General features: G+C 39.4%; 1 protein-coding gene and 1 non-coding gene across 3 annotated transcripts; both read left to right on the top strand.

Annotated features, from left to right (window-relative positions):
* The first annotated feature begins 13,056 nt into the window (after positions 1-13,056).
* A1cf (APOBEC1 complementation factor) lies at positions 13,057-64,190 on the top strand. 2 transcript variants are annotated; one of them, XM_057778883.1, is made up of 11 exons: positions 13,057-13,155; positions 28,813-28,947; positions 31,186-31,316; positions 44,027-44,265; positions 46,524-46,688; positions 53,212-53,309; positions 56,243-56,516; positions 58,555-58,736; positions 62,271-62,407; positions 63,090-63,241; positions 64,039-64,190. In XM_057778883.1, exons 1-11 carry the CDS (start codon positions 13,057-13,059, stop codon positions 64,188-64,190), a joined length of 1,764 nt encoding a protein of 587 aa, XP_057634866.1. The 2 variants fall into 2 exon arrangements, with proteins under 2 accessions (XP_057634866.1, XP_057634865.1); XM_057778882.1 differs by having other exon boundaries at positions 58,531-58,736.
* On the top strand, positions 54,627-54,699 carry Trnak-cuu (transfer RNA lysine (anticodon CUU)). The gene has a single exon. It is a non-coding gene; the product is annotated as a tRNA-Lys (tRNA).
* Positions 64,191-72,089: the final 7,899 nt, after the last annotated feature.

Here is a 72,089-nt window from a genome sequence, read left to right as displayed (position 1 = left end):
TGACCCACTGAGTTTCACCTGGGCTGTTTTTGTGACAGGGAGCTTGGAAGTAACCATTGGAGCCTAGTGGGCTCAACAATGGGCACACAACTGAAAACAGTGGCTCCCACACTCCCAGAATCTATCAGTTCATTCTATCAGTTCAGGCCCTATGAGCCTCTTCTCCATCTATTACTGGTTATGGACAGGGCTTGTCTTATGAAGGCCAAGGGCAAGTAGCTGTAGCTGCTGTGAGTTCCTGATTAAAACTGCCAAGTCATTTCTAGAGAATGGTATTTTGTCATTTTTCTCCCTATCTTCTGGCTCCAACATTCTGCTGATACCCTCTTTTCTCCGATGATCCCGGAGCCATAGCTGGAGTGAGATAAATGTATTGCTTAGGGATGAGCCGCCTTCAAGCATGGCTTATTCTCAGAATCTTGGGCAGTCCTGAGTCTCTTCATTCACTGTTATTCATGGAAAAGACAGGCTTCTCTCATTAGGACAGTAGCTCTCAAACTTCGTAATGCTGCGATCGTAAAACCATTTTTGTGACTACTTCTTAACTGTAATTCTGTTCCTGATTTAAACTGTAATGTAAACATCTAATATTTACATTATATCATATCAGGCCAGCTGATATGCAACCCCTGTGAAAAGGTCGTAACCCCAAAAGAGTCGCGACCCACAGGTTAAGAACCACTGCATTAGGACCAAGTATAGCATTTATCTATGTGTATAAACAAACACACATGTACAGAAGGCAGTTTGACACTGTCTGTTTAGCTAAAGATCACTAATGTGTTGACCCCTAGGGTCTATGACCTCTCGAGACATGGTAGTGGTTTTTCGTTTGTTTATTTTTTGTTTTTATTGTAACCAAGTTTACAGTTCCAAGCATTGTGGAGCAGGCCACAAATTCCAACCTGGGAGTGCTTGGTTACCCCCAGAAAAGTCATGTTACTACTGCAAATGTGAGCCCACTTTTTTGATAGGGTGGTATCTAACTAGACAGTAGAAAAAGACCATTGATGCACTTTCTCCTCTAGTAATCTAAGTAACAGTTCCTGGCACCTTCAAGCTATCTACCAGAGTGGAAGCATCTGGTTCAGTTCCAGCTTGATTTTTTTTTTCTGTATCTTCCAACCAAAGTGTACGGTGTCATCAGCACAGAGTCTTATCATTTAACTCTGGTGGGCAACCAAGTTGAAAGAAAAAAACCTGTGCTATTTGTGCAGACTTCTGGGGGCTCCCTAAACAACACTTTCTTAAAAAGTATCACAGGCCGGGTGGTGGTGGCACACGCCTTTAACCCCAGCACTTGGGAAGCAGAGGCAGGGGGATCTCTGTGAGTTCAAGGCCAGTCTGGTCTACAAAAGCCAGTTCCAGCACAGACGCCAAAGCTACAGAGAAACCCTGTCTCCAAAACAACAGCAACAAAAGTATCAAATACAGGGCAGCACTGTTGCTTAGCGTCTTACTCCTTTTGCAAGCAGCAGTAACAAAGAAACATTTTGAAAATATTTCCCACCTAAGAATTTAAAGGAGATTGATGTAAAATTTCTTCATACACACTTTATTATGTGCTGGTTTCAGGTAACCGCGTCATGATTTATCATTCCATGGGTTTAAGACAGTTAAAGAAAATTTCACCTGTTTGTGCAGAATGGTACTGATCCCTAGGTGTTCCGCTGCTCTAGTAGACATTAACTGATGTATCAGCCAGCTAAGAGGCTAAATAACACAGTAAAGTTAGGACACATCAGTGTGGATGAAAAGGCAGTTCCAAAGAGGTCCCAGAAGAAAGCAGCCCTAAAACAAGCAGACCGTTCTGATATAGGGGAATAACGCAGCAGCAGGAGAAACGCAGGAGCAGACAATTGTAAAGTCTCCTTGCAGACGGTTGGGAGACTGCAGAGCACTGCAGACAGATGTAATTGTTTTCTGTTTCTAGCAGTGTTAGTAATCATCCCGTTAGCTGTTTTATTGGGCTTCTGCATAGCACTTATCTACTCAGCTGGGGCCGTTAGCATGAAGCAAACAGGCTTATTAGATGTACTCAAACCCTATTGCTTCTGATTATTTGTTCTGGAAGTCCGAAATCTAAATCCAATACCATGGGGAATGAACTGTGTTGGCAGAAGAATCTCCTAATCCTTTTTTCTGAAGCTGCCCCGCCCACACACACACACTCCCAGTAGGATGAAAACCATTACTCCTAACCAATTAGAACTGGCAAGCTGTAATTTTGAGACTAGTGGCATTAACAGTATCTTAACTTTAACATTCTTCCATGGCTCTTCCCGCATGCTGAACATTTTGGTGAATCTGTTTAAACCTTCTGCAAAATAGATATTATTATCATATCATTTTTCTAGTAAAAAAAACTAAGGCTTAGGGACATGGAGAAATATGAAGAAGGCACGCCACATGCATCAGCTTGTAAACCAAGGGCATATGGGTGATTCTGGAAAGTATTGAAGCTTGGAATTGGAAGAAAATTGAGACCTTTTGACAGAGAAAAAACTAAGATAATGCCTCAAGAATAAAAAATGTCTATTTAAAAACAGTAAGAATCAAAGTATAAAATTCCAGCCTTCAAATGAGCCATTGCTTTGTGTACTATCCACTATCCATTTCCAGTTCCACCTGATTCTCTACAAACTTTAGGAGACAAGCTAATAGACCTCTAGTTCTCATCTCTTTGTTAAGACTCACCTTCCTCTCTACAGTCAGATTCATAGACAAACAGAGACTCAGTTAAAGGAGAACTGATTTTGTGACTTAGGAACCAAGAGTTTCTACTCACAGAAGAAATGTGTGTGTGTGTATGTGTGTGAGTGTGTGTGTGCGCACACGCGCGCATGCATACACACACACACACACACAGAGTTACCATCAACACAGTGGCAAGACCAGCCACAAAGCTATCACTGAGAACATGAGTCAGTTGTCATAAAGGGCTTGACTGCCTTATATCCAAATTCCGGTAGTGTCTGGAAGAAGATGATATAGCATCTCCTCGAAAACACACCCTTTTCCCAGTAGGATGAATAACTGGCCCCTTGTCTGCACAGGGAGTCCTGAAACCACATTCATTTGGGACTCTACATAGAGACTCAAATGCTCCCAAGTATGAGCTCTATTGACCTGAATAATTTCAAAAAAGAGTGAATTTTCTGCCAGATGTTTCCTGGGGAAACAAATTAGTTTGGAAGCAGAGTTCTAGCACACAAATCCTAAATAGAAAAGATCCTAACAAAGCTATGTGGAAGCGGTAATTAGGAAAACGAAAGTTGGATAGTGGAACACAGAAGACATGGAGGGGAGCGTGGAATGACGAACTTGAAGCAGGTGTCTGTGTAAAGAGTTAACTTAGTAAATTGGGCGTCAGGGTATATCAAGAGTATGTTCATCACGTATAGCAGACACTGAGCCCAGCACATCCCCTATTTCCTTGCTGTCACAAACACACGTTGCATGTGCAGTGACCTGAGTTGCAGTCTTGAGAATGCTGTTATGTAGTTCTTTAAGAAGCTCTAGTGGAAAAAAAGCTTACAATGGGGCTGACAAGAGTACTTGCGGGCTGGACTGATCTCCTGAATTTGATGTCTATTTCCTACAAGGTGGCAGGACATAGCAGACTCCTGATAATCATCCTCTGGTTTCACAAACATGCCACAACAAATGTACTCCTTGTACACACACATGCACATGCATGTGCACGTGCATGCGAGCTTGCGCACATGCACACTAAATAAATTAAAATTTAAAAATCTATAGTAAGGCTAAAAGTGGCTCAGTTAAGAGCACTGATTGTTCTTCCCAAGGACCCAGGTTCAATTCCTAGCAGCTCACAATCATCTGTAACATTGATTCTAGGTAATCCAAAACACTTTTCTGACCTGTGTAAATTATACATGCAGGCAAAATACTCACAGATATTAAATTTTAAAAACCTATAATATCTGTAAACTCATTCTTGTTTGCCTTTCTGAAATAATACATAAAATCAAATATGTTCAATAATAATTCATTATCTCAGAATTTCAAAGGATTAGTTAAAGTCCAATAATACATAGTGTTGACATTTTGGAAGAAAATATTACGTTAAAGCAAACAGCTCTAGACTGAGAATGCCCAGACTCATACCCTTGCCCAATCATCTGACTTTGGTTCAATTACTTAACTTTTACTAAAACCAAGATTGTTTTGCAAAAGAGAAAAAAAATTATATATGAACTGTGTAAGATACTACCAAACAAGTGTGAGCCAACCTTAGATATTAAAGCTATAATTTGCATCATATTTTATGCAAAGAACACAATGTTTTAGTGGAAGAAAATGGTTAGGAGAGAGACAGGTCAAGAGATGACACATTGAGAATATTTTTTCAGGATGAAATAAGGAGGCTGCGAAACATAGAGAATCCTCATGCCCACTTTGCAAATGTGAGCTTGTAGCCACCTCCCCCTAGTTCTGTGGTACTTTTTCCAAGGGATAAATGCTCTCTACAACTGACAGGACCTCTTGATTTAGGGGCATAGAATGACTTAAAGGATCTTCGGTAACAAGCAAAGTCGAAAGATGAATGTTTACACCAGAGTAAAAATCTCACAGGTTTTGCTATCTACATAGTTACAACCAGAAAAATCAGCACACTCAGCCACCAAAGCCACTTATAAAACTTCAGGCGATTGCTGAAGCAGATGGCTGTTAGTCACAAGTCTGACGAAACATGGGCATTAAATACATCATCCTGCCCCCAAATCAGTCCCCAGCACAAGCATAGAAACTTCATGGAGTACATACCCCAGAAGAGAAAACAAAGTGTGGATGGTGGATTGAAAGTGGGGCTAAGTGGAGCATCAGGACAGCACAGAAAGAATTACGGAACAGGATCCACTAAGTGACACCAAGAAAATGCTTCCTTCTGTGCGGGACAAAGCAGGGCCACTCTGGCCCCGAGAATTCCTGCAGTTTGTCTTGCTCCAATAGTCCTAAAGACCATCTTGTGCAATCCCCGTTCCATTCCCAGCTCCATATTAATTAGCAGCAGAACATTCTTGAAAACAAGTACAGAAGGCTGATCCCCCTGTTGTACATGATATGTGGGTGCCAACTTCTCTGTTAGATCTGGATGCTGGGCCCACCCCTGAAGAAGTTGGGGTAACTATAACAACTCACACACTGAGAATCAGTTTAACGGCACGTGCTATCACGCCATTTAAGTTCATCTTTTTCTAAGTAGAGTGTTGTATGAAGAAATTATTTTATCCCTAAAAATCAACAACATTATGGAACTGATTCCAGAGTTGGCAAATTGAGATTAAATGGTAAAGTAGTGACTTCCTAAAGGCAAGAAAATGATTCGATTCTTTTTAAGTTCTCACACCCTAGTACACTGTTAGGTGCATGTGTGCATACACACACACACACACACACACACACCACATACACCCCACCTGAGAGTAGCAAGAAAGAGTCTGTTCTTTCTTCAAAAATCACCACAATAAAATAAGTGTTCTAGGCTGGCTCTATTGTGGATCTACTTCGGTGGCTCAGATGGACCAGTCTGAGTAATGTGTGATTAATGGTATGAGGATAAGGTCTTAAAGCAAATATTGGAAGTCACAGTTAAGGAATTCGCTCAGGCTAGAGACAGTCTGTGTTTGAGCAGAAGATTGCAGAGATATGGCTTCTGAGAGGAGGCTAAAAGTAGAGGAGGCTGAGGCTCAACACTGTGAGTGGCACTTGCTAACCTTTAAGCCACAGTTAACTCTTCAAGTCCTGCTTTCAGATTACAGAAGTTAAGGCTTCCTCTTCTTGTCTTTCCTCGTAAATTTTGTTTCAAGTTAAATTCCAGGGATTTAAATGTCTTCTCTTTGATATCTAAAGGAAGTTTCAAACAGATATGTGGTGAGATGTCTTTGAAGCAGATAAAGCCTGTCTCTACAACACCTGTTTAATGAGACTAGGATTTAAGCAGCAGTATTTCTACTGAACCACAGATGATACAATTTTAAACAGATTTTTAAATAAAAAAATCTTATTACCTAGGGCTTATTCATCCTCAAAACCAAAAAAAAATTCCTAGTATCAGGACTGATTTGCAAAAATGATGATCAATTAGCCAGCTGGTTATGTTTAATTTTTCTCAAGAGTTCTGGTAACTTTTTGGAATTAGATTGCTTCTTATTCCTTATTTTGATGCAGTAAAAAATTTAAACAAAAATTAGAAAACATATTCTCTCTTTACTATGCATGCTTTAGAGTCTTGATTTAGAACAAATGTGTGTTCATATATTTATTCACACATTTGTACATATATAAAATATACACAAAATATCATGTCAATGAAATATCTACTCATTATCTTCCTCCCATAAACTCTAGGTCAATAACTCCAGTGGTCACCCCAAACAGTTACCTTTCTCTGTAGATAGCTTATTACTCTGCTAATTTCTCAGTATGTTGACTTTGTTAGCTCAAGTTACTCCCGGTAAGACTCCGAATGATTCCAAATCAGATGGTGTATGACTCTCAAGCATTCATCAGCAAGCAATAATCAGAGTATTAATGGCCCAAAACATCTCTGCAAAAAAATAAGTTTCCTTAGAAACTTGTGTCTATCAGTGTTGTTCCTAAAAATACAATACAATAAAATAAAATAAATAATTAGGTGGAGTCAGCAACTTCTTAGCCATGAGAATCAGCAAAGGAGCTGGAGCAGGAATAAGAGCAGAGGCAGGATAAGAAAGAAGATACACAAGTGTAACTGACAATAGAGGGGAAAACCCACTCTCAAAACAGTCATGTCTGGTGTCATGCAAAGGTCCTACGGTTGGAGTAACCCAACGGCACACTACTACATCAGGGATTTGGTCCATGGCTGACTTCCTTCTACTGATTTCTGTAGACAGAGACTGCTTGTTCGTTCCCGGCTGCCCAGACCCTAAATAATCACACAGAAACTATACTAATTGAAATACTGTTTGGCCAAAAGCTTAAGCATATTTCTAGCTAGTTCTCACATCTTAAATTAACCCATTTCTGTTACTTTGTATTTTACCATGAGGCTTGTGGTTTACCGGTGCATCTGTCTCCTCCTGTGCCTACATGGCGTCTCCCTGACTCCTCCTTCTTTTCTCCTCTATCTCCGCTTGGAATTGCTCTGTTCTGCACTGCAATAGGCCCAAAGTAGCTTTTTAAATTAACCAATGGTAATAAGATATATTCATAGCATACAGAGGGGAATCCCACACCAGACTTCTATAGTCTAGAAGAGCTCAGGAGATATGGAAGGAAACTAATACTTTAATTCAAATTGAAGAATAAAAATAACTACAAAGCCATATTACATTCTACCAAATGATATATCCCAGGGTAAACCTTAAAATTACTACACAATAATAGTCAGTGTATAACAGAGGGCTGGTAATGACCATATGTTCACATTGGAACACACGCAAAGGAAGTAAGGTCCTGGTCCATGTGTGTCATCACACAATCTAGTCTAGCCTAGTCAAAGGAATTAATACAATAGCATATTTTCAGTCCAGTCAAATCACAAGATGCTCCAGCTGAAGAGGTTATTGTGTCCCTGTGGAGGAGAGAGTAGACTGGCAGCATTACCCTTTCTGAATTCCTTCATATCCCATGTTCTTCATAGCGATACTCTGAAGGAACCAAGGGAGACCATATGCTCTCTTCAACCCTCAGCCACTTCTTTCATACAGAAAAATAAAAAGACAATGGTGAAAAGCTTCAGTAATTAAAGGCACACATACTCTGAGTCTCTGGACATTTAGACTTTGGTTGTTTGTCTGTTACTTGTCACCCAGGGTATCTTGGGCATATCAACTAACTTCTCTCTTACTGGGTTTACTCCTTCCTACCCTAACCACAGAAATGTTATGAAATGCTTCATAGAGTTCTTATGGGGATCAAGTAAATCATGCCTTAATGTGAAACATGGCATACAATACATGCTTAGTATATGTGGGTCTTGTTGATTATTCTTACTTATCATTTAAAATTTTGTCACATAACAGCCAAAAAAAAGTTTTAACCTGCTCATTAAAGATTTTCACGTGAAAGCCTGCAGGTAGTGGCACACACCTTTAATCTCAGCACTCAGAAGGCAGAGGCAGGTGGATCTCTATGAGTTCCAGGACAGCCAGGGCTACCCAGTGAAACCTTGTCTTGAAAACCAAACAATCAAAAAATGATTATCATGTGTAAACTATTAGCTTTTAAGTTATCTCTATTTCCTCTGACCCACTTGTCCTTTGCTCATATGTCCACAATGTGTGAGTCTCTCTGTTCATGATTTAAAAGTATTCTTTGCATTTTACAGATATAATTTGTGTCTATTATTCATATGTTAATCATTTTATTTTCATCTCTGCTAAGGTTACATTGCAATTACATACACTTGTGATTTTAAGGTAGTTAAATCCGCCAGCCTTTTTGTTGTGAATTTTTGTACTTACTTTGAAAGATCTTCTGTGCCCCAAGAGTGGAATGTTCTCTCATGTTCTAGTAGTTATATAATGTCTTTAAAGTTTATTTTCTTAGTCCACTCAGAACTTGGACATAGGTTATGAGGCGATGGTCCAACTTTATCTCTTATTCAAATTGTCCACGACCTCCCGATGATCTAAAATAACACCTATTGGCAAATACCAATCTAAACAAAACTATGGGTCAAGGCTCTTGATTCTGTGCCATTGATTTTCTGTTCTTAGGATTGTTTGATTTCTCTCTGCTGGTTAAGCTGGTTCCAGATCATTCCACATATTTAATAAATCTTATGACTTCGTTGCATGTTTCTTACTGTCAGAAGAATTATGGAATTGGTTTCTCAAAATTTAACATAGTGGGATCAAAATTGGAATGACAAAACATTTTAAATGGGAGTGAACAGATTTCATTGCATAATAAACTTTTTAGCTAAACAAGTCTTTAGGGCTTTCTGCTGGATTTTGGCATCTTTTTCATACAATTTCAGGCATTTCTCCATATGCTTATTCTTATTTTCCTTTATTGTCAGTTTTTCTCCTTGTATCTTGTTTGCGCTCTTGGAAAACAAGCACACTTACCTCTGCAGTGTGCTTTAATTAGCTGTGATATAGTTTTATAGAACTGTGGAAGGCTCCTACACCACTCTAATGTGACACACTTGCAGTGTCTGTACCAAGGCAAGGATATTGGACTCTACTCCTAATTCATGAAAAGTTACATTACCTTTACACTGACGTAGACACATTTGCCTCACTATCACTTGTTCATTTACTGTGAAAATCATGGGTGTTTTCAATAGTGAAGGGAATTAAGTTCACAAAATCCCTAATGTTCAAAACTCCTTATGTTTTTATAATGATGCTGTCTCATTCTAATCTCAGTGCTGGGCTGTCAGCTCATATTTAAACTCATATGTAATCATTTCTCTATTAGATTTCTGTTTTCTTGTGCTTTTGTATGGTTTATATTAGAGATGTGGTATGTCCACAGATGATAATGTCATAAATTTCCATTCTTCAAAAGGTTTCCTGTCATAAAAGAATTATTTCTTTCTCCTTTCTCTTTTTCTACATTTGCTTATTTATATATTTGTTTGTGTGTTTAGTGTGTGTGTGTGTGTGTGTGTGTGTGTGTTGTGAGATGTGTGAGTAAATGCCCAGACCCAGAAGAGGGTATCAGATCCCTCTGGAGTTGTGAGCATCCTGACATGGGTGCTGGGAACTGAACTGTGAACCTCTCTCTGTGAGAGCAGTAAATACCCTTCAACACCAAGCCACCTCTCCAGGCCCCATTTCATTACTAATACAGGAAGTGTGTCTAATAAAACTATCTGGTTCTGGTGTTATTTGAAAAAAAGTGTTGAATGATTTTTCAATGTAAGTTAATGGTTATTAATTTATCTAAAACTTTAATTTATCCTTGAAACAATCTTGTAAAGAAAATCATACTTTTCTAAGTAAATATCATTGCATCCATATTTTTCAAATTACTAGAAGATACATTCTCATTTTTGAGAATTCTCTAGCTTGTGTCTATGGACTTCCTCTCATTTGAAGAATTTATTTTTATTTTCCTTGTCAGGATGACCAGTAGCATTTCTGTGGACTCATCTTTCCCATAATCCTCTATCTTAGTGTCAAGACTGTAGAATTTTGCTTTGTTAATTCTACTTTTATCTATTAGTCCATTATTATATTTCCTAGCTTCTTCCCTTGAGTGCATATTTCCAGTGATTTTTGTTTTTAGGAAAATGTTTTCAGATTAAAATTTTGAACCAGTTTTACAATGAAAATTCCATTTCCCCAAGTTTTCATATAGTAAAATCTTTGAATTTTTTTAATCTTTTAAATTTTAGAAGCCACACATCACAGAAAAGTAATAACAGCCAAATAAACAGGAATAAATAAAACTTAATCATTTCTCTACCACCCAATTTAACCAGTAAGCCTTTTACAATCAAAGATCTTATGAATATAAGCATAAATGAAATTAATCAGTGTTTTTACAACCTAGCTTTCAATTATAACTTTAAAAAAAATCTACCTCCGTTATGATTCTTTTTTTCTAGACTATTAACCTGCACTGGACCACTGTTCATTCAAGCATCTCTTCATCACTGGCTGTTCCTTACAACATTAACATGCCCTGTAAGAGATGGGAAATACATTAATATGGATGTACAGACTTTCCTAGAACAAAGGAAAAACACAATGTACTAATTGTTGAAGCGATTTGAGGAATTCTGCATTACACACCCAGAACTACATCTCTTCCACATTGGAAGCTAGGTTGTAAAAACACTGATTAATTTCATTTATGTTTATATTCAATTATCTATTGAGGATCTCATTTCTCACTTTATCCAAACTGAGGAACAGTGCTGTCCCTCAAACTCACCCAAGTTTTCACAGCACAACCTGAGAGTTTGAAAGTAGAGCTGCTTGGCAATTCTGTTGCCTCCCCTGCCTCCTCTGATGGACACGACGCTCTGATGCCTACTGATGCTCTAACTGGTACACCAAACCGGGAGGTTTTCCAAAGCCTTATCAGTGTGTGACTTTCATTACGCCTGGGATGATTGAGGGATATCACTGCGGCACTTGAGGCATAGCTAAGGAACTTATTGGAGACCACAGTGAAAACCAGAAAGAGGACAGAAAGGCTCCTCCCGGGTCTGTCTTCCAGCACAGGTTTCTGCTGGCTTAGTAGGCCTTGGACAGCTGACTGGCCCCATTCTCAGAACTCTTTGCTTCTAAACTACCTCATCCCCCGCTTCTCTTATCCTTACACTGTTCCATCTAGGTCTTCTTTGCTGAATCTTCCTTATCTCTTGTTTTCTAGAAGTTATTTACCTAGAGATCCGCCTTAGATAGTTCACCCCTCTACCCAGTCCTTACAGGAGCTCATTCAGTATCTAGACTAAATGTCAAGGTCTCCCAGGTGGAACTCACCCTTGAAATTCAGACTCGGATATCTGTTTACCTGCTGTTCAATCTAGCTGCATAGATAAAGGCACCGAGAAAATCAGCTCCCATAAGGGGGCCTCTGCCTCTTCCACAACTTCCTCAACTCTATTCTTCTTTTGTCTTTCTGTTTTGTTTTGTTCTGTTCTGTTTTGGGTTGGGTTGGGTTAGGAGTTCTGGTGTTCATGCCTAGGACTTCACACATATTAATTGAGTGCTGTGTCACTGGAAAACACACCCAATCTGTAAAGTGCCTTTGGTTGAACATTGTGACTTTCATTCTCATGTACAAATTGCCAGTGATTTGAGACTTAAACATTGAAAATGACTTCTCAGAACTTCATAGTGAATTCCAAAGAAGCTGAGAGGTTTTTGTGATGTCAAAATTCCTTTAATAACCTTTAATAATTATTAACCCAAACTCAACGTAGGTTTTGCGAAAAACAAAACCGAATTCATCATGTCGCCATGAACTCTTACCTTTTTAATGGAAATGATGAAGTTTAGAAAAGAAAAATCTGCAACTTGGCCAACAGACTGTAGACTTTGCCCTCAAAGCTATCAAGGCAAGTACATAGAAGTAACTTTATCAGATCCTGCATGTCCTTCCTGGTCCTTCAGGGTATGTAAGGCACAACAGAAGGATCTGAGAGTTTCCTGATTAAACAGCAACTTATTTAGCAAATTTAGTAGCATTTACAAAAAAAAAAAAAAAAAAAAAAACTAGCATTAGACAAAGTGTAATTCTTACAATAGTTTATATATCTTCAAAAATAGGTTTTACAGTTTTATTTATGTTTAAGATTACTTCATACCAATTTGCACAACTGTAGCCACCAACAGATCCACCTCTATTTTACTATCCATAGAAACAGAGTGTACTCTAACAGTATGACCTAAGCTGAGTTGCCACAGAATCGCAAATCATAACTATTATGTAAAAGACTCTAATTTCCTAACCAAGGTAGAAAAGCAAGATTGAAAACAAGGGCAGAACCTTTGGCTAGATGAGCTATTTCAGCAGGTAAAGGAACTTGGTGCCAAGTCTAATTTCCTGAGTTCAGTCCCCAAGCCTTACATGGTGGAAGGAGAGATCTGCTTCTGCAAGTTATCCTCTGGCCTCTGTGTATGCTTCATGCCTGTATTTATACACATACTTGACCTCAGGTTTTCATGCTTGAGCACCAAGCACTCTTACCTGCTAAGCCATCTCCTTTCACTTCCTTTAATTGATGGGAACTAATTTCTTTGCATATTTAGCAACATCTTAAGGTAACTGAACTAAGAATTAATGGACAATGTTCTAATTAGAAAATGAATACTCTTCAGTTTTCATCTCTAAAGGTCAATCATTTTAAATTTATATATAATTATAAGTGCAAGATTTAAATAAAACATTTGGCAAGTCTTATTTGAATGCAGTTGCTAGCAGCTATAACCTTAATGATTCATTTATAGGCCTATCCTAAGATGCCCTTCATATGAACTCAAATATGGACTTGACTATAGCAATTTACTTAATTTATCTTAAATTTGGTTTCAGTGAGCAACCCTAATTAACCTGATTTTTTGGTGATAATCACTCTCAATGGAATCAAATCACAAATCCGGGGATGGATTGAGCGGCACCCAGAAGGAAGCAGCCCTCCGCGCACTGGTCCAGCGCACAGGATATAGCTTGGTCCAGGTAGGAACTTCTTATGATGTCTGCTGAGACGCAACACTGAATCCAGAGTCCTGGAAACACTAGTGCCCCTTGATGCAGAATGTCAGCAGCTTTTGTGTGACTGCCACAGAGAGAAGGTGATCTTGTAAATGAAGTTCTTTCTCCCCTGGATTATCCACCCAACCTTAATTTGTTGCTTGAAGATAGAACCATCACCCACAGTCACAGAGACTATTACAGTTTTGAGTGAACCTTTTACAACATGAAAAGGCAGCAAGAATCCCCAGTTCTTTGTGAAGATGAACTTAGTTGGCATTATAGGAATTAGTCGAGAACCAAGGTCTTTGCCCTCCAAGATGTGGTTTCCAAGAAGGCAACCTTTTGTCAGCCTAGCTATTCCAGCTTGTTCAGTTTAAGGTACATTACAATAACTTCTGTTCATGTTGGCTCTTTTGAAAAGAAAAATCAAAATAGGGGCCACGTAAAAGGCCTAATTGTTAGGAATTATTTGCATATGATTATTGTAATTGTGACAACTTCTCTTAGGGAATATATGCTGCATATATTAAGGAGCAAGTTAGTGTTAGATACATAAAAATTATCCCACTAGACTACACAATGCCCCCTTTGTAGTAAACAATGTGTTTGGATCCACTAACTATTGGTTTATCACCTACATGCTTTTCCATTGAACTCAAATCTACCTACCGTTATGAATACAAATGTCACATGTGAGTAGTGACAAAATATGCCACATCCTGCTTTTAATAGCTGTTCTATTGTTAGATTATTAGAAATGTCCTAAGTTTACTCGCACTAATTCTATAAATCATAAATCACAAATGCATCATTATGCATGATACAATGCCTCAAGTATCCATATTTTTCATCCCAATAAAGAGTGCTAGTCAGGCTTTTTAAATATTTCATAAGTTTTTATTATTCCATAGTTGACTTTTTAAAGTTTCATTAAGTCAAGGGAGACACTGAGATATTTGCTACAGTACTTTCTAAAAGCTGAGCTACTTTAGAATCATTGAACTGTAAATGTTTTTATCTCTAAAATCAATGGATAATTTAAATATAGGTACCTTCCCATTATACTTAAAACAATCACAGGTAATTCTAAATAATTTAGTCTATAAAACAAAAAAATTTAATGTAATTTATTTTTCGCATGTCTTTAGGCACAATTAGCTATAAAGATGATATTTCTTTATTTAAAAAGGTGTTTTTTCTTCTTTCTTTTTATCAATAAATTCTTCCTTAAAATTATAAAATAAAAAGTCATTTTTTATATTAGCTTCATTATTGTTATTATTTTTAGCTCTTCTTGGGCCTGAAACTTTTACTTAGGGGATGCAGCAGAGGAGAAACATTTCAACCCTTTTAAAACCTATTAGTCAATCTTCATGCACAGGGGGGTTATCCAACCTCTCTGTGGTATATAACATGAGAGAAGTATGTAAAGACCTATCAAAAACACCATAGATTACCTTTCCATCACACACCTAAGCAGATTAAGGTCAAGAAATGATTAAATAAACTATTACTGCACAACCACTTTTTTCAATAAGCAAAATTCAAGGGGACTCTCCTACGGCTACAGCATAAACTGTCCATGTAGCTTTATTCTCTATGAAGGCACACACACACACACACACACACACACACACACACCAAGATAGACTATAGGTTAGGGTAAGGCTCATGCTATTTTAGTAATATTCAGGTAATAAAAGGTTCCTCGTGAAAATGTTGAGATTTCAGTCAAGTGTAATTCTGGCCCCTTCCTTTACACATCAGAATGGAAAGGAATTTCTTTCGTATTTTCTGGTTTATTCTTTGCTCTGTTAACTGCAATCTCTCACTTGGTCTTGAAGCAGTCAGATGCATGAAGCAAAAGAGGATATGTTAGACCAATTCTGGCCCAGGGCTCTTTCTTAGCAAAGTTTCTTAAAAGTACACTCAAAAGAGCCAAGAAATGAATCAAAATATTGACTCCTAGGTTGGCCATTAATGTAGGAGGGAATCCATATTAAACACTGAATCAAAATAGGGAACAATTGTAGGTGTAGGAACTGAAGCTGCGGGAGCCTCTGTAGGGTGACAGACACAGCCCAGTCTCCCTGCCCAGGGACCATCGCCTGACTACACTTTTCTCGACCCACGCTTCCTTCCATTGAGCTCATCTATGAAGCAGCCACCTCTTGAGAAGACAAAAGAGAAGTCATGATAGTCATTTTAGAGATAAATACATCTAGGCATTCAAAAACGACCTTGTTGGAAATTGAACTTCACAGCTCTCCTTGTGTAATATTTATTAGCAGAATGATGATTGGGTCTGAAGTTCTCCAATAATTTGGAAAACTAGCATTTCCAAAAACTAGTTGCCCAGACCTAAGTCTTCCAATCAAAGTAATAAAAATATGTGTGTGTGCGCATACACACATACATAATAAATAGTTTTAATTGGAAATCTCTCCTGATTTGGGCTGCAAAATGTGAAAAATGACACACTCAGAAGGCCTACACTTGTAGCTTCTCCTTATCATATGTTAAGTGCACGATCATAAACAAGTTTCCTAATTGCTGGAGACCTTAATTTCTTCTCAGGTCAGTAAGGTTCAACCCTACACTATTAGCCTTGATTTTGTAATCGGTAGGTATCAGTTCAGTGTACTCATGGCTGGCTAACTGGGCTATTTAGGTGAAAGAGTAGGCCTGTGTATCATGGCAAACCAAAGGCTCTATGACTCAGGAAAATCTCCTTTGTCTTCCTAATACTTCAGCATTCCCATGCTGGAATAAAGAAATGGCTGATACCAAAAAGACAAAAGACAGCATCCGTTTCTGCTGTTGTTGTTTGCTTATTTGCTTGTTTGTTTTCAATCTCTGCACAAATGAAGATGTTAGTTAATGTCTGACTTGAAGGCCTTGCCTTTCTGTGTCTTTCCAGTGTGGTATGAAATTCAAAACACAGAGGTGACGGGTCTGTGTTCTCTTATCACCAGCAGGACAAACACAGTTATCAAAAATAGAATTTTACAAGTTACTTAATAACATAAGCTAGCACTTAATGTGGCGACTGACGCAACTTAGGAGGATTAAAAGCATAAGACATAACATCTCTTTTTATATAACTGAATATCCTTGGATATTTGTACCTGGACATTTTATCAAAGTTCTTTGGGGACGAAGAAACTCAAAACCTCATCCTTAAAACAGAATTTTTTTTTCTTTTTGGTTGTTTGAGACAGAGTTTCTCTGTGTAGCGAGAAATGTTTAAATAATTGCTACCTCTAAAAATTATAGAAAGCTAACAAGGTAAACTTTAAGCTCCATAGCATCATGACATGATGTAGAAATACTTGGAAACTGTGCTCCATTATTACACTGTAAACTTATGCCTCTGGGTGCTGACGTTATTTGAGGGTGCTTTTTTCTTTCTATTTTTCCACTCCTAATTATATTTCCTAGAATTCTAAAATCAGAAAATATTGCTTTGAGAGTCAAAGGAAAAAATTATATGGCATGTAAAAGTGTCTACCCCTCAACATTTTGTTTTAAAATCTGAATGTTTCAAATAACATGTTAAAAATTATAAATACATATGGGTCTTACCAGTTAATATTTTGTTTAAAAGCCTAAACTGTCAACTATCTGGCCTTTAGCTTAAACATGCTTGCTGATCTTAAATAGCAACCTTAATCATGAACCCTATTCTAGAAGTTAATTCATAACTCTTAAGAAAAGTTTCCAACATAAAAAAAAATGTTTTCAAAGATAGTGAATAAAAGGATGAAGAATAAAGAGGAGGAGGAGAAGGAGGAGGAAAAGGACATGGAGATGGAGGAGGAGGAGGAGGAAAAGAAAAGAAGAAGAAGAAGGAAGAAGAAGAAGAAGAAGAAGAAGAAGAAGAAGAAGAAGAAGAAGAAGAAGAAGAAGAAGAAGAAGAAGAAGAAGAAGAAGAAGAAATAAAAAGGAAAATAACATGACTACTCCTAAAGTGAGGAGAAAATTTTTATTGAAGAGATAAAGGAGAAAGCAGGCAGATGGAAGAGTCCAGGTAGAACACAGCCGGCATACTAAACTGCTAAACTGGACCGTAAAAGGAGAGAAGGAAAAAGAAAGCAAGAGATGAATCATTGACCAACCAGGAGAGGTTGCCTGGGTCAAGAGGCCAAGAGGGTAAATATAACCCCAGCAGCACAGACACTGAGAGAAACAATTGATAAACTGGACCTCCTGAAACTGAAAAGCTTCTTTAAAGCAAAGGATCATGGTCAAAAAGACAAAAGGACAGCCTATAGAATGGGAAAAGATCTTCACCAACCCCACATCAGAGGTCTGATCTCCAAAATATACAAAGAACTCCAGATCTTGGTCACCAAAAGAACACATAATCCAATTTTAAAAAATGGAGTACGGACCTAAACAAAGAATTCTCAACAGAGAAATCTAAAATGGCTGAAAGACACTTAAGGAAATGTTCAGCATCCTTAGTCATCAGAGAAATGCAAATCAAAACATCTCTGAGATTCCATCTTACACCTGCAAGAATGGCCAAGATCAAAAACACTGATGACAACTTATGCTGGAGAGGTTGTGGGGTAAAGGTAACACTTCTGCACTGCTGGTGGGAATGCAACCCCTTTGGATATTAGTGTGGCAATATCTCAGAAAATTAGGAAACAATCTCCCTCAAGACCCAGTAATACCACTTTTGGGTATATATCCAAAGATGCTCAATTGTGCTACAAGGACATGTGCTCAACTATGTTCATAGCAGCTTTGTTTGTCATAGCCAGAACCTGGAAACAACCTAAATGCCCCTCTACCGAAAAATGGATAAAATAAATATGGTACATTTTCAAAATAGAGCACTACACAGCAGAAAAAAATAATGACATCTTGAATTTTGCAGGAAAATGGGTGGAGCTAGAAAACATTATTTTGAGTGAGGTAACCCAGACACAGAAAGACAATTATCACATGTACTCACTCATAAGTGGTTTTTAAACATAAAGCAAATAAAACCAGCCTACAAATCACAATCCCAGAGAACTTAGATAACAATGAGGACACTAAGAGAGACTTACATAGATCTAATCTACATGGGAAGTAGAAAAAGACAAGATCTCCTGAGCAAATTGGGAGCATGAGGACCTTGGGGGAGGGTTAAAGAGGAGGGAAGAGGCAGGGAGGGGAGCAGAGAAAAATTGTAGAGCTCAATAAAAATCAATTTTAAAAAAAAGCTGACAAAGCATTAATGGATGGATTATATATGAAAGGGCAGTCCAGTCCACTCCCTGGGCTAGAGAAGATTAGGATAGGGGGCAGGGATTCCGGTCATAGCCTGTAACAAGTAGGGACTGAGGGGCTGGGAGAATGTGGCAACTAAGTCTATTTTGATATGCTAAATAGACATAAAGCAGAGAAAAGCAGCCTACAAACTACAATCCCGGAGAATTTAGACAACAATGAGGACACTAAGAGAGACTTACATAGATCTAATCTACATGGGAAGTAGAAAGTAGAAAAAGACAAGATCTCCTGAGTAAATTTGGAGAATGGAGACCTTGGGGGAGGGTTGGAAGAGGGGAGGGGAGAGGCAGAGGGTTGAAGGGGGAGGAGAGCAGAGAAAAATGTAAAGTTCAATAAAAATCAATAAAAAACATCTTTAAAAAAAGGGGAAAAAATAGACACCCCAGTCATTTGTCCTGGGAAGTAGATGTAACCTTATGTCCCCTACTCATGCTAACTCAAACACCTAGCCTTTACCCCTCTATTGATATACTGATTGACTGCACAAAGAAATATACTTTCTACCTTTGTGAAGATTATTCTCATTGGAAAACAGAAAACAAGGAAGAAAAGCAGCGATAATCAAAGATTGTCAGTACCTTAGAATTGAATCATAAACCAGGTTGCATGACAGATGCAGGTGACCTTCTTCAGACAAAATGTCACTGTTAGGAGATGGGAACAAGCAAACCTCTCAAAGAGCCACAAAGACACCAACACCCCCAGCAGAGGGAACCACATCAAACCAAAATATTTGTCAGATGCATAATGGGAAGTGAAGACACTCATTCCAAAGACTGCCACATTTAAAATGACCTAAGTAGGCTCTCACTTCCTTTTAACCAGTAACCTGTGACTGTAACAATCTCCCACCTTTAGTTCTTACCCTCAAACTTTACACGTAGGCTCTCTGATTAAGAAGATTTCAATGGAATTATATGCTTTTATTCTAATTTGCAAATAATATTAAGCAGATACAGAAATGTCATATATATGTATACATAAACTCCATAAAATTAAAAAATGCCATATATCAACACAAATCTGATTTGGGTACCAAGGTCCTTTGAAAGGCAACCCAGACTAAATTAACTACCCTCCTTTTAGTTAGATGTATCAAACTGTCATCGGTCAGGCCAAAAGGGGATCCTGAAAGAGTACCAATAGAAGAGCAGTACTTGAGATGCAAGAGTGTCGGCTGTGCTTAACAGCAGAAACCTTACAAGCCAGGACAGAGTAGAAGTATATAGCCAAAGTTCTGAAGGAATAAACTGCCAGCCAAGAATACCATGTGCAGTGAAAGCGGCCTTCAGACAGAGGCGTCAAGAGTGCCCCAAACAGAAGCCGATGGAAGTTGTCACTACCAGACTACTCTTAGAAGAAAAAGACAGTGAAGAGAGACATGAAAACTGCTAATGGTATAAAAACTCACTGGTAAACATCCAGGACAGTTAGAATACTCTAGAAGATTGATCGACCTCCAGTTCTACAAAATAGTAATAGTTCTATCGATAGTAATAATAACAGTGATATTCACAATGAGAAATATGTAACACACAGGTATAAATTTTAACATCAACATTTACCTTTTAAAATATGATCATAGTTATTGATTAAAAATGATATGTTAAGTCTATAGAATTGTTTTTATGAGCCTCTTGCTGATCACAAAGTAAAAACTCATTACAGGAAGCTGGAGAGGGAGATGATGGCTCAGTGGTTAAGAGCACTAGGATTTGATTCCCAACACCCAAATAGTGGCAAACGAACATCTGTTACTTCAGTTTCAGAGCATCCAATGCTTATTTCTGGCCTCTTGGGTTCCAGGCACACACGTGTTACACAGACATTCATGCCTTAAAAGACCGCATTACACAGCACTCAGGAGGCAGAGGCAGGCAGATCTCTGAGTTTGAGACCAACCTGGTCTACAGGGTGAATTCTAGGACACCTAGGGCTACACAGAGAAATCCTGTCTCAGAAACCAAAAAAAAAAAAAAAAGAAAAGAAAAGAAAGAAAAAAAATATATAGATACATTTAAAAACCAAAAAAAAAAAAGAAAATACCAGAGAAAAATCACTTAACCAAGTGGGAAAGAGTCAAAGAAGAAGTGAATAAGTGATTTACAAAACAACTAAATGGAACGGACAAGTTTTTAACAGTCAGTAATTAACTTGGATACGAATGGACTGGGTTTTCAACTAAAAAGCAGTCTAGATGACAAAACACAAGACAACACTATATTGATGGTAGAGATTCATGTCACCTGAAGGGTGTATACGAGCAGAAAGAAAAGCAATATGTCCATGCACGTAGAGCAGGAAGAAGGTATAAGAAGTCGCACAGACACCTGATAATGCACACGTGAAATCAGAAACTGTTCTGTAAGGCCCTTTGTGAGTGGGTCCAGCATCTGTGGGAACTCCATCATGACAGGAAATACATGTGTTCCTGCCACTGTTTTCAAATAACCATGAATTGCTCCTTAAATACCATAATAGAAACCTAGCACAAGAGACCTTCCACGGAAGAATCAACATCATCACAAGCTAGGCAGTGTGATGCTGTCCCTCAGACTAGAGGCAAAAAGCTGCTCTATTTCATGAATTTCAAAATTAGTATGCACTTCATGACCCAAATGCTGAGAGACTCACACACAGGGTTTTTAACTTTGGACTTAACTTTAAGACAATTTTTGAGAGTTTCCCAAGTGCTATTTATTTTTATAAAGTATCCTTTGATATACACAAAACTTCATCATTGATCAAAAATGAAAGCAAACTTGATCTCTGAGCTGATGTGCTTGCTTTGCATAAAGAATTAAATCTTGGCTGAAAATTTGGAACTGAAAGGCACAGAGCATCATTAATGGATTTTAGAATTGATTGATATTTTGATTTTGTAATTACCATTGCTGAGAATGCCTTATCATAAACACGCATAATACAAAATAGCAGAGATCAGGCCATTTCCGAAATGGTTAGAAATTGTGTCCCAAAAGCAAGCCAAAATTCATCTAATGATTATTTTATGAAACTTGAGTTAGTAACTCAAACAGAAATTTTAAAAATCAAACATTCTGACATAATAGAGTCCAAAGATATGCTAATTTAATGCTCACGTGCTGAGGGATGATGGTAAGCAGATGTTGTCATTTCCTGTAATTAAACCATTATGTTTTGTCAGATGAGAAAATTTTGTACATAAGTAAAAAACACTATAATTTGTAACATATGATAGTTTTGAATCTGAGCCCAGATGTATCAGGTAATTTGAAGCATTTAAACTCAAACTTTCTCTAAAAAATAACTTGTACCTTATAAAATTTTTTGGCTATCCACAGGGATACTAAATTCAATAATAGACAAAATCAGAAGCCGGGCGGTGGGGGCGCACGCCTTTAATCCCAGCACTTGGGAGGCAGAGGCAGGCGGATCTCTGTGAGTTCGAGACCAGCCTGGTCTACAAGAGCTAGTTCCAGGACAGGCTCCAAAGCCACAGAGAAACCCTGTCTCGAAAAACCAATATATATACACATATATATCAGAAATCAGATAATGTGTTCTGATCACTCAGTAGCACTGAGTGGCTTGGTGGCACACACAATGAACAGTGCATATGCTGCGTGTTAGTGACCAAGGGTGCAGCAAGGTTTCAGGATGCAACGCAGGTGAGCTCCCCCAGAAACACCTAGGATTCATCATGCATTGATTTTGAATTTGTTTATAGTTGTTGAATGTTGAGAAACTTTTTTATGCCAAATTTTTCCGTACTCCATGTTTATTGACACAACCCCACATGTAGATCGCTATCTGTAGTTTAACAAGCTGAGGCTACTGGCTAAATTACAGATTGTAAAAGCCCAAAGCACATGACAGTGTCTACCAAGACTTCACTGACTTGTGTCTAAAATATGAGCGGCATCTAGATATTGGAGAAATACAACAAGACATGTGCCCAGAACAACAGGTGAGCAGAGCATAGGAAGCAATCTCAGACCTCAAAAAGGAAACACGTGGTTTGAAGCCCATCGTTAAACAAAATTCTCTTCAGGATGCTAGCTGGTCTCTGAAGCCAGTTGTCAGTTTACATGTTCTCTTATATAGGAACAAAAACTTGTGATCAGAATACGTTTTCTGGTGTCTGATTTTGTCTGTTCTTGAATTAATATCCCTGTAGGTGGGCAAAAACTTTGTAAGGTACAAGTTATTTTTTATAGAAAGTTTGACTTTGAATGCTTCAAATATTTTGCAACACATGCTCCACAAAAGTAAAGAAATATCAAGAGATTGCATTAATAGAGCCAATTTGATTTTTTAGAGTTTTCTTCTTCCTTATGATATTACTGATAACTTAAAATGAAGATGGACCTTTAGCAGCCTTTAGGCAAATAATATTTCATATTATCTTGCATATACCTTGTATGGATTATAAAAATGACTAATAAGGATAACAACACCAAAATTTATAGTATATAGGTTAATCATACACATACATATGCACACACACACATAAAACCTCCCAGTCTAACCACAGTTGGTGGTTTATACATCTAATCACAGTATTCAGGAGCCTGAGGCAAGAGGATAAAAAGTTACAGGCCAGCCTGGAATACCTAGTAGTATGTGAGACACTGCCTCACAAGAGAAAAAATAAACTATAGCAAACAAATGATTCTTATAGAGAATTAACCTTATATAGAATTATTTTTATATAGAATCACAAGACAAATATCCACTATAGCACTGTTTACAAGAGCTATATCAAGGCAACAAATCTACATTTTAGTATATTTTAATTAAGGCCTATAAGCCTTGCCCAGTTTATAATGAGAGACCTGTAACACAGGCAGAATATTTTAAAAAACTGTATAACAAAATCGTTCAATGGATCTTACAAATTTATCTGGGAACATACAGTGTAGACTCATGAACCTTAGCAAGCACAATCTAGACAGATATTCTCAGTGCATTGGTGCCAATGCTGGGAACCATGCAGAGGTGCTGGGAGCTAGAAATACCACCATGGATAGATCAACTGGCCAACATCTGCAATAACAGATGTGAAGATAAATACAGATGGTCAGGTGGAAAAAATATATAAGATCTTAAAGCAGTTTGATTTAAAAAAGATTTGTAATTTCTTTTCTCTTAGAGTGAAGATAAAAGGTACAAAAACCAAAGAGAACCAGAAAAAAATATTACAGACAGCATAAAAATCTCCAGAGTCATTAAAAGAATTGAAATTAATAGTGACTGGGTGAAGGGTCATTCATTAATGATCTCCTTGTTTATGAATGGGCTCCCACCCAGGGAGAAACCAGCTGGTCTACCTATTTGGTGAAGTTGGGAAGGAAGTAGGCCTAGCAGCATAGAGAGCAAAAGGCTGATTAACCTGAAAAGAAGATGGGAAGAAAGCTTTCAATAACAAATATGCCATAAATCTCACTCAGTTGAGCAACATGGGACCTTCAGCATAGTGTTTCCTGCATTTATCTAAACTACTGGAATTTTAGACAATTTATGTAATGTCTATGAACCCTGTCTTTTCCCCATAAAATGAGAATATGGGCTAAAAATGTATGAACCATTGGAAACAATGTTGTAGCTAAAAGCATGGTCTTAGGACTCACTGAGTCTCTGCCATTAATGCTATGTGCATGAATTTAGGGGCATTCTGTGTCTGTGGTCCCTCATTCACAAGTGAGGAAGACTGTGTGAGTTATCGTATTCAAAGACTTACATAATACCTGACTCCATGATAGTGAATGGTTGTTTTGTTGCTGTTACTTTTATGTGTAAATAACAGGAGACAATTTTGGCTAATCAAACAGAAAACCTTACGTTAAAAAAAGGTATGTCTTTAAAAATTTGTATTTTTTTAATTTAAAATTTTATGAAAATTTCATAATCGAGTACATCATTTCTACCCTTTTCTCTCCCCTTGCAAATTCTCCCATGTCTCAAAGTGCAGCTCTCTCCCAAATTTATGATCTATTCTTCTTTATTATTGTTATATATATATATATATGAGCACTGCTAAATGAACTCAATATTATATATATATATATCATAATATATGTATATTATATACACATATATTACATATATAACATGCTTTGCTCATATGTACACGCATTCAAATTTCACAAGATTCCATACCTAGATGCTGATGGAAGTTTGGATTTGGAGATCCAAGTTAAAGGAAAACTTATATGAATGAAATCCAAAAGCACCTCACAGATTTATAATGACAAGAAAATGTACCTACAATCACCGAGTGCTCAGCATTCAAGTTTGAACTCTTACAAATTTTGTGCCAGAACTCAATTTTATTACTACTAAAAATTATAGCCACCCAAGCTGCAAGAAAAGCTAGAAAAGCAAAGAGCTGACATTTTCAAATCCTCCAGAAGTTAGACTTTCCCAGTACGACAGGCTCTGATGCACGGTGGACAAAATAACAGCTTACTTTCAGCATTAATTCTTAGATTTATTGTGCAGGATGACCTACTAAACAAAGTTGCCTAGTTTTAGCCGAGGTCAAGAAGATGCTAGCCATAATTTCGTCATGAAGAACTTGAACTATCTGTGGAGGAGAAAATTCTGACCACTCTTGACATAAGCTAAGTTCCTAGGCAGCCTCAGTATGCAATACTTAAGAAAGAAACAGTGTTCGTAACTAGAATTGAGTACTCAAATTTTAATTAGACTTCAAAGTTTTCTACCTATTTATGTGGGTGCGGAAACAGAAAATGTCGGGAAAACCTAATTGTAAAGAAAGGTAAAAGTTCCCAGAGTTTGATAAACATCCTCTCACATTAAAAAAAAAAAATCCTCTGAAGTATTTTGAATCTGTTTCCTAAACTATTAATATGTTTGGGTTGCTGAGGCCCTGAGGATACCAGACAGAAGAGAAAGGCACAGTTTTAGTCTGACTTTACCTATTTTAAACTCCTCAGCTATAAAAACAGGGCCTGAAATATCAATCCACTGTCCTTTCAGAGCAATGGACAGCTATTCTGACCCTGTGACTAATGCCTAGTGCCTGCCTCAAATTGCTCTGGGCTTCTCCTGCTGCTGCATTCCAGGCGTACTGGGTGGTTCCCAGGGCAAATGTTCCCCATTGCGTGAACTTCAGGCCATCTCTAAACTGGTTGGACTCAGCAAACCCCAAAGCTATTGTTCGGTATTCTTCATGTGTTTATAGAAACCACAAAAACACAATTAACAAGCTTCTAAAGCATGTAAGCAATGGAGTGCTCATACCCATAACATACACATTATTATTTTTAGCAACTACAGTGATCAAGACAAGAAGTGAGACTTAGAAAGGTCACTCTGCTCATTGCTTATTTCTTTTCAATTCAAAGGAAACTCATGTAATCAACAATTCCAGAAGAGCCACTTTGCCATTATAGAATATGAGTTTGATTCCCTCAATCTGAGGGGTAAAAGTATTAGCCACATTTATACTGTGTATTCTAACGATCAGTTAGGTATTATAAATATCTGAGATACACAGGAAAGTATGTAGGAAGGATAGTCATCATCCAAATGGAAAGAGTTGGCCTAGGGAGGGAATAGTGACCAGAACTAATAATAGACCCCTCTGTATAAACCAGTGTGAGATATATTCTTTCCAAAATTTTGTGTAATTGACTCGATATTGGAAAGAGTTTTAAGTGAGGCAGGGCACTTTCTGATTAATGGCAGGAAAAACATTTTTATTTGTTGAGTGTAACATCTGTATTGATCATAAGGCCCTAGGCTTTCCAACAACAAGGCCACAATATATAGCGATTAAGGTGATGAACCCCAGCTGACTTCCTGTGTTCAAACCCTAGCTTCTCTATTTAACAACTTTGTGACCTCGAGAAACTGCTTCCAGACCTCGTGTCTTCTGGGACAGCAATAGCTCCTGCACCATGACCCTGCTCTGTGTGTAGGGCACTACGTGCATGCAGGAGCTGGTATCCATGTATTAGAAAACTAGAAAATAAAGCTTTGGCCATCATCACAAATATTAAATAGATATGTTTAGAAAACTCTCAGTGGAGATACAGACACCACATTCTTGTGGGGGGGGATAGTTTTTGTTGTTGTTTGACTAAGATAAAGTATATCATTTCTCGGGTTTGTTAGTGATATTAAAGTTTTGTTGCTAGATAATCCTTTAAGAGTTTAGGGTAAGAAATTGCAAGCACTCTGTAAGCAAAGCTGGAAAGATTTCGTAAGATGAAACAATGGTTTGAAGCAAAAGTAACCAAGATAATACATCCTTTAATCTTATTATTTAAAACAACATCATATAAATTAACTCTGAATAAAAAGGTGACTCTGACTACGAGTATCATTTAAAGATTGTGATGCAAAGAGTGTTAGATCAAATACTAACAAAATAATTGAAAGCTGGCTCGACAGATGGTTTAGTGGTTAAGACCACGGACTGCTCTTCCAGAGGACCCAACTTCAATTCCCAGCCGCAACATGGCAGCTCATAACTGTCTGTAACTTCAGTTCCGAGGTACCCACACTTTTATACATGTGTTCATGCCGGCAAAACACTATTGCTCATGAAATAAAAATAAATAAATCATTTTAAAGAATAAATAATAAATAAATATTGAAAACTGAAGTTGGTATAAAGAGAGCCTAGAAGTGATATTACAAGCTGCTTTATTTTCACTGTAAACAATAAGCAGCCACCTCACCAAACAAAGTCTTTAAACTGAAACATATCTTTCAAAAGTATACACAAAAAACATTTGGAAAGGCAGATTAAAGCTTCCGTCAGTAATTATTTTTGAGGATGAGAGGAGTGATCTATTGGGGCATTTTTCTTTCCACTCCATAGATTACGCTTGTTACACAACACTATACATCCTGGCACAAAACTATCTAATCTATTAACGGTGACTTTTGCAAAGAACAACAACATCTGAGTTCTTTAAGAAAACGCGATGGTCTGGAGTACCAACCGTGCTGAAGGACACTGTGGCCTGTTCATCGTCCTCTAAGGAATGAGCTTCAGCAGATCAGCAGCGTCAGACTGGGCCCATACTTTGGATAGTTGGCACTAAAGGAGGAAAATGCCGGTGTCATTCCTCTCCCCCCCCAAAAAAAAAAGAAAGAAAGAAAGAAAGAAAGAAAGAAAGAAAGAAAGAAAGAAAGAAAGAAGGGAGGGAGGGAGGGAGGGAGGGAGGGAGGGAGGGAGGGAGGGAGGGAGGGAGGGAGGGAGGGAGGGAGGGAGGAAAGAAAGAAAGAAAGAAAGAAAGAAAGAAAGAAAGAAAGAAAGAAAGAAAGAAAGAAAGAAAAGAAAAGAAAAAGAACATCTATTGGGTCTGAGAGAAATATAAAAGCCAGTGCTCTTTGGACTGAGAACAACGTTGCTCCCCACATAAAGAGGCAGCTTTAGGAAACATCTTACAAATGCTGTCATCTTTGGAAAGAGAATGAAATTTTTCAGCAGTAGTTATCCCCCAAATTAACCAGCTTGCATCTCCAAGTGTTAATATCCATGTCTTACTGTTTAGATGGTCTTTCTATTGTTTGGATTAGGAGAGAGAAGAAAGGAATTAATAACAGCCCAGTATTGATTCCAATCTAAAAGCCAAGGGCCAACCTCGCCTATTTGATGCAGGTTACCCTCTGGAAAGGCTACTGTCACCCCCACTTTGCACATGAGAAAACGGAGGACTGAGAGGTTATTTCCCTGAAGTTCTACAGCTAGTGAGTAATGAATGGAATCAAAAACGCTCCAGTTCTAAGCGTGCCGCCGCTCCACACAACCATGAGGCTAAATCAGAGCCCAGACCGCAGTGACAGTCCGAACCCTTGATGACCTGCCTTTCAGACATTCATACAACAGCTGGACGACCTGTCTCCTCAATTGTTAAGAAACTGGGACTGAGCTATTTTACTACAATAAGATAAAATAACAAAAATAATGTCTTAAAACAAATTAAAAAAACAAAGCCCCAGACTTTGTCTCTTTGTCCAGACCTGTAGTGGGTTCTGAACCACTCCTCTGTATTAAGGCAGAGCCTCTCACTCTAAAACGTTGTAACTGGTGAGAAATTGTGTAAAGACATCCGCAAATACTTTCCTGTGCTGCTCAGCACTTCACAGGTGTCAGTCATGTTTCTCTTGAGCAAGTTTTTGAGGCAGAGAAGTGTTAAGATTCACATGGACACAAACAAGTCTTTAACTTTTATCTTCTTTGTCAACTACGATTACTCAACACTGACAAATATTTCCTAAAATATTCCTTAACCTAAATGATTTTTTTTCAAAAAAAATGAGGAAAACATGTTAACGATTTTGATATCTTCTTTTCTCCCTCACACACCATCTTCCCTGGACACACAGGAAAATGGACAAAGAAAATATGGTGGTCCTCCACCGGGCTGGGATGCTGCACCCCCAGAAAGGGGCTGTGAGATTTTTATTGGAAAACTTCCCCGGGACCTTTTTGAGGATGAACTCATTCCATTGTGTGAAAAAGTAAGTCCAAATTTAATTTCTTCTTTCAGGTGAAAAATATCATTCTCTTTGGTTAGCTTTAACTATTTTTCAACTTTTTAAAAAATCTCTGTAAAATGTAAGTGTATAATGTGTGTGTGATTATGTTTTTGTGTGTAAGTGTGTATGAAAGCAACACCACACATGTGTGGTGGTCAGAAGACAGCATCAGTGTCTGTCTTCACCTTATATTTTGTTTGAGTCAGGGTCTTTAATTGTTCGCTACTGCATATATAAGTCTATCTAGCTCATGAGCTTCCAGATTCTCCTGTCTCGGCTTCCCAGCTCAGTGTAGAAGCTCTGGGATTACAGATGTGTGCTATTGCATCTGGATTTGCGTAGGTCCTAGTACTTAAAGAGCAAGCACGTCACCCATTGTGCCATCTCCCCAGTGCCCACTTTGATGATTCTCTCCCACATCCCTCACATCAGCTATGGACAGCATTAAAATGACAAGATCTCCTGAGAAAACTGGGAGCATGGGGACCATGGGAGAGGATTGAAGGAGAGGGGAGAGGAAAGGGGGGAGCAGAGAAAATCGTACAGCTCAATAAAATCAATTTAAAAAGGAAAGAAAGAAAATCTTGCCATCATCTAATGGCTGTCTCCTTCTTACTGGTGCCTTCGCCCAGATGTTTGTCTTGTTGCACGGATAACTTGAATGACTATTGCTGACAGTTCTCAAATTCATATCTCTTCCCCCATTTCTCTCCTTGCAGCTGAATCACTGTAAATCCCGAGTATATAACATTACAGAGCAGTGGAGCAATCCATCAAACGTAAGATGCTGCTCCAACTTGACAGCTTAATATGACTTATAAAGTGTAGCATTTCATGTAGGAAATTATGGATGTTTGCCTGGCTTAAGTTTGTATATTATACATATTGATTCAAGTAAAATTTTCTTCTGCAGGTAGAATTGATTATCTTAATATACTGAACAGATTAAAAACATGGTTACTCAATGTCCCTGTGTGATTACTAAAGAAAATATTTCCCTAGTTCCATATGGCATTTTAATACTAAACTCAAAATTGTAGAAAAATACAATCTTAAAGTTAATTTTAATATGTTGCCAGGTGTGTTTTTTCCAGAAAGCACATTGAGCATGAGAATTTGGCTCTTCCTCTAAATGGCAAAAATTAATTGCCACCATGTGTTGCCTCTGGTTCGGGGCCACTGATTTTATACAGTGAATCTCAGATAGCATAAGAAAAATCCTGTACATTTTCCTAATTCTTAACGTGAAAATGAGAATGGATGACATATGAAACAGGAAAAATGTTCACTCTTCCACCAAGAAGAAATAGATGCTTCTCAGTGAGTTCTTTGGAGTGGAGTAGAGTGTGGCTAAGCAGAGGGCCGTCAAGAGCTGAAGTACGTGCAGGCTTACTGGCATCTCTCCCCACATAGCCAGTATTTGGACCACCCTGCTTATGAAAGCTAGGGATAATAAACTGCTTAGTCTGGATTAGTTCAAGATAGTTGGAGTACAGGAGAAGGACAATAAGGACAAGCAGAAGAGTGATAGACATGTAGATGGAAAACAAGGACTCCTTTTCTATGAGGTTCTGATCCTCTGTCAGTTGTATTGAGGATTGCATTCATTTTCAACCTAGAAACTGCTAAAATAAGAAACGTCCCTAAGAGATACACTATATTCATTCTGACATCATGGCAGTGGGAAAAGACAGCCAGGAAGTTAGTTTAGCAAGGTCCCAAATGAGTACCCTTGTTTCCTGTTTTATATGTCAGTGACAGACTATAGCTAAGTAAAGGTCAATCCACAGAGACATTAGAGGACAACCCAGAAGGCTTGGGTGGATCTAAGAAGAAGCTGTACTTCTGATGACAAATGCACTTTTGGCTCCCCAAGATGCTACATAAATCTCCAGATAGTTGTATGACAAAAGGTCATTTGCTCAAGCAAAAGCACATTTTGTTAGCGGAGGCTGAAATGCCATTTTTCCTTATTTTCATTATTTAACTTGGCTTTTCCCATGAGTTAGATAATTAATCTGAATCCACTATAAAAGTATGCAAACCATTCCCATGGTTACAAATGCCAAACACGGCAGGAGGCAGTTCAGCAAGCATCTTGTGTGTGCCTGTGTGTGCAAGTGTGTGCGTGTGTATGTGTGTGTGCGCGCACACGCACATGCACATACACTTGGGAGTATAAATATGTAAATAGAAATGTTCTGTTTCTATTCATTACAGATTGGTAAAATTTATGAAATGAGAATGATGATGGATTTTAATGGCAACAACAGAGGCTATGCATTTGTAACATTCTCAAATAAGCAGGAAGCCAAGAATGCAATCAAGCAACTTAATAATTATGAAATTAGGTAAGTTCTTCATCTTCTAAACTCAAACTGGATCCAGAAATTCACCTGTGTTGAGTTTACATAATAGAGTGTGCACAAGCCAGACAAGCTGAAATAAAAAGCTAGATCATTCTTTGAGGAAAATGATCTGGCTAAACATTTATTTAATCTCATTATTGTATGAGGTGCTAAAGTTCACAGAGATAAAATATATTAATTAACTAATTTCATTAATATGTACTGAATACTGCTTAAGAGAATAGAAATACATCAAGGTATTCTCTGTTCCCATAGGACACAAATACAAAAGATGAAATAAAGAACTTGAAAACAGAAAAGCAAGGAGGAATAGGTTGTGTGAAGATAATGTTTCTTGAATTTGGTTGTTTTAAGAACATGCTGTCCGGGAAAGTAAAATATGGTCTGATATTTGGATGAAAAATTCAGTCCATACAGTCAGACCCCAAATAAGGTTATTAAATGGAAAGGCAACAAATTGCAAGTACAAAATTCCTAAAACTAAAACAAATTTGATGTTTGACATGTTTGAAAGACAGAAAGAAAATCCAGAAGAGGAAAAGAGAGAAGATGGTTAAAAGCAATGCAGTTGGAGAGCATCATTCCTACTGAAGAATCTGAATTTATTGATATAAAGATCTGGAATTGGAAAAGAATTTGAATTAGCTTTGTATGTTTTAAAGCATTGTCGTGAGCATAGGGTAGACAGTGAACTGAAAGAGGGAAACCGTGTAGAAAGTTGAGGCACAGTCTAGACCTAGACAAGCAAAGACGGAGACTAGATGAGGAAATCACAAGCGAAAGTAACAGAAAGGGTCAAGAACTGGACGTACTGGGGAAGCTGTAAGAGGGGAAAGTGAGGACTATATATGGCTTTTTGGTTTTTTGGTTTTGGGTTTTGGGGTTTTTTTTTTTCTTGTTTTTTCAGTTTTTTAATTTTTTTTAAAAAAAGAAAACAAACTATCTTTTTTCATTGTGCAATCCAAGTTTTCATTCCCTCCTCTCCTCCCACTCTCTCCACACATCCTCCCACCCCACCCCCATCCAATCCTCAGAGACAGTAAGGCACATTGCTTTGGAAAAGGTCCAAGGCCCTCCCTAATATATCTAGGCTGAGCAAGGTGTCCTCCAAAGAGAATAGGTTCCCAAAAAGCCAGTACATGCAGTAGGGATAAATCCTGGTGGACAGCCGTGAAACTGTCAACCACGTTCCCAGGGACTAGTTTGGTCCTATGCTTGTTCCTTCCCAGTCTGGCTGGAGTTGGTGGACTCCCATTAGCTCAAGTAGACTGTTTCAGTGGGTGTCCCCATCATGGTCTTGACCTCTTTGCTCATATTCTCATTCCTCCCACTCTTCAACTGGACTTTAGGAGCTCAGTCCAGTGCTCCAATGCAGGTCTCTACCTCTGTGTCCATCAGTTGCTAGATGAAGGTTCTATGGTGATATTTAAGATATTCATCAGTCTGACTACAGAACAAGTCAAGATAAGTCCCCCTCTCCTATATTGCTTAGGGCCTTAGCTGGGTTTATCCTTGTGGATTCCTGGGAATTTCTCTAGAGCCAGGTTAGCCAGGTTTCTTGCTAACCCTATAATGGCTCCCTCAATCACGATATCTCTTTCCTTGTTCTCATCTCTGTTCTTTCTCCTTCTCAACTATCCCATTCCCTCAAGTTCTCCTCACCTCTCCCCTTCTCCCTTCCTCTTCCTCTCCACCCTCCTTTCTTCCCCCACCGCCATACTCCCAATTTTGTCAGGTGACCTTGCCAATTTCCACTTTCCAGGTGGATTTATATATGTTTTTCTTAGGGTTCACCTCATTACTTAGCTTCTCTAGGATCATAAACTATAGGCTCAATATCCTTTGTTTATAGCAAGTACCCACTTATGAGTGAGTACATACCATAATTCATCTTTTCAGGTCTGGGTTACCTTACTCAGGATAGTGTTTTTCTAATTCTATCCATTTGCTTGCAAAATTCAAGATGTCATTGTTCTTTACCACTAAATAGTACTCTAATGTGTAAATGTGCCACATTTTCCTTATCCATTCTTCGGTTGAGGGGCATCTAGGTTGTTTCCAGTTTCTGGCTATTACAAATAATGCTGCTATAAACACAGTTTGTAGTATGATTGAGCACCTCTTGAGTATATACCCAAAAGTGGTATTGCTAGATGCTGAGGTAGGTTGATTCCCAAATTTCTGAGAAACTGCCATACTGATTTCCAAAGTGGTTGTACAAGTTTGCATTCCCACCAGCAATGGATGAGTGTTCCCCTTACTCCACATCCTCTCCAGCATAAGTTATTATTGGTGTTTTTTATCTTAGCCATTCTGACAGGTGTAAGATGGTATCTCAGAGTTGTTTTAATTTGCATTTCCCTGATGGCTAAGGATTGAATATTTCCTTAAGTATCTTTTGGGCATTTGAGGGTTTTTTGTTGACAATTCTCTGTTTATTTTGTACCCCATTTTTCAATTGGGTTATTTAGAATTTTGATGTCTAATTTTTTGAGTTCTTTATATATATTGGAGATAATTCCTTGGTATGATGTGGGCCTGGAGAAGATCTTTTCCCATTCTGCCTTTTAAAAAAAAGCAAAAGAGCTTTACAGAAGCTTCTCAGTTTCAGAAGGTCTCATTTATTGGTTGTTGCTCTCAGTGTCTGTGCCACTGGGTTATATTTAGAAAGTGGTCTCCTGTGCCCATGCATTAAAGACCACTTCCCACTTTCTCTTCTATTAAGTTCAGTGTGGTTAGATTTATATTGAGGTCTTTAATCCATTTGGACTTGAGTTTTGTGCATGCAGAGAGATATGTATCTATTTTCATTCTTCTACATGTTGACATCCAGTTATGCCCACACCATTTGTTGAGGATACTTTCTTTTTTCCATTGTATGATTTTAGCTTCTTTATCAAAAATTAGGTGTTTATAGGTGTATGGATTAATGATATGGGTCTTAAGTTCAATTTCATTGGTCAACCTCTTTATTTTTATGCCAGTACCAAACTGTTTTCATTACTGTAGCTCTGTAATAGAGCTTGAAGTCAGGAATGGTGATGCCTCTGGAAGTTCCTTTATTGTACTGGATTGTTTTGGCTATCCTGGGTTGTTTATTTTTCCATATGAAGTTGATTGTTGTTCTTTCAAGGTCTGTGAAGAATTGTGTTGGGATTTTGATGGGGATTGCACTGAATGTATAGACTGCTTTTGGTAGGATTGCCATTTTTACTATGTTGATCCTACCCATTCAAGAGCACGGGAGATCTTTCCATTTTCTGAGATCATCTTCAGTTTCTTTCTTTAACGACTTAAGGTTTTTGTCCAATAGGTCTTTCTCTTCTTTGGTTAGTGTTACCCCAAGATTTTATGTTATTTTATGTTATTTGTAGCTATTGTGAAAGGTGATGTTTCTCTGATTTCCCTCTCAGCTTCTTTATAATTTGTATATAGGAGGGCTACTGATATTTTTTTAGTTGAACTTATATCCTGCCAAATCACTGAAGGTGTTCATCAGCTGCAGAAGTTTTCTGGTAGAATTTTTGGGATCACTTATATACACTATCATATCATCTACAAATAATGAAACTTTGAGTTCTTCCTTTCCAATTAGAATCCCCTTGATCTCCTTTTGTTGTCTTATTGCTATAGCCAAAACTTCAAAAAACTATGTTGAAGAGATATGGAGAGAGTGAACAGCCTTGTCTTGTTCCTCATTTTAGTGGAATCACCTTGAGTTTCTCTCCATTTAATTTGATGTTGGCTGTCGACTTGCTGTATATTGCTTTTATTATACTTAGGTATGTTTCTTGGACCCCTGACCTCTCCAAGACCTTTATCATAAAGGGGTTTGGATTTTGTCCAATAATTTTTCATCATCTAATGAAATGATTATAAGGGTTTTTTCCCTTTCAGTTTATTTATATGAAGGATTACATTCATAGATTTTCATATGTTGAACAAGCCCTGCATCTTTGGAATAAAGCCGACTTTATCATGTTGGATGATTTTTTGGTGTGTTCTTGGATTCAGTTTGCCAGTATTTTATTGAGTATTTTTTACATCCATGTTCATTAGTGAGACTGGTCTATAATCCTCTTCCTTGGTTGGGTATTTGTGTGGTTTTGGTATAAGAGTAACTGTAGCCTCATAGAAAGAGTTTAGCAATGTTCCTTCTGCTTCTATTATTTGGAACATATTGAGGAGCATAGGTATTAGCTCTTCCTAGAAGTTCTGGTAAAATTCTGCACTAAAATCATCTGGACCTGGGCTTTTTTTTTTGTTTGGGAGTTTCTGATGACAGCTTCTATTTCCTTGCAGTTTATAGGTTTATTTAAATTGCTAACCTGGTCTTAATTTAATTTTGGTATATAGTATCTATCTAGAAAATTGTCCATTTCCTTCATGTTTTCTAATTTTGTAGAATACAGGTTTTTGTAGTATGACCTAATGATTCTCTGAATTTCCTCAGTGTCTGTTGTTATATCCCCCTTTTCATTTCTGATTTTGTTAATTTGTATCTTTTCTCACTGCCTTTTGATTAGTTTGGATAAGGATTTGTCTATCCTGTTGATTTTCTTAAAGAACCAGCTCTTTGTTTCATTGATTCTTTGTATTGTTTTATTGTTTTTTTGTTTCTATTTTGTTAATTTCAACCCTTAATTTGATTATTTCTTTTCTTCCACTCCTCCTGAGTTTGTCTGCTTCTAGAGCTTCCATGTGTGCTGTTAAGTCACTAATGTGAGCTTTCTCCATTTTCTTTATGTGGGCACTTAGTGCTATGAACTTTCCTCTTAGCACTGCTTTCATAGTGTCTCATAGGTTTAGGTATGTTGTGCCTTCATTTTCAATGAATTCTAGGAAGTCTTTAATTTCTTTATTTCTTCCTCGACCCAGGGGGGTGGTTCAGTAATTCACTGTTCAATTTCCATGAGTTTATAGGCCTTCTAAGAGTAGTATTATTGTTGAATTCTAACATTAATCCATGGTAATCTGATAAGACAAGGGGGTTACTTCAATATTTTTGTATCTGTGGAGGTTTGCTTTGTTACCGAGTATGTGACCAAATTTAGAGAAGGTTCCATGAAGTGCTGAGAAGAAGGTATATTCTTTTGTGTTTTGGTGGAATGTTCTATAGATGTCTGTTAAGTCCATTTGATTCATGAAATCTGTTAGTTCTCTTATTTCTCTGTTAAGTTTCTGTCTGGTTGACCTGTCCATTGGTGAGAGTGGAGTGTTGAAGTCTCCCACTATTAGTGTGTGGGGTTTGATATGAGATTTAATTTAGTAATGTTTCTTTTACATTTGTGGGTGATTTTATATTAGGGGCATAGATATTCAGAATTGAGACTACATCTTGATGGCATGTTCCTGTTATGAGTGTAAAGTGTCCTTCTCCATCTCTTCTGATTGATTTCAGTTTGAAACTTATATGTTAGATATTAGGATAGCTATACCTGCTTGTTTCTTAGGTTCATTTGATTGGAATACCTTTTCCCAACTCTTTACTCTGAGGTAGTGTCTATCTTTGAGGTTGAGGTGTGTTTCTTGTATACAGCAGAAGGTTGGATCCTGTTTATGTATCCATTCTCTTAGCCTATGTCTTTTTATAGATTAATTGAGCCCATTGATATTAAGCAATATTAATGACCAGTGGTTGTTAACTCCAGTTATTTTTTTTGGTGGTAGTGTTTGTGTGTTTCCCTTCTTTGAGTTGTGTTGGTGGAAGGTTGTCAGATGTCTGTGCTATTATGGGTGTTGTTGGCTTCCTTGGGTTGAGGTTTTCCTTCTAGTACTTTCTGTAAGGCTGGGTTTGTGGATACGTATTGTTTAAATCTGTTTTTGTCATGGAATATCTTGTTTTCTCCATTGATGGTGAAAGAAAGCTTTGCTGGGTATTGCATGGATACAAGTCTGGGCTTGCATCCATTGTCTCTTAGTGTCTGCAACATCTATCCAAGACCTTCTGGCTTTCATGGTTTCCATTGAGAAGTCACGTGTAATTCTGATAGGTTTACCTTTATATGTTACTTGACCTTTTTCCTTTGCAGAACGCAATATTTTTCTTTATTCTGTATGTTTTGTGTTTTGATTATTATATGGGAAGGGAATTTTTTTGATCCAGTCTATTTGGTGTTCTGTACGCTTCTTGTACCTTCATAGGAATATCCTTCTTTAGGTTGGGAAAGTTTTCTTCTATAATTTTGTTGAATATATTTTCTGGGCATTTGAGCTGGAATTCTTCTCCTTCTTCTACCCCTATTATTCTTAGATTTCATGGTATCCCAGATTTCCTGGATGTTTTGTATTAAGAATTTGTTGGATTTGCTGTTTTCTTTGATCAGTGAGTCTATTTCCTCTATTGTATCCTCAGTGCCTGAGATTCTTTCTTCTATATCTTGAATTCTGTTGGTTATACTTGTCTCCGTAGTTCCTGTTTGTTTACCCAGATTTTACATATCCAGAATTCCCTTGGTTTATGTTTTCTTTATTGCCTCTATTTCAGTCTTCAAGTCTTGAACTGTTTGTTTCACCTGTTTGATTGTTTTTTTCTTGGTATCCTTGGGTTTCTTTGAAGGATTTACTAATTTCTTCCATTTTTTGTTTGTCTTTTCCTCCATTTCTTTATGGGAGTTTTTCATTTCGTCTTTAAAGATCTCCATTGTTTTCACAATGTTTAAAGTTGTTTTCTTCTGCTTATTCTGGGTTAGGATGATCAAGTCTTCCTTTTGTGTGACCACTGAGTTCTGGTGTTGCCATGCTGCTTTTTAGATTGTTAGATGAATTCTTGCATTAGTGCCTACCCATCTCTTCCTTCAAATGAGGCTGGCAGTGTCTTTGCATCTTGTTTCAATCCTTGCAATTGCTGTCTGAACGTTTGGAAATTTATCTTGGTCTGCTCTGTACTGTCAACATCTCAGGAAGCCTCTGAGATCTCTCTAAGCCTGCTTTCTTGGTCTTCTCTCCTAGTTTGCTCCCTTGGTCCTCTCTCTTGGTCCCCTCAGTGTTTTAGCAAGCTCTTGATCCCCTCAGTATTGTAGCAAGCTCTTAGTCCCCTCAGTACTGTAGAAGGCTCTTAAGTATTGGAGCAAGCTGTTTCAGAGTTCCACTAAGGTTGCAGGAGGATAGGTGAGTTTGGGGCTGGGATAGGGCTCTTAGCTTGAAGGGTCTGGTTGATGGGGTTGGTTTGGGGGAACTTACCTGCAGGAAGGTCTCCTGCTGGCTGGGTAGAAAAGCCAAGAGAGTTGGGGGAGGGGTCCATAAATATGGCATCTGATCTACTATAGCTGAACTTACAAGTGGTTGAGAGCTATCCTACATGGGTACTGGAAATGAAATTGGGTCCTTTGCAAGAGTACATACTCCAACCATTGACCCATCTCTCCAGCCCCAACTTTCACCTCAAATGTGGAGATTATATCCGTTTCCTTGGTTTAATTGTAGAAATAATTCAAAGAGTTTTGAAAACTTCAGAACGTCATAACCTATAGATAATAAAAGTTATCACAGCTCGAGCCCAAGATCCAGTTTTCCACATTTACCCCTCTTCTTTGGTGCAGGTGCGACTTAAAATTGATGGAACCTTAAATCTGATAAGTGCTGACAGAGCGGCTTTCCCTCTAATGTTTTCCTATTTATATGGAAGAACATCAGGCTACAAGCATCCTCATAATCCTGTGAAGCAATTAACAAGCTTTGGCTGTCCTGGAACTCACTCTGTAGCCCAGGCTGGCATTAAAATCACAGGGATCTGCCTGCCTCTGCCTCCCAAATGCTGGGGTTAAAGGTGTGAGCCACCAACTCCCAACTTCAGCTATGTGAAAACAACTGGGTGTAGCAACCTTTACTGCTTAGCTAGTCAGTCCTAAGGTTGGGTTCTAGAACAATCTGAGAGGAAGTGCAAATAGGCCTTCCCTCCCACACATACCTTTACAAACCCAAAAGAAATCTGTGTGGTGTGTAAAAGACTCTATTCACAATAAGAAAATATAAGGGCGTTTTTTTTTTCCTTTGATTTCTCAGAACATCACTTTTATCCCTATACTTGACCACATCACACAGAAATGTTCTAAATATTATACAAAAATAAAATACACTGGAAAATGTGGAAAAGGCTATGCAAAACTATATTTTAGCTTGGCTTTTTAATATGAGTTATAAGAATTCATGTTGTTAAATGAAATCACAAATAAGAACATTCAGGGGGGGGCTGGAGAGATGGCTCAGAGGTTAAGAGCATTGCTTGCTCTTCCAAAGGTCCTGAGTTCAATTCCCAGCAACCACATGGTGGCTCACAACCATCTGTAATTGGAGTCTGGTGCCCTCTTCTGGCCTGCAGACATACACACAGACAGAATATTGTATACATAATAAATAAATTTAAAAAAAAAAAAAGAACATTCAGGGGTCTGGAGAGATAGCTCAGTGGTTAAAGAGCACCTGATGCTCCTGCAGCGGACCTGGGTTGCACTCACATGCAGAATAACAACTGTCTGTGACTCCAATACCTGGGAATCTGACCTTATCTCATGGCTTCATAGGTACCAGGCACGAACATGGTACACAGACATGCATGCAGGTACTCATACATAGATATAAAATTAAATAAAAAAAATTAAAAACAAATTTAAAACTATACCGTTTAAAACAAAACAGTTCAGCTAGATTGAGGTGGTCACTCAAACGAACTCATATTCTAGTTATATGGTTTCGTTGATGGGCAGATTCCCATCCCTCGGTCTTCTGTGATAATGTGAACACATTATCAGTAAAGGCTATCCCAGACTGCCTGTTAAGTTGAAATGTCCATGGAATTGACTGATAACCTGCTGTACTACTCATGGTTACCCATGGGGTCTGCCAATACTATTGAAAATAGAAAAATGTATGAAAAATAAAAAACCATCATGCTACCAGGAAGATGGTTCATTAACAATCTCCTCTTTAATCTCACTTTCCTTTTTATAAAACTCACAGATGTCATAAAAATAAACTAAGATAAGGTACTTTCTGCACCTCAGAGGACCAGGTGCTCTGTAAGCTAACTGTCAATTGTGGTAGTGGTAAGTAGGGAAAATAAAAAGGGTAAAGAAAATATATGATAAAGAACTTGGAAAGAGAAAGTGGCCAAGGTCACAGGCAATTGGAAGCCAGAAGCAAGGTAAAGGAACATAGAACGTTTACAAATTAGGAGGTGAGATAAATTCAGCATGAACTACTCAAGAAGAGACCCAGAGTTTTCTTGACAACTTCCACTCTGCCTTGGTCAGTCTGCCAGACAGAAAGCTTTTCTTCCAGAAAGGAACAAGAGACTGTGCTTTGCTGCCAGCCATTATTTCTCAGGGGATGAATGAGGCTATTACCCAGAAAAGACCTACGGTTATCATATCATCTTCCTCCCCATCAAATATTCACTGAGCATCCTCTGAATGCCTGGCTTCTGGAGACATTAAAGTCACGTCCTTAAATTGTGAGAAATTGTATTTTGTCTCCAGGCAATTCTGAGAAAGAATGTTGGCCAGTCACACAATTTAGAAATTCTAGACTCTTCCTGCTAGCAGCTGATACCAGAACAGCCTACTAACTATCAAAAATATGATCTCTAAATAACTGAGAGAAGTATTTATGCTTTATTAAGTAAAATTTAAAATACACATGACTACGGCTAGAGACGCAACTCATTTGCTGGAACCTAGCATGCACAAAGCCTGAATTTTAAGCCAGGAACCACATCAACCAGTATGGTGGTATACAATTGCAGTTCCAAAAGGGAGGCAGAATTGGGAGTTCATGGTCATAGTTGGTTATATAGTGAGTTTGGGGCTAGTAGCCCGAGCTCCTGTCTAAATAAAATAGAATGAAATGATCAAAAAAAAAATAAATAGGAAGATCACTTTAAGAACCTCTTACCCAAGAAACTGCATTCTCTGGTAAATGTCACCAAAGTGAGATGGGTCTGTCGATTCTGACTCCTGTTCTTGGCTCTTCAGAAAAGGGTAAGCAATAACCAGACAGTGACCCCTGGCAATCAAGAGCCAAGTAGTTCCAAGAAAAGCAGGCTGATCTTCCACTTGCTTAGAGAAGACCTTTTCCTCATGATGAACAAGGAGTTTTTGTTAAGGATACCTTACTGTCTTCAGTAATTCAAGTTATTAATAAAGCCCACAGTCTAAAATTAACACATAGAAAACATCAGAAAGCAAATAGTATAAAAATTAAAACTATTAATCCACAACCCTGGTGCCTAAGATACTATGTTGACATTTGACTGTCTTCCCAGACTTTCTATAATCTTTCATAAACCGAATGGCACCATGTATTTATTCTTATATTCTTTTTTTGTTTTGTTTTGTTTTGTTTTGTTTTTTCGAGACAGGGTTTCTCTGTAGCTTTGGTGCCCGTCCCAGAACTAGCTCTTGTAGACCAGGCTGGCCTTGAACTCCCAGAGATCCACCTGCCTCTGCCTCCCGAGTGCTGGGATTAAAGGCGTGCGCCACCACCGCCCGGCGTCTATTCTTATATTCTTTATTTAAAAAAACCTGAGCAGTGTGATGTTGAATGCCTTTTAATTGACAAACATGCTTCCATATTACTATTGTTAGTGACTGCAGAGTGCCCTTCAGTGTGAAAGCCTGTCTTCCTTTTACTAGAGTTTATCAACCAAAGGACACAATGTTCACCCTTAAAAATACATTTAGAAAGGAAGAAGACATTTTTGGATGACTTGACAATTGTTCACTGGCTTGGAGAGGTGGTACCACAGTTAGGAGCACTTGCTGTTCTTGCTGACAGTATGATTTGGTTTCCAGCACCCACATGGTGGTTGACAACTGTCTGATATGTCAGTCCCAGGAGACAAATCCCTCTTCTGTGCACATGCATGTAATACACACACATACATGTGGGCAAAATACTCCCACACATAAAGCTAGAAAAGTATTTTAAAAGAGCCAGGGATAATATACCAAGGTATGCAATGAGACATTGTCTAGGTACCAGAAAATATCATCTCAACACAACTGCCTTAGAACAGGCTTGTGTTGAGAGACACTTCTCACTTACAGTTTGGATTTCTTAATTGATGGCAGCCACCTTCATACCTGTGACTTGGACCTCACCATAGTTTACTAGGGTCTATTCCAGTGAAGGTCTGTTTAAGTAACAGTTATGTACACTTAAAACTTGCCAGCCACCCATGCCGGAGAAGACACTTTTCATCGTACTAACAGGTGACGCCACAAAGTAGAATAAAGAGAGGCCCCAGGGCCAGTTTCACCTCTCAGAATTAATAAGACCTTATTGCTTAATTTCTAGAAATCTCAAGTTCATTTTTTGTAAAACAGAAATCACACCCGTTTTGCTCATCTTGCAGGCTCTTTTGTGGGGGGGAACGAACATAAGAAAATCATCTGTTACAGACAAGAGACTATTTCTATTTTATTTTTATTTACTCTGTGTGTGTGCACATGTGCACTCTGAGTGTGGAGGTCAAAGACAGCTTATGGGAATTCATTCTAGCCTCCTAGCATGTGAGTCCAGAGATAGAGCTCTCACCAATGTGTTTGTTTGTTTGTTTGTTCTTGGTTTTTGGGTATTTTGAGACAGAATTTTTCTGTAATTTTGGGGCCTGTCCTGGGACTAGCTCTTGTAGACCAAGCTGGCCTTGAACTCACAGAGATCCATCTGCCTCTGTTGTAGTATGAGCAGCTGGGCTGCGCACAGTTCCATTGTAATAGGAGCCAGGCGGGCCTGCGTCCCTGGCACCCGGTCGCCCGCATGGCTTTACCCGAAATAATTACACGGAAACTGTATTCTTTTAAATACTGCTTGGCCCATTAGTTCCAGTCTCTTATTGGCTAGCTCTTACATATTGATCTAATCCATTTCTAATATTCTATGTAGCACCACGAGTTGGCTTACCAGGAAAGATCTTAACCTACGTCTGTCTGGAGTGGGAGAATCATGGCGACTCACTAACTCGGCTTCTTTCTCCCAGCATTCTGTTCTGTTTACTCCGCCTATCTAAATTCTGTCCTATCAGGGCCAAGCAGTTTTCTTTATTAATTAACCAATGAAAGCAACAGATAAATCCAAGACCCACCTCCATCACTGCCTCTGCCTCCCTAGTGCTGGGACTAAAGTAAAGGCATGCGCCACCACCGCCCAACTCCAGTGGACTTATTAACAGGAGGCACCTTTATTTATTGAGCAAACTTGCTGGCTCTTTTCAATTTTGTTTTTATTGGGGGAGGGTTAATGCCAATCATATCAGAACAGTTTCTAGGCCTGAGGACAATATACATGAATCAGGAGGTGTGGCAAAACCCAGTGGCACAGGGTAAGTAGGTGAATTGTGGAATGGAGCCCAGTGTAGCAGCCTTGGTCTTGGGATACTGGGAAGTGATGAGAACGGACTGCACGTGGTGAACCCAGATCCAGCCTAAAGAAACCAGGCGATAATCAACTTTTCTCTCTTTTTCTTCCCTAAAATGTTTGGAGGTCAGCGGTCAAATCTACAATGCACTGCAAGGCCCTGGTTTCAAACCAGAGGAAAGGGGACAGGTCTGTCCGTCTGTACCGAAACATTCTCGGACCTCTAAAGAAAGCACACTGTCTTTGAAAGTGGTATACATTTGCTCTGCCACCGCCCTCTGTTACATGCGGATTGTTACCTACAAAAACTGTTTCCTCCCCCGCCCCCCCCCCCTTAGGAACGGGCGTCTCCTGGGAGTCTGTGCTAGCGTGGACAATTGTCGATTGTTTGTGGGAGGAATCCCCAAAACCAAAAAGAGGGAAGAAATATTATCAGAGATGAAAAAGGTCACAGAAGGAGTTGTTGATGTCATCGTCTACCCAAGCGCCGCAGATAAAACCAAAAACCGGGGATTTGCTTTTGTGGAATATGAGAATCACCGCGCAGCCGCCATGGCTAGGAGGAGGCTGCTGCCAGGTAAGCATCCTTCCAGCTTTGCTGTGTTTCCTGCAAACTGCAGACTGCCGGCCTCGGCCGGCCACATTTGAGTTTCCCTGCTAGGCTGCCTTTAAACTCTTCGTCTTCCTCCTTTTTCTCGTACTTGATTCAGTTCCCTAGAGTTTTCACAGATGTGCTTTGGAAAGTTACACATCCGTGCATCAGGAGAGCTTGGATCCATCCTACAGGGCGTCCTCCGTGAGGAATCTTCTTAAGATTAAACAAATCCATCACAGATACAGCTGCATGTAGATTAAGTTCACAGGCTAGATAGAATTGGGCTATGTTCAACCTACCACAGTGGAGATGCACACCAACCTGTAGGACAACTGACAGACAGGCTATCAATATGTTTCCCAATTTCTAAATCATCGCCATCTCATTGGAGAGAAGAAACACAAACATTCTTTTTAGACACCCCGCTAGGTGCTCCAGGCACACATGTGGGCACCCAGCATCAATTCTTGAGTTTGATTACCCAACAATACCACCTGGGTCAGACCAACGCAGGCAAATATTTAAAGGGCCTCGGTTTGCTGTAAAATGTTCACTAAAACATGCGCAGTCAGCTGCTATCGTGAATTCTTATTAGTGGAAGAAACTATCCAGAACAGGGATTCTCAACCTTCCTGATGCTGCGATCCTTTCACATAGTTATTTACGTTGTGGTGACCCCCTCACTAAAAATTATTTCATTGCTACTACATCACTGTAATTTTGCCACTGTTATGAATTGTAATGCAGATATCTTACAAACAACCTGGTCACGACCCCAGGTTAGAACCACTGATCTAGAGTGCCATTATAGTCCACTCTTAGGAAAACTACGAGAGCCACCAGATTTGGGGACAACGACACTCTGGATTTATTTTGTCCTTGTACAGTTTTTCTTGATTATGCTTTTTTTTTTTTTTGGTTTTTTTTTTTTTTTTTGGTTTTTTGAGACAGGGTTTCTCTGTGGTTTTGGAGCCTGTCCTGGATCTAGCTCTTGTAGACCAGGCTGGTCTCGAACTCACAGAGATCCGCCTGCCTCTGCCTCCCGAGTGCTGGGATTAAAGGCGTGCACCACCACCGCCCGGCTGATTGTGCTTTTTTTTTAAGTGCTGTTGAATGAACAGAGTGAGCTTTCTAGGCCAATGTTCTACCATTCGGTTATATCCTAGCCCTGCTTATGTACTTTGTAAATTAGCAAACAAGGCATCAGATATCGTGACATTTTCAGAATGTCTTATTAAATTCCCGTTCTGCCTCATCTTCGTTTTCTTTACATCCTCTGGTCCCCTACATAAGCTTCCCCTAGACCTTTGCCCTCTCTCATGCCACATGTGTCTTCTGCCCTACCCAGCCTCCTCAGAACTCCTAATAAAAAAAATATTTTGTTCTCTTTTTTAGGCTTTTAAACTTTATCCACATTTATACACATTTACAGGCACATGCATACACATTCCAAACTAGGATATGTATGAGAGAGACTACACAATTTGTTTCTTTCTGAGTTTGGATGCCCCTGTTTAATAGATTGTTTTCCAGACTGTATCTCTGTTGCTGTGATAAAATAGTGTCCAAACCCAACTGGGGAGGAAAGGGTTCATTTGGCCTAGAGGTTCCACACAGTCCATCAAAGGCAGGACCCTGAAGGCAGAAATGGAGACGGGGATCTCAGGGGAACTTTGTTTACTAGCCTGCTTGCTAACTCATGTCCAGTTACCCTTTTTATATGACCTAGGACCACATGCCGAGGGGTGGCACCCCCACCCACAGGGGGCTAGGCTACCGTGATAGAGACAGTTTCTTAATTGAGCTACCCTCTTCCCAGATGTCTGTAAGTTTCTATCAAGTGGTCTCTTAATGCTCCTCAGGGTCAGACACTGTCTGAGCCCTGAATCCACTCTTAGCTCTTCTCCCCTTTTATTATCTCCCCTTAAAAACTACCCCCACCTTGTAAAAGCTGTCCTGAGAGTCCAACGTGCCCACCGCTTCCGCACTTCTTCTCCATTTCAAACCACATCCTACTTCTCTTTACATCCAGTCATTATGGCAAGCCGCTCGGCAGGCACAAGTCTCTTCTGTCCAGCTCTTTCATTATTTGAATGTCTTAAAATCAATAATAATCTTTTTTAGTGGCCCTAGCCATTGAAGACCTTGACGGTCAGTTCAACTTAAAAGGCCATCAGTGTGAGCTGAGTTGATGTCATGATTTCTAAATAATTAATAGTTCTTCTGATCATTGTCAACAGGAAGAATTCAGCTGTGGGGACATCCTATTGCAGTAGACTGGGCAGAGCCAGAAGTCGAAGTTGATGAAGACACGATGTCTTCAGTGAAAATCCTGTACGTAAGGAACCTTATGCTGTCTACCTCAGAAGAGATGATTGAGAAAGAATTCAACAGTATTAAGCCAGGTAGGACCCACGTACAACTACTTCTTCAAAATGTACTTTTAAAGCACTTGGGCCAGAGGTCATTAGCCAAGATGGTAAAGAGAACAGCTTGTATTTAGCCCCTTCTCCTAATTGGTTGCATATTGCCCAATTCTCCAGTTTGTGATCAGAAAGAGACATATAGTCCTACAGCATTTAGGAATATTATGATTTATGTTTACCTGTGTGCTATTTAACGAATACACATTACCTCTGCTAACCTACACTCTGTGAGTTCTTCCTCTAATTAGCTCCTCTGTCCCCAGACCCTCAGACTAAGAACTAAGTAAATATTTACTATGTTAGCGACGCCTGCCTCTTACTGGAGGTCTCACCAACACAAGGTTTCCCAACCTCTTTCTGACTGACATTTTGGAACAAATCCTCCTTGGTGATAAGAATCAGTCTGGTAGATTTCAAGGTCCATTCCGATCACGTACCAGCATTAGCAACCTACCCCAGATAACAACCCAACGCATCTCTAGCCATTTCCAGCAGTATGTCCGGGAACATTCTCAGCCACCTCAGCCTGTGTTTATTATAGAAACACCTTCCCACAACTGAGAATGTCTTGGGCTTCTGGCAAGTTCTATAGGGTGCTGACAAGCGTGGGCTGTGGTGCTGTTATGTTAAGTCTCTGACAGTCTTCGCATTCTCAGGGTGTCTGTTTCTAACTATAAGTGGACACGATATTACATGTATAATAGGATGATAAGCTTATGATTTGCTCTGCAGATAATTGGCAGGAATACCAATTTTTTCCCTTTTAATGGTTTCTCAAACATTTATCTTCAGCCTCAAGAACTCTGCCTTCCCTGACATTTAGTATCATGGTGTGGCTATATACCAACAGCTGTGAATCCATAACTAATACAGAAACTGCAAAAAAAAAATTCCACTAGAATTAGAGTGGGCGTGTTCACATCCCATGCCGTTTATTGCTCTTAATGACCCTGTCATGGAGGTTTCTTCATAGCAGCTATTATTTTCTACATGCAAAAACCAGAGCCCAGAGTAGTTCAATAGTCACACAGCTAGCAGCTGGCAGGCTCCAGATTTAACAGCTTTATGAGCCCACATTCCATGCACTCATTCATGCAGCTGCTGCCGCTTTGGTAGCTCCAACATGCCGTGCGCTGCTGAGGACATAACAGACATGAGCTGTGTGGGGAAGGAATTTACAGAAAGTGATAGCTAAGTCATCCTGCTCTTGAAAAGTCGTGTTTAAAAGAAGTCCCATCTAGATGGGTGCTGAAAGCCAATGGAGTTGTGTAGGCCTAGGAATGTGCGTGTGTGTGTGTGTGTGTGTGTGTGTATGTGTGTGTGTGTGTGTGTGTGTTTCACCCATCCTAGGTTATGTTTTGTTTTCCCAGAGTGAATAATATTTTCCCATCTAATTAAAATATTGCTTTTGTTTTGAAAGGAGGTAAAATGAGGAACTACCAAAAGACTGATTCTTTGTATAGTGAGTGGTTATTGATCCAGTCTGCACATTTATGACAGTTATGCCTAGACACTAGTGCTCTAGAAGCTGTAAGAAAATGATGAACACCAACTTCTTCCTTCTCTCCCTCTTCCTATCTCCTCCATCTCCTCCCATGTCTCTAACCACTACCCCCCCCCAGCATTACTGTATTAACCTTTTTTATCATCAGCCTAAAGAATTCCCTTGACTCCAAGGCACTTCTTGGGTCAGCAGCACAACCCTCAGGGTTCTAGAATGATGTGTGTGATGTTAATATTATCCTGCTTCACCAACAGGAACAGTTAGCTGATATCTGTCCTATGAAGAGAAGCAAAATAAAGTCACGAATTTCTTCTCCAGTGCAAGGATCTAGTATATTGAGGCTATATTAGAAAATTGTGGAAAGAGAAAAGTAATATTAAATTTTTATTTTCAAAGTTTGGGTCTTTTGGAAGAACATGAATATCCCCTGGAAATCTGACTCTGTATATATATTTTTCGAACCCTGACTGCCCTGAGAAAAATGCTACATCCATACTCTGGAAAACAAATGAAAATTGCCACAAAAACCCTGGGCCATCAATATTTTGTCCCTGTGTAGCCTGAGGTGTCTGCTGTAGTTCTGAATGTAGTCATTCTATGAAATCTGATTCCTTCAACTGTTCAGCAGTAACAGACTCACCTGGAGGGTTGTTAAAAACACAGCCTACTTACACCATCTGGCCAAGTCCACATGTTTGTCTTTCATAAGTTCCCAGGTGAAGCTAATGCTACTGGGTTGAGGACTACACCTTAAGTCTGTTTTTATACTTCCTGTGTTTGGATCCCAGATCTAGGTCTTTGCTGATAGACTATCATGAGAAAGGATCACAAGCACTAAGGACGAGTGTGTTAAAGTGAAGTGTGCGGCCAATGCTATTCCACAGATGCTAGTCCATGACCGTGCAACCCTCAATGTGCTGGTTCTTCTTTGGTCTCTAAGTATGGCTAGATAGTTCTGGTTAGTTCTTAGATGAGAGAAATCCACATTGTGTTGTTTGAACCCCTGCCTTCTAATTTACTTTCTGTGTTCAGAGGTTCACAAATGAAGCTTTCCATAAGGAGAGGTGTCTATATATTTTTAGATTATTAACAAGCCTAATTATTAGAATATTAGCAAGAATTTCAGAATACCTAAATTCGTTATCAACGTAAATACTACATGACCAACATGAGTGCTGGAGCATATGGAAATGGACTTAAAAGTCTTTGACACAGTGTGTGTTTACTGAGAGACTAGCTCCAGTATCCTTGTCACTAGGCAAGAGGTAAGTGAAGGTGATATTTTTTGCAGCTAAAGCTGCCTTTTCCCCCCTTGGGAAACTATAGAGCAGGGAGAAGAGTGGAGTGAAGGGACAGAGGCCATCCTGGTTAACTCCTTACTTCTCATTTACCAAGACGAGTCATGGAAGGGACCGTTGTCATCGCTCCATCTAACACAAAAGGAATAAGAAACTGACCCGAAAGTTCAGTTTAATCATATACCCTGTGCTTCATGGGATCACGTGGCTTTATTTAATTTTCTCTGTCTAGCCAGATAATTTTGCTCTGTATAATGATTATCATAAGAAGCCAAGGAGTGACTACTAAGGGAAGAGAGAAGCTAAGCACTGCAATGTTTGAAAACTTAGATTACTGCCACCCATTGTTCCAAAGGAAGGTAATTCACAGTCATTGAACCATGCGGTAGAGTGCAGACTCTAAATGTTTTAGCGGCCTTGAGTCTGAGAGAACTAACCTTGGATAGGGAGAGGATTTTCTCCTCTTCCTCTTCGTCCTGGGAATAGGGTGACATCACATTGACTCTGAGAACTATGGGTAATGAAGAAAATCTAAAGGCTTAAAAGACTTAAAACCCAAGCTAATGTAAATTGAAGGATAACCAGCATGCTCACGCAGTAGTGAAACAAGTTTCCACTTACCCATCAACTAAAGAAAAAAGCTTGCTTCGAAAACCAAATTATCAACTACCATTAAAATATAGCACCAACCATCTTGGTATAGCTACCTTTTTTCCACATGTTACAGTCAATGTGCACAGCAGTCTTTCCACATAAAAACAGGGTATGTTGCTGTCTGGATGCCTTTACATACGACCAAAATTGAAATGGCTAATATTTATAAAACTGTGCCAATTAAAATGTTTTCATTCTTGGGACTGAAGTGATGGTTCGGTGGTAAAGTCTTGCACTGCTCTTGCAGAGGAGCCCAATTCAGTCCCCAGGATCCTCGCCAGCTGGCTCACAACTACCTCTAGCCTGAGCTCCCTGGGATCTACCACCTTCTTCTGACCTCTACAGGCACCTGTACTCATGTGCACAAAAGTACATAAACACATACACACATATACATACAATAAAAAATAGAATAAATATTTGAAATAGTTACACTCTTCCCAACACCTCTCTGTTCCTGCAGTAACCATTGTTTTCAGTCTGAGATCCACCTTTCCAGGTATCTCTGGATGTAGGTGTACTTGAATTTGTGTTTATTTATATGTGGGCTAAGATACTTAGAACAGATTCTCATATTTTATCCTGTTATAAATGTTAGAAACAGACAATAGGGTTTGGATCTTTCCACAAGAGTACATGGACGTCGACTCTGGTCTCTTACAAAACTAAGTGGAGTTTGTATAAATGGATCATATTTAATTTTTCCTGAGAAAATGGATCTTGTTTTATTTTGCTATTTCTCCAGTGGTATAACTGGCATCTTTATAGTAAATCCTTATGTATGTGCATAAAGCCTTCTTTATAAAGAAACAAGTTTGAATTAGTAGATATCTTTTTCTAACCTTTTCACACTATAGACAGAAATTACTTTAGACTTCAGACATTCCAGAAGCAACTTTTTAACTTAAAGGTATTAATTAAGGGTATAGGACATTAATTCTAGACCTTAGCTGTGTGCTCTGTGAATTAATTATAAATCCTCCTTTGTCAAAATCATAGCATCCTAATATTTACATAAAAGTAAAGTAAAATTAATTAAACATATCATATTGATAAAGTCTCCCCCAATTCCAAAGTTCTTTTACAGAAAATAAAATAGGGTATTTTCGGGGACAGAATGAGTATAAGATTTCAAATAGTAGCGAGTTAGTCTTCACCTCAGTTTTCTACAGTGTCCACAATCAGACTCCATCGAAATCATGATTACTTACCAGCAAAAGAACTTGAGAAAAGCCATTGAACACTGTTCTTTATGTCATTGTGGGAATAAAGAAAATAGTACTGAATTATACAAGATACATCACAGATAGATACTACATCAGGTTGCTATGATATTGCCCATCTGCATGCCCAGAGCTTCCCTCTCTTCCTAGCAGATGTGGATGGATGCTCTAGCACAGGACTTGGGATCAGGCATTTCATATAGCCATACTAACCCAGACATAGAGGCGGGGTTTACACTGCTGGGGTGAAACTGACCAATGGGGATAGGCTGGGAAATCATCCTTTCTCTCATTTCCATGAATTATTGCACAACAATGTTTCTTCCACAACAGTCTGGGGAAGACATCAGCAGCCAGTGGATACTCCTGCCTTCCTTCTCCATGCATACAGTAACATCTGCAGGCAGAAGTTCCTGTTCAAAACTCATCACCTTGCTCTAGGTCCATTTGCATTTTCTTACACCTATACCTTGTTTTGAACCTCCCAGATTAGCAAGGTCTTTTGGGTACCAGCCTCTTAGACCTCTCAGGGTTCAGAGAGAATACTATGGCAAGCAAGGGGCTAGCAAGATCTGAGGGTGAAATGATTTCTCCACTACGTGCTTTTCCACATCAGTTTCATTATTGTTCTGTTTCTATTCTAATTCTCCTGTCCTACTTCTTATTCCTCCTAGCTTCTTCTAGCTTCTTCCTCTATTCTAAAAAACTCTTCTTCAGGAACCTTGAAGCGATAAAGAAATTTCTCTCATTGGTAAGAAACACATTCCTACAGCAAGAGATAAGAAGCTGAGCTGTTTACCATGGCAACACAAGGACCCAATGCCATAGGAGCAAGACCATACCAGAATGGGGCACAGTGCCCAATGACAACTTTGAGACACAGATCCATTGTTAGTAGATTGGCAAATGAAGAATTGGCATGCTTTTCTTAGTAACATTGGTTGGACATCTGTGACTCTGACCTTGTATGTAGCTGTAAGGTTTCAAACTTATGATCCATTTAAAAAAGTCTTTAGTCTGGTTTGAATTTGCTAATTTGAACTGAGACAAATGTGTGCAGTTAGTCTGAGAAAAAGAACAAGACGGGTTGTTAAGTGTCCGCAATTCTTGTAGGACAAATAGATCCAGTTATAAAGCATGTCTCAGTATATATTCTATATATCAAAACTATACAGCTAAATGAAAAGTCATTCTTCTGACCACCCACAGATATATATGCCCAGAAGATGGAATATTTTCATGAGCTAACCACATAAGCACTGGGAAAATACCCAAAGCTGTTCTTGGGAAAAAATGAAGTGGCATATGAGAGAAATTACAGATACAGGCAACCAGTTTTCAGAGTCAGTGGTCCTGTAAGCCTTGCTAAACACAATTATCTTCATCAGAGATATGTGTTAACACCTGAATTATCAGTTGCCCTATGCTGTATACTTCGGCAGCCTCCAACACCAGATAAAGCAGTATTTTGAAGTAAATAAGTTGAATATATGTGTACAAGATGACCAATAACTGAGTTCATGTCAATTTAATAGCACTTTACCTTTATCGAGCATTATTTATCTTTTAAATTTCATAATATGCAAAAGATGCCATTCTTGCCCTTCAATGCTTTATAATATAGGAATTAGAGTATATAATTTGTAACTATTTCTAATGAATCAGATTTTAAGTATTTTTATGAGAAGCAAAAGTTAATGTTGACTATACAGAATTTTAAAGCTTAACACGCAAAGGGGTCTCACAGGGTGCTAACACACTTGGAAACTAATCACATAACTGTCTCAAGTTTGCTAATGGTGCTGCTCACATTTTATCTATAGGAGCTGTGGAGCGGGTGAAGAAGATCCGGGACTACGCTTTCGTGCATTTCAGTAACCGAGAAGATGCAGTTGAAGCTATGAAAGCTTTAAATGGCAAGGTAATGCAGGAGAAAATAAAATGCTTACATATTCCATCCAAGCTTGTATGGACATGCTATACCAAAGAGTAATCTAAGGAGTCCATCATACTCCAGCTTTGTCCATCGCTGACAGCGGTCTTGGGGATGCACAGAAGAGAAATAACAGCTAAAGATACAAAGGGAAAAGAGGTGGCTAAGTGGCAAATCCTAATTCAATTTTTTTTCTGATTTGGATAAGTCACTAGACCTCAGTTTTCTTAGAAGAAGGAATTAAAGTTTGCTTCCCCCGTCCTTGTTAGTATTCTATTGCTGTGAGGAAGAACCATGACCAAGGCAACTCTTCACAAAGAAAGCATTTAATTGGAGTCTTGTTTATAGTTTCAGAGGGGAATCCATTATCATCATGGCAAGGAACATGCAGGAGGCAGGCAAGCATGATCTTCGTGAAGAAGCTGAGAGTTTTGCATCTTGATCTGCAGACATCAGGCAGAGAGAGAGAGACACTGGGCCTGATGTGGACTTTAAAAACCTCAAAGCCGCTCCCAGTGACACACTCCTCCACCAAAGCCTCACCTTCCGATCCTTATAAATAGTTATCAACTGAGACTAAACATGAAAGCCTGGGAGCTTGTGGGGGGCATTCTCATTCAAACAACATTCCAATTATCTCTACTTATTGCACTTTATGATCAGTAATTTATGATGGTTGGTTAAAAAAAATGTCAAGATAGCTGTCATTCTTTCCTCAATATTTGGTCTTCCCAATACTGGAGGCTTAGTATCCTTCTCCTTGCAAAGAGTGGGTTTTGGCAGAAAATCACCTTCTGAATTCCTAGTGTTCATTTATTTATAGAAACCTATGTAGTATTTACAACAATCCAATAAGCACTGAAACCTGTCTAGGGGCCACTGATCTGCTAGTTGTGTCCAGGACATAAACTAATCAAAGAAAAACTGTTTGTCAAAGAGCAGAGAGTCTAGAAAACAGGGCCACAGACACCTCTGCAAAGTAGTCAGTTCAATGTTATTAGAAAACATTTAAAAGTAGAAAATTCAGATGAAGAAATGAGTCATTGACATTCAGAAACCCATCATAGATGAGGAGATGCTGTGAAAAAGAACATATGAAATTTGGATATACTTTGAATAGGCAAATTGTAGCCAGACTGATGGAGGAAGGTCATTGGTTAATTAATAAAAAAAACTGCTTGGCCCTCATAGGTTAGAACATAGGTGGGTGGAGTAAACAGAACAGAATGCTGGGAGGAAGAGGGTTTGGGTGCCATTCTGTAGTGGGAGCTGCAGGCTGTGTTCCTGCCGCCCCAGCTCCTGGTCGCCCGGCTAGCTCAGTCGGTAGAGCATGAGACTCTTAATCTCAGGGTCATGGGTTCGAGCCCCACGTTGGGCGCCAAATTGTAACGGCGTAAACGAATGCAGACAGATTGTAAAAATATATACAGCTTTAATGGGGAAATAGACTTACAGAACCACTGTTCCCACGGAGACCAGGAAAGCAGAAGCAAGCGGTGCGAGCAAGCTCGCCAGATTTATAGGTAAACATTATCCCGAGGGGAACACGCCCCCTAAAGGGCGGGACTTATCCCTACACCAGACAAATCTGTCCTCGTAGAAGAACTTGAGTAGATCCAGAGAAAATCTGAGAAGAAAAAATTTGGTGAGAGCAAGATGCCTAAGAGACTACTGTGCCCCTTGAGGCTTCTCTCAGTCAAGGTTCTGTAGATGATAAGTGGCTAGGAATCACTCCAGAAATGTGAGAAAAGGGGATTCAAAAACACAAGGTCAGATGCTAGAACTGACAGAATTCTAACAGTAAAGGCACAAGAGAGGGAGCGCGAGAGTTAATAGAATACTGAATTGAGACAGAACTGTGGAGAGCAGGACCCTTTGAGAGGGGCATTGATCTAGAGTCATGCCACCCTGAGGCTTTATCTGAAATGTCTTTGGTCAAGAATACAGTGGGCCCAAAATGACCTCTCTCATAGAGGGCACCAGGAAAATACAACCTAAATTCACTGTTGCCCGTTACCTATCCTCATACTCAGAGTTCTTTATTGGCCAAATCCCATGACAACGCAGTGGCCCAGGAGCCCTGAAGAGAACCTTATGTAGAGCAGAGTACAGGCTGGACATTGGTGGTGATTAGATCTGGAGGACAAGGACCAGGCTTCTTAGCACAGATTCCTTCAGACACAGGGAAGCCTGGGGCATGTACAGCCTCAAGGACCCAGCAACATCTTAAATCCCCTAAGGAGGGGCTGGAGAAATGCCTCAGTGGTTAAGAGCACTGACGGTTCTTCCTGAGGTTCTGAGTTCAATCCCCTGCCACCCCTGTTCATCCTCTCCCAGCTTCTCAGTAAGGCAAACCTTTACCTTACAAGCACAATGCAAGAGTTTAGTAGGTTCTTCTTCCTTGAGCCTCTACCTAGACTCCTCTCCCTCCCCAGGAAATGCTCACCTATTGTGTAGCTGCTCTAGTGAGCCATTTGGAAAGGCCTGATGGGACTTCATCACCATGCTATTGATAAATGACAAGATATCTTTAATGATTTCCATCACCTTCATTTATTGTGTTGCTTAATTTGCTTTGCACCCATAAAGATCTCCAGCTTTTTATACTCACATAACTATGTAATTTTAAACACCTAAATCACACATAATAGAAAATACCGAGTAATTGTATGTCTCATTGATTATCTCTGTATTATAAACTCAGTAGTCAACATAGCATTGTTAAACCTGTTGGCACTTGTGTAGTTTGACCAACAAAACCACTCAGAGAATAGTCAACTGATACAGAAGCATGAACCTAATTAAGAGACAGAAATGAAGAAATGCAAATCAGTAAGAATGCAGCAAATGGTAGACATGCTGTATGGTACTGAGCTGTCAGAGAGGCTTCTCAGTTTGCCTTTTCCTTGCTCTCCACACAGGTGCTGGATGGTTCCCCGATTGAGGTGACCTTGGCCAAGCCAGTGGACAAGGACAGTTACATTAGGTACACCCGGGGCACAGGTGGCAGGAACACCATGCTGCAAGGTGAATACACCTACCCTCTGGGTCATGTTTACGACCCCACCACAGCCTACCTTGGAGCTCCTGTCTTCTATACCCCCCAGGCCTATGCAGCCATTCCAAGTCTTCATTTCCCAGCAACCAAAGGACATCTCAGCAACAGGGCCTTCATCCGGGCCCCTTCTGTCAGAGGTAACACAATTTAGTGCTGGATTTACTGTAACTCTTACAGTTCAAATGATTGATAAACTATTATTCTAATGGACTGTAAATTACAGTTCTGAAGCCTTAGACAGATTGGATGGATTCACTGGGAGAAAAAGACTAGAACATTATTTGTTAAAAATCAAATATTTCAGTGTCTCTTATTTTATAGGAATCTATTTTTTTTCACATCACAACTGGCTATTGAAAAATACTTGTCAGAAATTGGTACTAATGAGTCTAGTATACAATTAGATCTTTGCGTGGACCCATAAAATGCATACAGAATACAGCCTAGCACCATACCCATCGTTTCCTGCTCTCTGATAGACTACTATGTGGCACTAACATATAATTAGACTGAGTCCAGAACTTCTAAGGGAAAGAAGCATGGTCTGATGAAAATCAACTCAGACAGCAAAATCACTTGAAGGCACATATGTACTTGATGGACACACTTTGCAGGCTAATCACAAATTATCATCCATATGGTTCATTTATATGAAGGATTCTCTTCTGAACACTCTCCCAGATCCATGTGTTATACCATTTTTATTCCATTTGTTTGTCTATATGTTGGTGACAAGTGCTTATTATATATTCCAGGCTGGCCTTGAATTCACAATGTCTGCCTCGGCCTTCTGAGAGCTGTAATGGCAGATATGCATGACATCTGGCTGTTTGTGATAATGTTGAAGAAGCCAAACTATTAAGGAAATTAATGTGTTTTTTTAGTGTATAGGAAACCAAATAAATTCAAAATAGAAAACAAATTCAATCTCACTGCCAGACCAGAAATATTTCATGTTTGAATCTTACACAGACTCTCTGTTTGAGCAGGTTTCTGAGCTCAGGAAATTCGATATCTATATGAAGTTAGTTTTTTCTGCCTTGTGCTATCTGTCACTGGTGTTTTCTTGGGTATGGCTAACATTGTCTGGATCTCAATCCTGTTTTCTTTATATGACAGCAATCTGAAAAATAGGAACAAATGATGTATTTAAATCCACTCTTGGAAGAGCCCCATCCAGATTTCTGTGGAAACTATTACTTGGCTATATTGCATTCTTTTTCAGGGAGAAATGAATTGAGCATTTTAAGACCTCTTCAGTGGACTTAAAAGTTCTACGCTCACAATACAATCACTCCTACCAAAATTGCAATGTAAAAGTAATAACCAACGTCTTATCCAAAATACTTTCTACATATTATAGAAACCTTATGCATATAAATAATATATCATTAATTAATTAATCCATATATCTTACATGTTATCAACCAGTTGTGATGTAGAAGAAAGCAAACTTCATTCCAAGGGAAAAATAATACATAGCATTAACAAAAAGTAATCAATGAATAATATTTATGGGCGAAGAGTAATCAACCTAATGGTTCATTCCTTTGTGTCACCAATAGGAAATCAATGTAGCAATGTGGCAAAACAAAAATCAAAAGGAATCTGTGTATGAAACTCAACGGAAATCTAAGCCCCACATTGACAACGCATAATAGAGAGTGGTGAACTTAAAAAAGAAAATTAAATGCTTTCTAAATGTTTTTCTGATCATTCATTGGGGATGTGCTAATGAAATTCGTTCTGGCTTCCTGGCAGTGTGGCAGTCACTGTGATAGTCCCTACGCCAGTCTAACTGTAATTCAAGTGGTCATATTATATTGGGACGTTTTAATAAGTTCATACTAAATCTTAGTGATCCAAAAAAATATTAGCAAAAGGGTAAAGTGCTGTTCTCTCTGAAAAAATTTTAAATGACTTATATTCTTATCGATCCCCGCGAAGGAAGTGATGTCTTCCTAAGGAGCTTTCTCCTTCCCTGATGTTGGTCCTTACCTGAAGTTGAGTTTCATTTCACCAGATTCTGCGGTTATCTGTCCATCCTCAGGGCAGTAATCAATGTGACTTGGGCTAACTTTTCCATTACAGTAAGATTCAGGGTGATTTTCTGGTGGTTTGATTCAGTTTAATGCCTTCTTACATTCCTAGAAATTTACATGAATGTCCCTGTAGGGGCTGCGGGAGTGAGAGGACTGGGCGGCCGTGGGTATTTGGCATACACAGGCCTGGGCCGTGGATACCAGGTCAAAGCAGACAAGCGAGAAGCCAAACTCTATGACCTTCTGCCTGGGATGGAACTCACCCCGATGAATCCTGTCTCTCTAAAACCACAAGGAATTAAACTTGCTCCTCAGGTAGGTAATATCACTCCCGAGGTGGTTAAGTTGGCCCTGGACTCATTGTTTGAATGGTTGGCATTGATGCTTACTTGGGCTACTGTTCTGTGACCATCAGCTTATCAGACTCAGGAGAGCCGCTGAGACTGGCTGCCATTCTGGCACTAAAAGGCCCTTCATTTCACTTAATCACAGTCCAGCCAAAATACAAAACAAACAACAAAAAATGGAAAAAGAATGTCAACCATAATCTTAAGTGAAAATAACATGAAATAAGACCTTTTCTGGGGTTGGAGAGATGACTCAGAGGTTAGGAACATTGCCTGCTCTTCCAAAGGTCCTGAGTTCAATTCCCAGCAACCACATGGTGGCTCACAACCATCTGTAATGGGGTCTGGTGCTCTGCAGGCATACACACAGACATAAAATTGTATACATAATAAATAAATATATTTAAAAATAAAAGACCTTTGCACAGAATAAATGCTTATGAAGCAGGTTGGTCAAGAACAGAAGAGAGGAGGAGTCATAGCTAGGAGCATTTTGTCGACTGTTTAGGACATGTATGTATGTATGGTATTGAAAGAACAACAACAATAGACATGACGTGGGTGGGGAAAGCCCCCTGGACTTCAATCTCCATGAAGAACTCTAAGCAACTGAGTAAAGCTGGGAGCAGGAAAGGTGGTCTTTCCCAGGGAGGAAAACGCCAGTTGGTTGTCTGGTGTCAAATAGTCAGCCCTAAAAACATCCATACAGGTAACATCATACAGACAGAAGAGGTTATTTCAGAATATATATGTATACATACACATACTACATATACATACAAAATAATAATAATAAAGGAGATCATGGATTTCAAGAAGAGTAGGGAAGGGCATGCAGAAAAGGCTTTGGAGGGAGGAAAGGGAAGGGAGAAATGTCATTATATTATAATCTCAAAAAATTAAAGAGAGACACAGAGAGAGAGAGAGAGAGAGAGAATTCCAGCATGGAATCTAGGTAAATCTTTAACTATAAAAATGCCTCCATGGGGGCTGGAGAGATGGCTCAGAGGTTGAGAGCATTGCCTGCTCTTCCAAACGTCCTGAGTTCAATTCCCAGCAACCACATGGTGGCTCACAACCATCTGTAATGGGGTCTGGTGCCTTCTGGCCTGCAGGCATACACACAGACAGAATATTGTATACATAATAATAAATAAATGTTTAAAAAAACATAATAAATAAATGTTTAAAAATAAATAAATAAATAAAAATGCCTCCGTCATGTAAAGTCTTCTAGAATGTTTTTTATTGGGCAATTTCATGATGGTAACTGCTGTTTGCTTTCATTTAATACTCTGCTGTCCATGTTTCTGTGTAGCGGTGAGTTTTTGTTATTAGTGGGCACTGAAAGTTATAAAGGTCATTCCAATAGGAAAACTAAAGACCATTTTGAAAATGAGAACCAAACAGACTCAGTCCCTGGTAAGCCTAGGTTATCCCATGCGTGGGTACCACATGTTGCTCCCTCTGAAGCCGCGTGGCTGAATGACTAGTGTTACAGTCTGTGGACTTTGGGGGAAGCTTCCCTGCCCTCAGGAGGAAGACAGAAATATAGCTTTGTTTTTCTTTCTTATACCTTTAAGTAACGCTTCTTCAAACTCTACTCAGGCCTTAAAAAAAGAAGAAAAATGTCTATTGCAGTGGTAAATAAGAACCATTTGTTTAAAAAAATAACATTTTATTGGGCTTCTCTAGTGTGCCATGTGTGCGACACACTAGAGATGCAAAAATGAATCTAACAAAATCGTTGCAATCATAAATCATATGGCAACCCAGTGAGAAAATACTGACACACCAACAGATAATTACAGTGTAACCAGGTACCGTGGTGAAAAAGTCATTCTGAGCAAAACTCTCTGCTTATCCATTAAATGCGGGAGGAAGTCGGCCATAGCGAAAGGTATCTAACTAATCTGTCTCTGAATTTTTACGACCATAGTGGAAAAATCAGAACCATGCCACCCCAGCCACCATGGCTGGAGACCAACCCCCAGGGCAGAGGTAGGAATCTCCCACCAGTAGACAGGGTTCCAAACTGCCCTGCCCGCCAGCAGCTGCACAGGCCACGCCCCTCAGCGTGTTTGCTCAACTGGCATAAATGGGCAGACAGCTGATCTACTAGTAAAAGCGACAATTGCTCGGGAACCTCAGAGCATGCTCTATAAACAACAGAAGGTGCCACCAAGGGTGTTTTAATAAGGAAAAAATAAGCACAATCTTAAAATTAATAAACTGGAAAGTGTCATGAGAGACGGCAGCTGGGTTAACGTGAGAACAATGAGCTAAGAAGCTCTGTCCGGAGAGCTGGGAGGCATTGTTGCATTGCACTGCTCTTGTCTCAGCTTCCAGCCCTGTTCCACACACATACTGAATCTGCGTGTGAAGGGCTGATCAGGACCTCAGCAGCACCAAAATCGGCGTTAAAGAAACCATGAATGTTTTGAGAAAAGATTCCGTTTGGGGTGCTTAAAGCGGTAAAAAATAAACATGCAGATGGATAGCAAAACCAGATTTTCCAGGGCTAGAGAGATGGCTCAGCGTTTAAGAGTACTGACTGCTCTTCTAGAGAAACTAGGTTCAATTCCCAGCACCCACGTGGCAGCTCACAACAGTCCGTAACATCCTCACACTGACATACATGTAGACAAAACACCAACGCATGTCATAAACAGCTAAAAGCGGCACATTGCCAAGTAAGTTTTTAAAAATCACCACCATAAATACCTATTAGGGTTTATTAATAAATCCTAAATCCTGACCCAAGGGCTGGAAAGATGTTTCAGTGGTTAAGAACACTTGTTGCTTTTGGAGAAGACACAGGTCACGTTTCTTGACACCCACCTAGTGGCTCACAGCTGTCTGCAGCCCCAGTTCCAGATATGCTGACCCCTGTAGGCACCATGCAGGTGCTGCACATATACGCAGGCAAAACACTCACAAACACCAAGTCCAAATACATAAAACAAGGAGAGAAAATGACATTTTCTAAACTTTTAAAAATCAAAATGATTTTTTCAAAAATATGAAGTTAAAAAATCCTGTGACAGATGGCACATAGCCAAGATACCTTCTCTGGTTAATTTCCCTCAGCCACTCTGAACAAGGGCTGTGGGTAGCAGCAGTAATATGCAGATCTGCCCTCACAATATACAGCACCAATTTCCTAAAACTGGGAATAAACAAAATAAATAAAAACAAAGCAAAAATATGAAGAATTATTAAGCTCATAGTAAATGTGTGCATATGTGATGCGTGTAATGGGCTAAACTAAAACTATTGGAGTAAATGGTGTGAAAATGATTTTATGAACTATAATAGACATTTACAGCTTAAATGGAGTTCGAATCGAGTTCCACTTAAATTTTATGAGTTGTTAAACTACATGGCATTTTCTCTTTTTTATTAGTAAAAACTGAAGGTCAGAACTTGGAACCTAAATGCCAGAGAAGTAATGCAAATGTGACATTTGGGAGAGAAATCATTTCTTTTTCTACTCTTGTAGATACTAGAAGAAATCTGTCAGAAAAATAACTGGGGACAGCCAGTGTACCAACTGCATTCTGCTATTGGACAAGACCAAAGACAATTATTCCTATACAAAATAACTATCCCAGCACTGGCCAGCCAGAATCCTGCAATGTGCGTACTCTCTCCCAGCTCCTAGCAACAGAGATTCTAGAATGAGATTAGTCTGTGTGTTATGTGTATTTGATCATCGCTCGAGTGGCAGTCTCAAGTCTGCCACCCTACTCCTTCATAATTAAATAAGGCAGCAAGATGCTCAGCTGGGATGTATGCCCTAGCTGTTAGATGGCTTCTAAAAACCCCAAAGTTTCATAGAGCTCAAGGACTCTAGAATAACTGACTAAGGGAACCGGGGCTGGTTAGAGGTCAGAGGGGAATAAAGGTTCCTTCTGCAGCATTCAGATCAACACAAGTGACTCTCAAGAAGTTGCCATTTACTGCATAACCTTCTGACCCACTTTTTAATTTTATATCAAAGATCTGATCTGTTAGTGGATATCACCTTCTGGATTTTACCTCCAGACTGCATTTATATATTTTAGGAATGACACATACCTTAGAAGTGTCATATAGTACGCATGTTCCCCAGAAATGCCATACCAAAGTGCTAGATCAATTCACAAATAGTCCCATACATGTATATCTGTAGAATTTTTATTTTTGCAGCAAACAGAAGGGAGAAACTCTATAGAATCCCACCATGAATCCTCTTTAAAAGCTAAAACTGCCTTTGGTTTTTCATCTGGCTGGGTGCCTAAGTTTCTGAATAATTCACGTGACCGGCTGTGTTTTCCAGCCACCCGTTCACACCTCCGAAGCTAAGTGCGTACGTGGATGAAGCAAAGACGTATGCTGCAGAGCACACGCTACAGACCTTAGGCATCCCCACAGAAGGAGGGGACGCCGCGACTACAGCAGCCACACCCGCATCCGCTGCGGTGTTCCCAGGTACTGGGGGGCGGGATCATTTGTGCCAGGCATTACAGTCTGCAGAGTGTCTGGGGATCCCTTCTTTGTAGGAGCCTCAACTTCAATAGTTCTGACTTGCACCTTGTGCCGATGGGAAAGATACGGGGAACTGAATCAGATTAGCCTATGCCGGCTCCCATCTGCCTCTGTGTTAAGCGTTAAGCGGCTGTGTGACCTTGAATGAGTCAAAACCCCAAGAGTGGTGCAGATTGTTTGTTGTTTTTTTTTTCTCCTAGTAAGAGACTTTGGTATTATTATTAGCAGATATTTAATTGAGTGCTTGCTAAGAGCTGGGTACTCACTGAAGCGCTCAGCAAGCTTTTTATTTCCCCAGGGATCCCTATGAGAATGTCATCCCTTCCTATTACAGACCTAGAAGCCTAAAACTGGGGAGGTTAAACAACTTGGCCACTATTGGTTAACCTTTGGTTGGTGTTTGGAGTTTGCTCCTACTTTTTATGTTTCATTTGTGTCTGTATGACTGTGTGTGCATGCCAATGTGTGCATGGACGTGTAATATAAATATATGTTTGCTTGCAAGTGCTTGAGTGGAATCTAGAGGTCAGGGTCAGCTGCTTTCCTCTGTCACATTACCCCGCTTTTGTTCTTTTAAGATTTACAGTGCGGTGTGTGTGTGTGTGTGTACATGCGTGTGTGTGTGTGCATGTGTTTGTTTTAAGCAAATTCCAATTTTCCACATTGCTGAAAGACACAACGTGCCAGAAAGTGAGGAAATCTGAATTCCTTTCACAAATTTTCTCTGCCTCCTCCTCCAGGATATGCTGTCCCCGGTGCCACCGCCCCTGTGTCTGCAGCTCAACTCAAGCAGGCAGTGGCACTTGGACAAGACTTGGCGGCATACACAGCCTATGAGGTCTACCCTACTTTTGCAGTGACTACGCGAGGAGACGCGTATGGAGCCTTCTGAAGATTCCTTTCCTCCAAGAATAAGACTCCCAGAATGCTCGGTAGACGATACGAACCTCGAACCAGATCCCCTGTGGTCATAAGTCATACCTTCCCCAAAGCAATGCCTTTCCTGAGATGACATGACTTACTGTATTACTCGTGAAGTGTGAATCTCTTCAACAAAATCAAATCTAAGGAGCCTTTTGCTTAAAAGAAATATGAAGAGCCACCACTAACAGCAAAAGTTATTCTTCCAAAGATCCTGAGTGTCTCAGGAAGTGATAAAAAAAAAAAACTTAACAAATTAGTGTAAGCTCTCTTAGTACCAGGAACTGGGGCCCAGGATGAGCTAGGCAGTCAGCAGCAAGGCATAGACAGGAAAATTCCTTTCTCAGTCACTGACTCAGAGCTGCTTCTGCACTCTCAAGATCAAGAGACCATAGGAAAGCAGGAGGCTTTGTAAGAGGTATTCTCCATCGCCTAAGGTGTAGGGTAAGCCCAGGCCTAAGCTCATGAAAACTGTCTGAAATGTTATAGATTTCATTATCACTTTTGGTCTGGAAATTCTCTCCCCTCGATATGTCAAAGATCAGCATCTTCCTATATCTGCAGCCTCCGGGACTTCCTAGAAATCAATACAATGTGTTTCAGATATGCTTGAAACAATCTAAGTCCTGTATATATTCAACACCGTAAACCACTCTTTTGCTTCAAAATCCCCGCCCTGCCCAAGGCTGCTCGAACCATAGAAGCTGTGCCAACACCAAGCACTACAGTGAAAAATGACTTTTTCTCATCTGGAAATTCTTACTTGTCCATACTGTTTTCTGTTATCCCAGACTCATTTTGCTAAACTTAAGCACTGGTAAAGTAACTCAAATCTACATAATACACTATGATATTTTTTATAATCAGAAACTGGCCAAAAAGTCCTTTCAAAGACAAAAGGGAACTTGTTTTGCTTTTCTCACTCTGTAGCCCAGGCTGACCTCAAATTTGTGATCCTCCTTTATCTTACATCCCTGTGCTGAGACAGTTGATGTGCAACACCAGACCCAGCTCCAAACAGTTATATTAACTTGAGGTTAACTTCGAATTCTCTGCCTAGTTCATATTAAATCCACAAAGAAACAGTGCCCTTCCATTCTTTTGATCTTCTTTCAATATGTGCAGAACAGCTGGGGAAGAGAGGAGAGAGAACACTCATGTGCTTGAGCTTGGGAGTGAGTGGAGCTTGTCTCTTAAAAGGACCTTTGCACCTGCATATAGTCAGGGAACTGGTTGCCATATGCTGAGGGGTGATTGTGCCAGGTTCCCCAGGGGCACCAGGATACTAACAATGGTTGCTAAGATGAGACCATCCCTTCAGAGTTTAGTAAAAGTGCTACTTGCCAAAATGTTCCTGAGTGTTCAGAACATCTGGTAGTGATGGGATGGGGGTGATATAGCCAGAGATGAAGGTTAAAAGGATGTGAGGCTTTGATACAGAATATACATGTTCAAAACAGAAAGTCAAAATCCAGTACTGAATCCAAACACTACTCCCATTTTATTAGCGATTTAGGGGACATAGCATTAGAATTCCCATTTTAAAAAAGTGGCTCACATAAAAGTCTGTGGAACTCAAGGGTAAGCCAACACAAAGGTGCAGAAAATATTGTCAACTCCTTAATGGAATTCTGGAATCTAAAATTAGGACAGATTCCAATCAGAGCCAAAGAAATGTCAATCATGGTTGAATGTCTCAGAACCTGCAGGTTCTCAGAATTTCAGCTGGGCATCTAAAGCCAAGACTCTCCCGCTAAAACTCTGGAAGACTCTGGATTTTCTGGTTTATACTTTCTTCCTCAGATCATTGTGTCACTGAGCATAAGAACATCTGAATTTGGTGGCACATCCAAAATACCTGAAGGGTCACATGCCAATTAGGTAAGAGTGTCATGGGGTGCAGGCCTGACTTCTGCCTCCCTGGGGCTGATCTGTGTACTACAGAGCGGACAGATGGAATGACTTTTGGGGTGGTTGGCTATTACTTTGTTATAGCAACATATAGAGAAGATTTTAAATTCCATTAGGATATATTTATAGAAAGTATCCATGTGTTGCTACCCTGATAGGCCAAGTTTGGGTGTAATGAGCTTGGATCAAGAGAGAAAATGGATTGTCATTTTGGGTGGAGGTGTTGTTATTGGATTTTAGTTGTTTGTTGTTGTTGTTTCTTTTTTCCTTTTCTTTCTTTTTTTAAAAAACATTTTTAGGACAGACTCTATTCATGCAGCTCAGGCTAGCCTCAAACTCTTCAGTCTCCTGGCTTTGATTGGCACCACAGCCTTGCACCACCACTCTTGCCTCAAAGATAAGCTTTGAAAAGATCAAGTATCAAACCAAAGGCTAGTTTTGCATATCACTTATACTTTAGATTAGTAAATAAGCAGTAACACTGCCTGCCTTTCTGACTTCTACTCCATTTTCCTGGTTCTTCCCTAAATACTTCTTAGTTCTTCAAAAAAAAAAAAAAAAAACCTTCAAATCATCAGGGCAACCAAATGAAACATACAAAAGACCCTAAACTGAATCATAATTGAAAAAAATCTAACAAATTAGCATTTTTTTAAAGTCTGGCAAGTAATAGTGTGTTGATAAAATCTGCTGGATGTTACTTGGAATAGAGGAAATGGAACCAGGTGAAATGGAGCCTTTCTTTGTCCCCTGTCAACTGCTGTCCGTTCTCAGATGGCTGTTTTTCCATCCCACACCCTCAGTAAATCAAGAGGAGCAACAGGTACTGCAGTAAACAGAAACTGTCCTGGAGGACTTAAGGTGTGTCCCGAAGTCAACACAAGATCCTGCCAAACAGACTTCTCAAAAACTATACAGAAGTAGACAACAAAGGTTTAGCTCCTGGAAAACTTTTAAGTACGGCTGTGAGGGATGTACAAAGTGATCGACGGTGCCCATCAATCAGCACCAAGCTTCTTTACTTGAAAGCATTTTGGCCATTAAGTATTTTTGTTTTCTAAGTTATTTGTGCTTGTAAAATTCAAAACTCTATTTAACAAGCCACATCTTCATGTTTTGCATTAAATGATTTGCAACGCAGTCTTTGTACCTTTCACAAATACACAATTTTATTTTGAAACTTGTTATTTTAATTCCTAGAAGATATTTGGGAGCTCAAACTAAAAATATGTCTATTTAAATCAATCATCATTATCGTGGTTTAAATATTTAATCACTGGTATTTTTAGTGCATTTCCTTGTAGAAATCTCTTTTTTAAATGGATTTTCATGGCTGCAATAGAGTCAGATATTATCTTCTCTTATCTTTTAGTGAAAAGGAAGCTAAGAGCAAACTGTACCTCCATTTTTCAGGTGTTAACAATTCCCTGCTTCTTTTCATTTTATTGTTATTTATATGGATTTATCTAGAGTACCAAAAGAAAGATAAATTTTAAAAAACAGTATTAAAGAGTGTGCATAAAGCACTTATTTTTGTACTCTGAGTACAATGTTTTATAGAGCTAAATGATCTAACTAGTATGGTAAAATTATATCATTCTCTTATTTGGAAAATGATCATTGCTTTGGAAAATACAAATATACTGGTCACCTTAGAATCATAAATCAATGAAAATGAGAAATGATGCAATTTCATGGAATTTCAGAATGGTGATATGGTTTTAATTGAATTTTTCAGTTCCATAATAAAGTTTTAATAATTATCAACATGGGTTGCTAATGTTTTTCTTCCCTGAAAACGAAAGTTTTTTTTTTCTCAGTAAGCATGCGAATGCCAATGGTACAGCCACGTGTACACTTGCTTAGTTCTCAGCCTCCATGTTTATGTCGGTTCCTCAGAGTGCATCCTCTGGGAGTGTATGCCAGTTTCCAGTCAACCAAGAAAGTGAAAGAAATACCCAGAAACTAAAAAGAGAGAGAAAGAGCCTTCAGACAGGTTAGTGTGTGCTGAAGTCAACATTAGCCTGGGTACCAGTATCTGCTCATCCTAAGTGAAAGGAAAATTTCATCAGTAAACTGTCCCCTGAGAACAAATCCTGTTTGTTGATCCCCGAGTTAAAAATGGTTCCTATTTATAAAAGACTTAGTGAGGAATGTTTCTTTCTTCCTCTTCTTTCAGGGTCGAACCAAGGATATTTTCAGCTTCTAGCCAAGGACAAGAATGGAACCATGTCTCTTGGGGGTCCTGCTCCAAACTGCTTGACCAGTTTCTATTTCCTGTTCTCTACACTATCTGGCCTACAAGCTTGCCAACCCTGTGTTAAGATAAGAACACATATTTTGGTCTCTTTTATGTATAGCATCCTACTTGTAGGCACTAAATTCTGGACTAGTTAGGACTAGGCATGTTTGGCCATGAAAGTAAGTTCAACTAGCAATGGCATGGAGAGCTTGCTCGGGACTCTCATTAATGATCCAGCCCCGTCCGTGGTCACCATCACTACAATTCAGTGAGATACCTTAAACATAAGTGAATCTAGGAAGAATTTATTACAGAATACAATGAAATACTCACTTGGGGGTGAGCAACGGCCAGAGAAACCTTTGTCCCAGTTCATATTTTGAGTGGGCTTTAATATAATTTCAGAAGTCTCTGAAACAGACTGGCTTTCCAAGTGATCAACAAGCCTATTTGGATTAATTCTTAAGGACAGGAAGAGTGATGTGACTTGTTCTGTACCAAAAGCCTTCTGCTAAACAGTAATCAAACAGAGCTTTAGATGTCTATCTATCAGTGACCCTTCAGAGAATTCAGAATGCCATGTCTTTATCCAAGGACAGAGAAAAACACTCATATTCCATTCTTTAAAAAAAAATGCTTATTTTTAATTATGTGTATATGGGGGGCTTGTACCTGAGTGACCTTGGACACACAAAAAAAAAAACAATGTCAGATCCCCAAAAACTAGTGTTCTAGGTGGTTGTGAAAGCTGCCCCATGAGGACACTAGGAACTAAGTGACCCCAAGAGCTCCACATGCTGCTAGTGGCTGATCCAGGCACCTCTATAGCCCTATCATTGATAGTAATCACAGTCCTACTTTCATTTTTACTTTTATAAGCTGCTGACTATGAAGAGACCCATCCTCCGTGAACTCCAAGTCCTCTGGATACCCAACAGCTCTCATTTAAGCCCCAGAAAGACAAGAGGCTCACATAGCATGAAAACATGGTTCCTTCTTGTTACTTAACTTGAGTGGCTTCAACACCATGGTCTAGGATTATATTCCAAATAGGAGAATGAAGGAGGTAGAAAGAGGAGGGAAAGCCAGCTCCCAGCATTCCATTAGGGAGAGTTATTGGAAGCTGCTATGCAGCACTAGGTCTGGGCTGAATTGGTCAGGACTTTAGCATGTGGCCACTCCCTGCCACAAGAGCAATTTGGAAATGTAATCTTCAGGTGGCAATAATAATCATATTACTAAGACTAGAAGATGAATACTGAGGGAAAACTGCCTTCTGCCACAAAGACACCACAAGAAGTTCTTGAAAATCAAACCAAGTGGTACCCATGATAACATCAGGCAGGGGACTGCACAGGTGGACAGAAACATGTGGCTCCCAATCCTGCTTTCAACAGCGTAGAGGAAACTGCTGCTCTGGGAGATTCTTAAAGTATTATCACTTACTGAACAAGTGACCGCAGCAGGGAGGACGGCAGTGAGCCCTGCCCCACTGGCACTCATAACAGCACATAGCTCCTATCTACTGAGAATAGCCTGGACCCGGCAGCTTAACTTCAACGGTAAAATGTGGCGTCACTTCCAAGCTTGGCTTATAGAGGGTCATAATGTCCACCTTGCTAGCACTTCTTGCTTGCTCTCTGTGGGGAAGAAAGCTGCATGTCATAGTTGTACAGAGGAAGGTATCGTGTGGCAGGAAGCTGATAGCAGTCTGAAGCCAAGAACCCGCAAAGCTGAGGCCCTCCAGCAACCATATAAGAGAGGTTGGGCACAGCGTACTTCGCTGAGCCCTGAAAGCACTGGAGGCCTGGTTAAAGCACCAAGTGCAGCTGCTGAGAGTCCCTGAAGCAGAGGATGAGCAAGCTGTGCCTGGCTCTTGCCTCCTAGAAAATGAAATTACAAATGTCATTAGAAGTTGCATTTTCTGGAATTTTTGCTATGAGCCATTAAACTGGTACAACCAACACACATTTTTAAATTGACAATGAATTCAAAATGGTTTGTCACCTGAGAGTCACAGCAACAGGGACTTGCTGCTGACTCAAATGTACCAATCATCTGAGCATCCTGGAAGCTGCTTCCAAGCCTCCAAGAAACCAACTCAGTTTCCCAATGCATAAAGAGCTGCTGCAGATGTTCGTGGGAGGACACCGCCTGCCTCCAGGAAGATGAAAACCAAGGGAATAGCTGCAGCTGATGAAGTGGGCGCTCAAGAATAGAAGCGATATGTGAAGAAAAAAGAAAAGGGGTGCCGACGAAGGGAGAGAGAAGGGGAGTTGGGGAAAGAGAGACCAAGAGGATTGAAAGAATGGTGGGGGCGTAGAAAGAGAGGAAAGAAAGAGAAGGAAGAACTGACGGAAACAGAGAGAAGACAGGGGACCAGTGAAAACAATTAAGAGCTCTGAGCACTTCACAGAAGGAACAATTCTAGGTCCAGGAAAAGTTTTTCCAGAGGAGAATAAACTCTCCCAAAAGAAGGTGTATAAGGACCTATACGTCTCAGTGAAAAGCGGGGCTGCAGAGCCAAGAGTCCAGAATTTCTTCCTCGGATGTGTTATTAACTGGCTGTTCTTAACACCTGCCTGGAACTTTGAGAAACTATGACAGGAAATAACTACCCTGGATGACAATGTTGACAGGTCAGTACTGTCTTAGCCCCCTAAAGTCAACATAATTATCTTCACAATGCCTACTTCCTTGATCTACTCAATTTCCAGCTCCCTTGTATTCCCTAACAAGAAGCACAATGATGGCATACAGGAGGCATAGCCATGGGGAACCTGCGGCAGCCAGACAGTCCCCTTCCCAACCCTTCGGCAGACACTGAAACTGACCTCAGTTGATCCCTGCTGATCTTCGCAGTAACCTCGAAATCCTTCATATCTCAGGTCTTCCTTCACATAGTCGCTAGGAACTGATCAGCATACTGCCTAAAAATGATACAGTAAGTTGTTACTTTCTAGGCTTGGGAGACAACAGTCAGTAAAGTGTTTATTGTATAAGGAGGGCCCTGAACCCACAAAACATACCAGATGGGATTTGCATTTGTAATCCTGACACTGAAGAGGCAGAAGTAGATGGAACCCCGGGGATTGCTGGTCAGTTAGCCTAGCTGACTTAGCAAGTTCCAGGCCAGTGAGAGAGCCCATCTCTCCATAAACAAACAAATAAAATACAATCAAATCAACTTTTTTTTAATTGAAGTAGATGGTTACTTTTAAAAGAATGACACCCAAGGCTTGTCCTCTGGGTACCATATTTCTCTCCATGCTTACCCACAATGCTTTGCCTTCACTATGAATTACTCTCTCTTTTATTTCTGCCTTCCATTCCTGTCCAAGCCTTGACATTGCAACATGCCTTTGTCGTTTACACAGTATCAGATGACACACAGTTGAATCTCTCAGACACACACATATACACCCTGCTTTTGTCTTTACTGTACTCCCCTCACAAAAAAACTTGTTATTTTTAGCAAAACTACTTGCAGCTTAATTTTTAAAAATAAAACCTTTCTGCACCCAATAATCAAAGTGTCGGTCTCCTTAACTGAATACAGATGTCTTTGTTCGTGTGACTGGCCAAACACTTTAGGTAATAACTTGTTTCTCTTCTCATTGTATTTTCCTATTTCCTCAGCAAGTTCATTTGTCTCTCTTTGCCTCTGTATGTATGCGTGTCTGCCAAACACAGAACTTTCTGGCTATGTTTTATCAA

Source organism: Chionomys nivalis, chromosome 8 (assembly GCF_950005125.1).
Source record: "Chionomys nivalis chromosome 8, mChiNiv1.1, whole genome shotgun sequence".
Classification (NCBI taxonomy): domain Eukaryota; kingdom Metazoa; phylum Chordata; class Mammalia; order Rodentia; family Cricetidae; genus Chionomys; species Chionomys nivalis.
The sequence above is the reverse complement of the archived record's forward strand: the minus strand, read 5'-3'. Positions and strand labels throughout refer to the sequence as shown.

Excerpts from the sequence above, each read along its gene's own strand:
- A1cf (XM_057778882.1), top strand. The coding sequence starts at position 13,057 with ATGGAATCAAATCACAAATCCGGGGATGGATTGAGCGGCACCCAGAAG. Across the intron at positions 13,156-28,812 it reads CAGGATATAGCTTGGTCCAG|GAAAATGGACAAAGAAAATA; the intron begins GTAGGAACTTCT and ends CTGGACACACAG. Across the intron at positions 62,408-63,089 it reads GCCAGCCAGAATCCTGCAAT|CCACCCGTTCACACCTCCGA; the intron begins GTGCGTACTCTC and ends TGTGTTTTCCAG.